At 39.2% G+C, this 72,089-nt stretch overlaps 1 protein-coding gene across 1 annotated transcript; it reads left to right on the forward strand.

Moving 5' to 3' along the window:
- Positions 1-4,980: 4,980 nt before the first annotated feature.
- Positions 4,981-54,869, forward strand: kcnk3a (potassium channel, subfamily K, member 3a). Its single transcript, XM_031730250.2, has 2 exons — positions 4,981-5,354; positions 52,325-54,869. Exons 1-2 carry the CDS (start codon positions 5,072-5,074, stop codon positions 53,248-53,250), a joined length of 1,209 nt encoding a protein of 402 aa, XP_031586110.2. The 5' UTR covers positions 4,981-5,071; the 3' UTR covers positions 53,251-54,869.
- Positions 54,870-72,089: the final 17,220 nt, after the last annotated feature.

Below are 72,089 nucleotides of genomic sequence, written 5' to 3' on the forward strand. Positions count from 1 at the left end.
ACTTTGCAGCTGAGGCCAGTTCTCAGCTTAAACGTAATAAAATACAAAATAAAGAACACCAACCAAACAAGCCTCACATTAAAACTGTTAGTGTTCTTAATGAATTGTCAAATCTGATTACGTCCATAATTTTTTTCTTTAGAAAACCCTCACCTAGCAGGTTTTATTTTAACTCTATTGTTAGATGTTCGTTTTTCTAATCTTTTAAAGCATCAAATTAATGTATAGCTAAAATCAGTTTAGCAGTAGAGGGAAAGAAAAAAGTTCATATGGTATGCCAGTGTGATATTTAATAGTACAAGACTATAGCATCTGTGTGTTTTTATAGAATATGTTATGATTTAACCCTGAAATAGATAAGTGGAAGAAAAAGGATGCATTTAGCAGAAATTATTATTAGATAGACCCAAAATGCAGGACACCCTAGAGGCAGATCGGCAAAGCATAAATAAAAGAGGAAAAGGGCATTCTAGATAGAGGACAACAAATCTCCAAAAGAACAGCAAAGACGATGAATTGCACAGAAGACCTCAGTAAGGAGCATAAGGTAAAAGGCACAGGAGGGTGAAAAGAAGTTTGCGTATGGTGTTTGTTTATTTGCTGATTAGTAGAAAATCTGAAAAGGTTTAAAAACAATCTGAAAAGACAATCGGACAAAGAGAAAGGCAGTGGGTGCAACTGAAGTGTCAGTTTTACTTATGAAGGTTCCTGAGTGATAAGACCAAGAAGTATCTGCATGGCAGCCATAATAAGCTATTCAAATTCTCTAAGCTCTTGGAAAATCTTACCTGCAAGCCATCATCTGTAGCAACAAGCCAGCATTTAAGGGCCAGTCCAAGCCTCTACTCCTCGCCAGATTTTCTGCTACCTTATCCCGGTGAATCAGGGCCCAAGCACTCTTAGAGCTGTCTAAATTTCTACTCGTGTTAACGTAGTCTCTCTCCTTGTTTCCCCAGTATCCACACCCTGGTTCAGCATCGGACCCCCACCCCCCGAACACACACACACACACACACCACTACCACCACCTTTTATTGCGTTTACATTATTTTAATTATCTTGTATTCTTTATCGAACAGGTGTCTCCATAGTGTAGTGGTTAACAGATTTACTTGGTCACAAATACCCTCTGGTGTTGTATCAGGATGAAGAATAGTTGAAAGTAGATGACTGGTCTTTTTTTGTCCATGTTCTAAATACTGACTATAATAGGCTACATTAATATAAAATATAATCCTTTCAACTATTAGTTTCCTAAACCCATCAGTTTGCAACATTTATTTTGCAATTAAAGGTTTTGAGAGGGATAGAAACCCTCTCAAAAGATTTGACATTGTGTTAATCATTCTTCTTGTGTGCACATGATTAAAATATTATAATACAATAATATAAAGCATTGCTATTCACAAAAAAAAAAAATTTACTTATTCTGTTAAAGTACAGGTACTTTTAATCACGTAATGAGTCTCTACCTTTCAAAGAGCATTATTTAAAATAAAAAGTCACAGGTTTGATCAAAGTGTCATGGATTAATTGACGTATTGATCGGCTGAGGCAGCACTTCGGTTTGTGAAGGGAGGATTTATTCAGGCTCAGTCACGGTTGACTTGACTGACCTGTTTATTGAAGCCGGAGCTATTTTTAGCCTGGCTCACGGTGTGGAACTTAAGATTGGCCAGAATCTATCAGTCAGTAATCGAGGCAGCGACGTGCAGTACAGATGTCATCGTCTGTCACAGGCTGGCAGAGATAAAGTTAGAGATACATTTTGAAAGGTCGGCGAGTTCCAGACATGCTGTGCGTTATTTCTCAGAAATGGCTCACTGGGGAGTTAACAACTAGTCTCACATTCACACAGAAATAGGCTTTATATAGCTAAAAATCAGAAGAAATAAAACCATTTTATTGCCTGAGAAAAAAAAGCTCTTCCTCTTGCTTGGTATATCTGTGTTCCTGTGTCAAAACATTTATTTGAGGCAGCGACGTGCAGTACAGTAATTTGTAAGTAAAAATGAGCATTAACTAAATACCCGAAAGCAGCAAAATCAAGATTGCTCGATATCCCTAAACAGTGGCTGCATCTCCCGCTGACGTACAACATGTCAGAGAACCACTTACTGGAAACCAGTGACTCTGGAGGTCATCAAATTTGGCCCAAGTGGACTTTTCACTTGACATTTTGTCCGTTTGTGTTTGCGTTATTGCCGTCATGACTTCTGTCTCAGCTTAAACATTATTTACTTCTCGCACACCTCTTGTGGCTAAATTACCCCTCAGTCTAAACATGGCATATTTCAGTAATGCTGAAAACTCTGAGAAGCAGCTTCTGGTTTTGCCTTGGCGAGCTGGGAAAAGCTGGGGTCAAAGAGCAAACCTTTGAGTTTTTATTGGAGCCGAAGAAACAGCTGGATTCTGTGGAAATGTTCTGGTGAGTCATGTTGAAAGCATCGGTTATAGATGGACATGAATCCTTGATGCAATAAAACCATCTCACAGCTCCCAGCAGTGAATGTGAATGAAAAAGTTTGTTTGTTTTTTTTAAACCCCCAGCTGCTCTGCTGAAGTAGGTCAGTAGTCACCAAAAGCAGCTGTGGTCTGTCAGGAATTCATCTGATTCCATCTGAAAAGGAAATAATTTTTGTGTTCCACTTAAAGAAAATGGGCTGCACTATCTTTCTACGTCTGATGTCTTTTTTCTGGAATTGTAGTTTTTTTTTTAAATTGTAGTTTCAGCATGGAACTTCATTATATGGCAAAACTAACAATTATTGGCCATTATCAGTGAACCTGATCATCACTGCCTGTATAATTCAGGTAACAGACGATACAATTGTGATACGTGTTCATCACGATTTTCAAAAGCTGAAAACTGAACAAAAAGAAAGTTTGCTGAAGAAAACAGCTTGGATTTTTTTTAATACGCTCCATGGTTCCCCCTTTTTAAATCTTGCCTGCTTAAAATTTAAGTTTCTACACAACTTTAATATTTCTCCCCTTTAAAAAATGTAGTAGAATAGTTTTACATACAATTTTTTAAGCCAGGCCTCTGCAGCAGGTATATGGGTCCAATGAGCTATACCAGTTCTCGGTTACTTTTTAGAGTGACATAATTAGCAAGGAGACAGGCAAAAAGATGTTGGCACTGAAGTACTGCTTTTATAATCTGTGTTTTGTGTATTTTTTCCATGAATAGTTAGTGTAGCTATGAAACCTGGAAGCAGAGTACTTGCAAGATTAAAAAAACAGAGAGAGAGGCTATACGTTGCAACGAGTGCACAGCGTGCTGTTACACATGCACGAGATAGAATTAGTTTTTTATTGTTTTATGCAATACAGATAACTTCACTTTTACTTTTATGCTTGGCTGGTTTGGCTGACTTGTAGGATTTTTTTCAGGGGTAAGAGGTTGTTTTAGGTAACAAAACCTACATTGTTTAAAGATCATTATATGGTACTTTCAGCTTCTCTGGTATTTCCCAAATGACTGCGACAGCGGATGGATCAGCATGTTGAGTTTTCACCAGATGACGTAGGCCTGCTATTTATCAGGACTTGGAACTGGCACAAGGAGTACACTAGCTTGTGGCCCCTGAGGCTGTGTTTGCGTATTCCTCTCGGCCACATTTAAGGTGAAAGTGCAAATAAACAAATCTCATCTCAAGCCAATGCAGAGCTTTTCAGTATTCATCACAAATTCACTGGCTGAAGTTTTAAATCCTTCATATTTGCTTTTGTGGTTAGAGTTCAGCAAGTACAGAGAGATTTTCAGATTTATAGTAAATCAGGTAATAGATCATACTGTACATTTCTTCTTTTAGCTGCTCCCTTTAGAAGTTGCCTGAGTAACTCATTTGCTTCCATTTCACCCTATCCCAAACATCCTCTGTCCAGCCAACCCTCTGCATGTCCTCCTTCACTACATTCATGAACCTCCTCTGTGGTTTTCCTCTTTTCCTCCTGTTTGGCAGCTCCATCTTAAACACCCTTTGTCCAATATTTCCATTATCTCTCAACTGTGCATGACCAAACCACCTCAGGCTTGCCTTTCTAACTTCGTCTCCAATCCGTTTGACCTGAGCTGTCCCCCTGGTATGTTCATTTCTAATCTTGTCATTCCTAGTCACTCCCACTGAAAATCTTAGTATCTTCAGCGCTGCCTCCTGTCTTTGTGTCGGTGCCACTGCTTCCAAACCATACATCATAGCAGGTCTCAAGTCCATCTTGTAACCCTTTCCTTTCACTCTCTCTGCTGTCCTTCTGTCACAGATCCCCCCTAACACTCGTCTCCTCTGGCTCCACAAGGCAAACAGATCATTCTGTACAATATTTCCAAACTGCTATTGATTGTTAAGTAGCATTTTTTACATTTCATTTGTATCTCATTAAATAGGATTTTCTATAAGTGCTTTTTCCTGACTGACAAGTAAAAGTAAAGACCTGCCATCAGGGTTATTAAAAGAGTTACTCTTCACCTATCTACTAGTGCCTGTAAATCCTGTAAAAACATTTTGCATGTGGATGTTTTGGGTTATTCATAATGTTTTATGATAAATAAAGTAAAAGGAAATATTAAATAGTCAAAAATCAAGGTTTTTTGCGTTTTTCCTTTTTTGTTGGTTCTCCTGTAACGTTTTTTTCTAGTAACTTAAATACCTAAAATATTTTTTTTCTAAAAAGTGAGATTATTTATCCTCCATTTCTTTTTCCCTAATGTGGGCATACATTTTTTCGCTGTGCTTCAGTAAAGGCTGACGATTTTTTTGTAGCATTGGAGCACAGTGTTCTAAGTTTCTCAGTGAGTCCAGTATGTCATAAGGAGAATTAAAATGGGATACATGCAGTCGGAGAGAGAGAGAGTGTGTGTGTGAGAGAGAGGTGGGATGGATGCGTGGAGGGGGGTGGGGGGTGGGTGAGGGAGGCGTGGTGCTGAATGAACAGCTCCTCCGCTCATAAAGTAATCAGAGAGCTCCTCTGCTCCGTCAGAGCAGCACAGCCATGAGCCAGCCGAGTTCCCCGTCCTCAAGACCCGCTCTGACACTCCGCCTGTCCCCCTAACACTCACCACACCACCATGAAGAGGCAAAACGTGAGGACCCTCGCCCTCATCATCTGCACCTTCACCTACCTGATCGTGGGAGCCGCGATCTTCGACGCGATGGAATCTCAGAAGGAGACGACCCAGAGGATGGAGCTGCACCTGAAGAAAGGGGAGCTGCTCCAGACATTCAACTTGTCCTCGGAGGACTTTGACGAGCTGGAAAAAGTGGTGCTGCAGCTGAAGCCGCACAAAGCCGGCGTGCAGTGGAAATTCGCCGGCTCCTTTTACTTCGCCATCACTGTGATCACGACAATAGGTAAGAGACTAACTTGTTAGATCCTCTGCGGAAACTCGGACTTTTGTTTGACTCTCGGTTATTGCACAAAACGAAGAAAATTCGTCTCGACTATCAAATAAACCTGTAGTAGACCTAAAAGTGGAGCACAGTTTTGGATTATTGGGAGTATAAAGACAAAACGCGATTGAATATGATCAGAGGGAGGAGGTACCCATTTTAAGTAATTTTTGTCCAACACTGCTGATCGCATTAAAATATGATCACGGCACAATGTTCTGGTCTAATCAGTGATAGCACAGATGAAAGAAACAGAGCATAAAATATCATGTTATTTAAAAAAATATCGATGCAACAGGTTTATAAAAAAATAGATAGAGCCAAATCTGCCAGCAGTCATGAAAAAAAATAGTATTTTAAGAGTATATGAAGGTAGCGTGTGAGTGTGTGTGTTTGTTATTATTGTATATTTATATTTGTTTTATTCATAGTTAGGGAAATATACTTAATGTGATTGCTACATTTCTGGAAGACTACTGAGGGGCAGGCACATCCAGACGAGTTCTGCCTCAATATCACAAGTCCTTATGAATACGTGTGTGTGAGGAAAGTGGGAGAAAATTTGGAAAACTTCTGCTGTCAGGAAATACCAAAGGTAACGTAGGAGTGCTGTGCCTGAATCAAAAAAACAAAAACAAAAAAGTGACCAAAAAGTCAGGGAAGAGCTCATTGGGAAAGCAAGCTTTGGATGTTACATCAGCTGAAAGTGGCCACATTTATTTTGAGTTCCAGTATTATAGAGGATAATTTAAAAGTCAAATTTGAAGCCAATGAGTGAGTAACTGTTAAGTGCAAACTTCTCTCTAAAGACTTCTTTTGCTCACAACTTATTGGGACGTTCATTTGCCTCTTCATTTGTACTCAAACGCATTTTTCCCGTTCCAAAGGGTCCAAGGACAACACGACAAGCCTGGCAGCTCTTTACTCAATTTTTATCAGTCTTGAAAATTAGCCTGTTTGCTTTAGTGGTTTCACTGGAGGTCAGCTTTACTCATTTTCCTCCATACCACTCTCCGTGCTTTACACAGTCTGACATCATATCAGAAAAATTGAACTAAAAAAAAACTTTAATTACTGTAATGAATCAAATTGTCCTTTGATCTGAGGCCAGGTTTACATCAGCTCCTTTTGCTTTTAAAAGAGTTATAACCAGTTGTTTTATCATTATGCTCAAAATAGCCATGAGAAAGTGCATCAGAGTGAAAGGAGGGGTGGTATTGATGCAAATACAGAGATTTATCACCAGATTTGCAGCTCCCTGCAGCTTTAGCACATCCTTCCCTGTAAATCTATCTATACAGTAGGTTACGGCTGCAACAGGTAGCTCTACTCAGTGTAGGTTCTTTAAAATGCAGTTATATCTTTTTTTTTAATTATTTTTTATATTACCCATTGATAATTATTGAATTCCCATTGAGATCACAACGACGTCTTTTACAGGAGAGAAAAGTCAAGGTGGAAGTCGTATACAATCACAATCACTCTAAAAAGTCTGGATTTTCAGGTTGTCAGTTTAGACAAAATATCCTCTGTACAAGGGGGAGAGTGAGAAAATGCTGGTTTCCCCACATAATTCACACCATAAAACACACAGTTAGTAACTTGTGGATGACTATGGTAGGTCATTTAGCAGCTGATGAACCACATACTTCCCCAGTGATTTGATAGAGACATAAAACAGCAATAAAAAGCAGCGAATGTTAAATAAGTTAAATATTTAGAAAAGTTAAAGCACTGTGCAACAAATTGTTGATCTTTTTTGATATTGCCTGAATTTTCAAAGAGTCTTTAAGCAGTCCACTGTTCACAGACTTAATGCTTTTCCCTGACATACTGAATACAATATAGCAGAAGTAATGGAGCGATTGATTAGATTCTGTGTGAACCATGTGTGCACTTAAAGCCTGTTTTAAAACTGCACATTTTGCAATTAAGAAAAATAATTGTACTGCCATAGTAAGAAAATGGTTTGCATATGAATATATACCAATAAAATGTTTCATTAGATACTAATAATCCAAAAACCATATTCAGTATAAGTCATAAACCATAGTTCTTAAAAGGATAAGCTACCTCTAATACTAGACAGCCAAAGTGGCAAATTGAGATTGTTTTGTTTGCTCATAAAGTCATATTTTTATAGATTACACCACATCATTTATTTCTATACATTTTTAAAAAGGCTTCACTGTCTCCCTACATCACATTGTCCTTATCTGTCAGAAGCTGTTCTTATCTTCGTCTCCTATCCGAGTCTTCCTCCTGTATTTAGTGACCGGGGCAGCAATGACTATTGACCTGTGACTTGTAACCCTATCAGATGCAGGCAACTAATTGCACACTACCCCAGCCCCCGGGTGGCTGTAACCGCATTCTGTAATTGCGAGCCTCGAGGCTGCTACAAATACAGTGATTGGCGTTTCAGTCTGCCATTAAGTATTAATGACAACACCAGAGCCTCGCTGTTCCACTGGACTCCTGGCACATGAAATCAACAGTACGGACGCTGTACTGTACACACAATATCATGCAGCCGTGGCTTATAGCAAAGTCCAAATATTGCTCCAGGATATGAGAGTGGAACGCCTAATTTGTTAAGTTGAAGCGTAAAAATAGACAAGAACCTCTTATTTCCTCACTTATTCTTTGAATCTATAATTAAAGTCATTTTCAGAATGAGGCCTCAGGACTTTCCGCTCCAACACAGGACACCCCCAAGGACCACAGAGCTCAGTATGATGTGCAAACAGCTCAGTATCAAGAATAAAATGGGGAATTTTCCATGTCAACTGCCAGCTAGCACATGACAGAATCAGTCCCTGCAAGCCGTAATGATAATTTAAGATAAATCAGTGAGCCACAATATTAAAATCACTGAAAGGTGAAGGTAATAACAGGGATCATCTTGTTACAATGTAATGTTGTGCTAAAAACCCCAAATGACTTAAAAACATTTTAAAGACTTTGAGTAATTGACTCGTCCGTGAGATACACCTTTAAAAGCCCAGCACATTAAGTTCCCACCCAGACCTTCAGGAACAAAAGGCCCTGCAGTCAGAACAGTCTTCGAGGTCCTACATCCAAGCCACGATGGATTTTAGCATTAGAAGGGGAAACTGCACAGTATTAGACAGGTGGTTTTAATGTTTTGGCCGATCCATGTAACTGAAGGCAGGAGAAGCTACAGCCAGTAAGCACACATCGTTTTCTAAAAGAGAAAAGGGAAGGAAGAGGTCGGGGTGTATACTTACTAACCCAACTGTGGGAGTAATATGGAATCAATGTGGGATACACCTCAAGGGAAAAAAATAAATGAGCTTTGGGCAAGAAAATGCTCTCTAAATGCCAGCTGGGGAGCGCCTCTGCACGATTTCAAACTGAGTATTTTAAAATGTGGGGGTTCACGGCGATCTGAAACATAGTCATCTTCCCTGTATCCTCACCCACCCCAGGGGTGAACTTCTTATCACTGCCACACCACAGGACAAAGCTTGAACTCTACCAGGCAGAGGACTATTACATAACACAATCTGAAAGAAAGAAGGACCGGGGCATACGATTGCAGGTCATGAGACGCAGTCGTGGGCAGATGGCCATCATAACATATGTTGACTTACACTATAGAAGTCTTGTGTAACAAGCAATATGATATCACTGTATGATTACACAAGCCAAATTAAATGGTTGGTTCACCGGAATTACGTTCGCACATACACTGAATTGACTTTCACTGAATTCAGACAGAATTCCAGGGTAAGAAAACAAATTATATTTGTTGTTCTCACCAAAAAAAAAACACATTTAAAAAGCAAAAATAAAAAACTAAGAATTTTTCTATTAGCATTGTATGGAAGCCCATTTCTGCCACAAAAAAAAAAGAAAAAAAAGTATCTATAACTGGAAATTTCGACTTATTAACTCGAAATTTCGACTTGCTAACTCAAAATTTTGAGAAAAGTAACTTGAAATTTCGAGTTAGCTCTGCCAATCAGTAATCTACGTGAATGATGTCATTTTCTTGTTACCCGGCAGGATATGGTGCTGAGGAACGCGCACTCAAAACCAGATTGCAACAAACTGGCCCTTTCGAGAGTACGTTTGCTGATAGTAACGCCATATGATTCAGCTAATAACACAAGGATTTCATTATTTGTGAAGTCACGCTGAAAATACTCAGCAATTTGTGCATTCATGACTGGATGTAATACTGGTAGCTGAGCTGTAGCATTTGTAGCTAAGGGCTTCAGCTTCCGGGTAACAAGGAAATGACATCATTCACGTAGATTACTGATTGGCAGAGCTAACTCGAAATTTCAAGTTACTTTTCTCAAAATTGATGTTTTTGGATGTTTGATAGAAATCACATTTGGTGTCACATATACAGTGAAAGCTGCTCACATCACAGATGCACAAGGTGTTCTTTAACACTGATCCTGTGATGCACAGCAACAGACAGAGACCAATTTCTGCAAACTACAATCTTTTAATCAGCCTAACCAGGAAGTTCTAGTGTCTAAATGGAACAGAAATGAAATGACCACAACAGCAGTCGCATCAAGGCACTTCATTCTGTAAGATAGTGACCCTACAATAATAGAGAGAAAACCCAACAATCAGACAACCCACTTTGAGCAAACACCAGGCGACAGTGGGAAGGAAAAAATCCCTTTTAACAGGAAGAAATCTCCAGCAGAACCAGGCCCAGGTAGGGGCTTTGCTGTGACTGGTTGTGGTAAAAAGACAGCAAAAGTAAACAAAAAATCAACTGACCACACAGCTGAAAAGACAGAGCTGTGAGTAAAACAGGACGCATCTGACCCATCACTAGGTTCAGATTTTGTGACATCACTGGCACCTCACCTCCCTACTCATATTTTCTTTGAAACACGTACTGTAATAAACTTTATAATAACTTCCCAAATAATGTTTATAGATGCACAACATACCATTAATCTGCCATTTTTTAAGTTTTAGAAGATTTTGTTTTTGTAAATTTGCAGCTTTACAAAAATCAAATATTGGTCATGCACACTAAATATTAACCAACTGATCAACATTATTTACCACAATTCCTTTTTAACACTATAAAACACTAGACGTTTTCATACAAGCTGGTGCATTTTAATTTAATGCAGTTTTGAGTGTCAAGACAAACCTACAATTGAAATGAGTTTTTTTTCTTTGTTTTAACAACACTAACCCTAGCAACACCTTGGTGACATCACAGCCTGGAAACCCATCAGGCCCAGCTTTAAGGGTTTTCATTGCAGGAAGAAGTTATCCTGCTCTGTGCACCAGTCAGTGTTTATAAATCCAGACATATTCACAAAAGCTAACGCAAAGCTGGGTAGCATAGTGGCGTGGACTGGGTTTGACTGGGGCCTTTCTGTGTGGAGTTTGTGCCTTGACAGCTGGGATAAACCCTGGTAAGGATAAGTGGAAGAGAATGAATGGATAACACAAGGCTAAATTGTAATTAGATTACATCCAAGGGATTTCAAAACTGCATTTTTTCACCTTCTTGTTCACTTACATCCAACTAAAGCCTGCATAAAAGTGACTGGTCAGTGGAAGTGGAGCTACAGGCGGACTGCAAGGCTTCTTTTACCTCTACTTCCTGTCCTTTAAAATCTTGTCTCCTACCTACATATTCACGTGCATGACTTTATAGAGATTAACGGTATTGTTAATTCACCATTAACAATAACTTTTCTCTAACCACATTTTAACTACATGAGCAGATACTGAAAAGAAAAACACTGTCTGCAACATAAGTTCATAAGAAAATTATTACAATATATTTAGATTAGCTGTCTTAAACACTTGGACCACCTAAAAGAAAAAGAAACAAGCCTTTTTTTTTAAATGTCCTATAATCGTGTGCCTTCTCTGACCCAATGACAGCTGGGACAAGCTCAAGCCTTGCCATAAGCCTGAATTTAATCAGCAATCAGTGGAAGAAATCTTTCTTTGCAGTTGCTGCTTCCTCTCTCCAACACCATCATATAAATAGCTACAATTTTCTGAGGTGATTTAATCATGTAAAAAGTCTCATAAAATAAAAAAAATTCAACAGGAACATGTCCCAGTAACTCTGAATAAACCACAGACCTCACTGTGAGTTATGGAGCTGGTTCTTACAGATGGAATACTCTCATTAAAAGCACACTCTTCAGTAGATCATTCACATGAATGAGAAAAATATATCCAGAAAGAGATGAAAAAAAAATTGCATGAATGAGCCAATTGAAAATAAATAAATAAAAAACATTTCAACTTCAAATTTTTGTTGATTGAAGGTTTTTTCCTCCCACATGTGTAATATCATATCATGTACCTCAAAAAAAAAATCAACACCTTGGTGGTACCGCTATAGCTCACTTGGTCAAGCAGGCGACCTATACACCGTAAGGCTCGGTTTGAATCGCCACTGTCCTGTTCCAAAAAAGGCTAAAAAGACCCCCAAAATCAACATCTGTATTGTCTTTTCATGTCTTTCATTGGGCTATGTCCAGGTACTGTAGGATATCTCAAAGTTAAAGTTCACAAACTATTTTGTGCAACTGTATTATTTAGGTGAATGATGCAAAAAGTTAGTTTTCATTTTGCATTTTCAGCAGAAAATTCAATATTTCAAAAAAGGAAAAAAACAAATAAAAAAATAAGCATTTCTTTTCCTTAGGATCATCTAATATCTAATCCCTGATGTCATTAACCTTCGCTTTGGGCTCATAAAAACATTTTTCATTTGAATAGGATCTAAACCCACATGGTTATAGTTAGAAAACCATTACTTCAAAAAAAGAGCATGTTTTGCTTGGATTTTTATGACGGTGAATCACCTCTTGTTAAATAGTTCTTGTACAAAGATCATTTGGCTGTTTGCCTATTGTTGATTCAGTAGATGTGAGCTCATTGTCTCAATAGAGACACATCATCATCTGTATTCTTTAAATCTTTAATCTTCTGAGGAGAAAGAAACTGAATCCAAATGTGTGCGGGACATGCTGTCTCTACTAGTCATTATAATCCCAAGATAAAGCCTTGGAGTGTTGAGGAGAATCCCCTAGTTTGTTTGCAGGACATACCCCGCCATCACATTAAAAGTGGCTTGGATCACAGTGCTGAAGCCCTTCCAGCGCTGGTTTAGTTACTCTGTCACCAGCAGTACATCAGTTCTTGATGTACTGGGCAGTTACCAAGTGCGTAAGCACATCAGTGTATGCATGTGACGTATGCTGCTGCTTAAAATGAGCAGGCGTGCTCAGCAAATCCTCTCTGGGTCAATGACTCTAATGTTTCTATATGCGGGCTGGCACTGAATAAAATATCTGATCATTTCTCTATCTCCATTGCTGGCAGCAGTTTGATATGGTAGCAGGCATGAACCCGTCTTTTAGCTGTTGCATGATTACGCACGAGGGCACGTGTTGAATTATTAATGCAATTAATTACTTACATTAGAATCACCATTATTATTCAGTCAGCTTAAGAGGTTAGTGCAGTAAGTGGTTGAGTGCACAAAGAATGTAACTCTCAGTGGATGTTCCTCGCGGGCGCACCGAGACAAATTCTTCAGCTCTTCTCAGAGGAGAGCGGAGAAAGTGTTGGCTCTGGGAAGATAAAAGAAGGTGAAGAGACAAGAGAAAAGATTAAAAAAACCCCAAATGTGTTAATTTTGAATTTTACTGCACATCCTTCAGTCCAGAAGTGTTACCAGGAAATCATTATCCATCTGTTTTCTTCCGGTTTTCTTATTCAGTCACAGTGGCTGGAGCCTGTCTACATGAGGCGCACAAATACCTACAACTTTTTAAAAAAAATGATTGTACCATCATCAAGGCTAATGACTCAAAAAGTCATTGGTGTTATGGCCGGTGTGATCCACAATATAAGAAAAGAAAACTGGATGCATATCTCCGTCCACTAGTGTTATGCAAGCTCCTTAAGGTCCAAACTCTCTGTGGGTGCCACTCATGGATGAATTAAGGAGAACTGGATACTAAAAATGGTGTCTGCTTGCTTGAATGAAAATTGTTCGCCTGGAGCCCAAAAAGTTTCCAGCTTTGAGGTTTGCTTGTGCAGCAAACTGCACATATGCATTAGTGTTTTCCCTCAGTGGCCCTGAGTGTGGGTTTCTGCTTCCTCTGCTGGCTTTATGTTATGACGCACTAGCATTTATACGGTGCTTTTGTAGTCTTACTGCCCACTAAAAGTGCTTTAGAATACAGGCCGCATTTAGTCATACATTTCATCCATACTTTATTCTATAGTCATTAATGACTTCATCTACCTCACGTCCTTAATGAAGTTAGAAAGCCCGTGAACTGATGATATCATGAAAGAAACAACGTTTATGGGGGGAGAAAAAAAAAGAGTAAAGATGCATACTGTATGAGTGTGAGGGAGGCTATAGGGTAGTTGCCACATTACACCCTTCTGGTGTTTTCATTGGCCACATTTTTTACCCCTGTCAACTAAACCGAGTCATAGTAATTCCCGGCCTGTATCTGCACATACCTGCAGATTTAGACATAGACAAAATTCAGGCGTTTCAGTCCTGCTGCCGCAGATGTATAAAATCCAACACCTAGCCATGCAGGCCGTCTTTATGAACATTTGTGAAAGAAACACTCGTTCTAAACAACTCTCTAACTTCGAGTGTAGTAATGTAATAGGATGCCACCGGTGCAACAAGTCAGTTTGTGAAATTTTTTTGATACCAGACATGAGTTTCCGACCTCCTTTGGCATTAGCATCAGCACAAAAGCTGTGCATCGGGAGCTTCATAGCATGGGCCAAGCAGCTGCTGTAGATGGCAACCATAGAAAATGGTTTGTTCAATCGTTTATTAAAAATAGGATGAATGATGAGGAATAACTTAATGACAAATATGCACAAGATGAGTATCTGCTATGCTTTTCTAGCACATGTGCATGCCGCACCAATTTACCAGATGCCCATGACAAACTAACAAAATAACTCAATGACAAAATAAAGAATTTATTTTAAGTGTCAAAATTTATGCAAAATTCATTTTCATTTGGATTTTTATGCACAAACTGAAAGTGTGATGGAAACACAATGAACATGTAGAGCACACAGTCTTCTGTGACAAGTCATGTGTCTAATCAGATTCAAGAAATGCTTTTTTAATCACATTAAAAAGGGAACAAGCTTTATTTTGGTTTGCAGCCTTTTTCATCCTTCAGGTTGCTTTGCACTTTATTAATAACTAATCAAGATCACGTGTTTTCTCTAAATTAAGGGGAAGAAGACACGTAAGATGACAGATGTATTCCATATTAACACTTGAATTATTTTTAATGCTGCTGATACATAAATGCTTTTTAATGAATCCTTGTTTTTTTTCCAAAATATCAGCGTTGCTCTTATAATGAGAACTCCCGAAACACAGTTTTCAAATGAAAAATTGTCAAATATTATAAAACTCATTTACAGCAAATAAATAAAGAATAGTTATAATCAACCAGAGTGGTTTTAGTTTACAGTTTAATTGAATTAGCAGTGAACTGATCCCGATGCTGCTGGGGAACAGCTGCTATCTTTTCGGAGATTTCGGGGATAAGGTAACTTTAACTCTTCTGTGCTTCTATAAAAGGTCCCCCAAACAGAACAAATTACCTTACATAACCCAGTGTTGCACTCTGAATGTTGGGCTCTGCCCTCCAAACCCATCATGCAGACACACTTGTATGTAATGTGACATACAGCTTGAAAAAAAAATCCTTTCCACTTCTCATTTTTACAGGAGTGACATAATACCAGTGTATTTTCATAGCATATACAAGTTCCAAGCCCCAAAGATCACAGCAAAAAGTGTGTATATGCATGTTAGTAAAAAACAAATGATTGGACTGAGAGTCTGTCAGTCAGTGTGTTCACAGGGTCGTCTTTGAAAGCCTGAAGAGTTGAACGGATGACTAAGCTTGCTTTGTCTTATTCGTCCAGCTCTGTGTCACCGAGGTTACAAGCAGATCACAAATCTGGAAAGGAAGACAGTCATAAGTGTGCAGCTGAATAAGGCACACTGGTTAATGCAGATGATGGGGTCACTGAGGGAGACATCATCAAAAAAGGAGAAATATTACACAGATGCCTCTGTGTAGGTTTTCAAATTGATATAATGTCAACTTTCGAGTCTTCCCACCTGATGCGTCTTTGTTTTCCAGTTTGTTTCAAGCAAAATCAGTTAAATAATCTTAATCTTAATTGACCATGATGCCTCCGTAAAGTCCCAATCACTGTGAACAGTGAGTTTAGCTGAAAAATACATTTTACTCTCACTTCCAGTCAAGCAGAGTTATGTAATATACTGCCAGACTCATACTTCCAGTAGTCCTTGCTGCATCTTAGTATGAACATGTGATTAGAAACTGTAGTATCTCATTGAGCGGATGTGGCTCACTAATGCCGGGCTCATGTGACATACTGCAATGCACATAAAAATCCCAACGAAAGAGAGATAGCTCCTTTTGAATCCCCTCGTCTCCTTGTGGTGATGCTAAATATTGTTGTATTGATCTATAATGGACTTATGGTAATGATCAATGTTTTTCCTCAGGAAGCCGCAAGCAATTGTGAGCTATAATAACATAAAGCTTGACGTCACTTGTGGCCGCTGCTGATTATCTGCAATTACACGGTATAAGTTAAAGTGTTAGCTTCCCAAACAGGTTTTCTAAATCGAGATGAATGTAATGTTTTCCCTTTTGTCATGTGCTGGTGGAAGTGATGAATTGGCTGAACTCCCACAGAGTTGGTGTTCTTTTGGTTTACATCTGATGCCACCCATTGTTTGGATGGAAAGCTTTTAGAAGCCAGAGTGGTGGGCTGGTATTTATAATTCCCTGTTTCAATGATTTCATGTTGTTCTTTGCTTCACCATGTGACTTTTCCCCAACATTCGCCCTGTAATTTATGATAGTGTATTTTGCATCCACGTTTCAAGCAAATCTGTCCTAACAGTCTGCAAATTAAAGTGTATACTTTCTACTCATTTTCAGTTCCATGTTTTTATTTGTGGACTCTACTGGAGTACAGTCAAGCGCTGTTCAGCATCTGTTTGTAACAAACTGTTTAACCTCTTCTCCTTTTAAGCCAACTTTCTTCTGATTTGTCACCCTATCAAACAAAACATTTAAGCAGGATGTGGGTGGGGCTTCTGTGCTTACAGAAAGGACTGTGTTCCTCAGCCATATGCCTGAAATCCATATTAGGAATAAATATATATATATATTTAGAAATAATATAGTGTATAATTTATACGTTTTAGAGGAGCCTGAGCCCTTTGGCTCACAGGGGCTACTTGCACATATGCGTTTTGACCCACTCGTCTTCACAACACTGCTTAAGTTCATTGAGGTTTGTGGCCAGTTGTTTATGCTCAGTGCTCTTAAGGTCCCACCACAGAATTTCAGTCAGGTCGAGGTTTTTGACTTGGGCTATTGATATTGCAAAATCTATTGCAACACCTTCTTTTCTGTTTTTAGCCATTCTCTTGTACATTTGCTGTTGTGTTTGGGATCATTCTGATTTTCCATGACTCATTATTGGCTAAGTTTTAGCTGTGTGACAGATGGCCTTTTTGACTCTTGAATACTTTGGTATACAGAGGAGTTTGTGGTTTCTTCAGTGACTACAAGGTGCCCTGGTCCCGCGGCTGCTATGCTATGTTTGGTTTTTCCAACATGTGATGCTGTGCATTATGGCCAACTATCTCCACTTTGGTTTGGTCTGTCCAAAGGACCTTTTTCCAGAAGTACTGTGGTTTGTTTAGATGAGACTTTGCAAACTTAAGCTGCGTTGCCATGTTCTTTTCAGAGAGGCAATCCTTCCAAACAAGCCATACTTGTTCAGCCTTTTTCTAATTTTGCTGTTATGAACTTAAACATTTAACATGCTAACTGCCCATGGAGTCTGAGATGGAGCTTGTGGAGTTGTTGAAGATTCGCTGAGCTTTGTAGAGTCGGACCTTGGCGTGAATTTACGGCAGTCCACTCCTGGGAAGACTGTAGCGTTGTGTTAACTGATACCAGCAAAGTCCCCAAAACTTCTGCTTTTATAGAGGTTATTAACTGCATCTGATTCGCAGCACCTGTCTGCTACTTGCCCACTTAATTCCTGTGGTCACAGTAAGTTTTCACAGGACTCTATATACTCTCTTCTTTTTCATATGACTGTAGGTCTGTAGGGCTGTTTGACTGTTAGCTGACTTCTTTACCATTAAAGGTAAACCAACAATCAGTTGTCAGTCAGAGATCTCTTTTCTGCCTTCACAATATTATTGGCTGATAGAACTTTAAATTAAATACCAAATCTTCGGAAATTTTAGTCAAAGTCTTTGAAAGTTGACCAAACTTTCTCTGTTATGAATTGGGTTAAACAAGTAACCAGCTTTTTAATTATGATGGCAGCACGCCACATAAACGAACTTTTACAGGACCTTTTGCATCTAAATTTCAATGTTTCAAATTAAAAATACAGCGCTGTATGTTCTTTGCATTAGTGAAGAAGATGCAAACCTTTACACTCAGCCACAGGCACAAACTGAGTACGTAAATACTGAAACAGGCAGGTTGTTGCTGGTTTGGATCTGAAGGAGTTAGGTCTGAGAAAGTTGATAGAAGTCACTCTCATTGCTGCTGCTGCTGCTTCGTTCACATGACCAGCTAATGTTTACCTATTGTGCGTCTGCTTTATGCTCCGCTGCCTCTATGGAAAGTTGAGTACTTGCCTGACTCACTAAACAAAACATGACATTGTATTTATTAGACTTTATATCCCAGCAGGAGTTGGCTGGAGTTTAACCAAATAAAATAGTACACAGTAGTGAGATCTCCCACTGATTCTGTTCCAGAGTATAAATATACAAGATACAGCATAAAATCTTTTCTATATTGGGGCAAACTGGCTGCTTTATGGTTTATTTGATCAGAAATATGAACTCTTTCCTGTGTTTTTTCTCCAAATTTAAGAATGCCTATAATCTCATATCCTGCAATATTGAATTATGAGCCTCTTTCACAACCCAGAGCTTTTAGTGAGCGCTGGCCGCTGCTGCTCAATTAATGTCCTAATCCTTCCATTGGAAATTTGAGATTAACTGAGATGTGTCCTAGCTTCATCAGACACTAAATATGTATTACAACTCAACACTGTAACAATGTAGAGAAATATTTCAGGGTACATGGGAAAGACTTTGTGGGATTATACCATTTTGTCTGCATCAGTTCTTAAAATAAATTATAAATGTAAAATATTGTTGTTAGATTTATTACTAATTAATTACCTCTGTTGGGGATGTGATTTATTTCAGTTTGTCTATTTTTTTGTCTCTTAAAGTCAGGGACATGAGAAAAGCCTAACTCAGACCTTTGTGGGGAACTTAGGATGTCACCAGAAAACCCTCCAACCTTATGCTTTAATCTTCCTAGTAGTCAGATCTGTACCTTCCCAGAAATCTTACTATACATCGGGTCAACACAGCCCACAATGACTAAATGGCATGGACGCTAATAGCGTAGGGTTAAAAAGCGTTTCCACTTAAGTTGTAAGCTATGATATGGATTTCCTGCGAAGTCTAAATCAGGCTAAACGTCTGGAGTCAGTCTTGATCCAGATTTGCTCTGAATTCAGGGTCAGATTCTTTACCATAGCGGGATAGAGCAAAAGTGGACATGTGCATGTACCATATATCTTCAAATACACATGAAATTAAAATGAGAACTATTAGCAGAAATTAGTGTTTAATTAGTTTAAATCAAACTGTGATTTATTAGAGCCTCCATGTGGTTCTGAACATAATAATCGGGTGAGGATCAAAACAACTGCACCAAGACTATTTTGAGATTCCAGAGAAACTCCAAAACAGTTTGTTTATGGTAAGAATGCCATCTGACCTCAGTCAAACCCAACTACTAGTTGTACGCAGGAAGTTTGAGCTAAACACCTTCCCATAGCCAGGTGTGCTTAGCACGTGTGCTGCCTCCTCTGCACGTCACTGTCTTAGACTCAGTGTATCACAGTTTCTTACATTTCATATCAAATTCGTTGTCCACTACACATCACCTGGTTTCTAGGCTTTCATTAAGCTGAAGGACACAACAGCACTTTAGTCTTTGTCAGACTTGTTATCCCAAGCTCTGGTCAGGCCCATGGCGCATCTGTTTATTGAAAACATATATCTGTGTTCCTGCGAGTCAGCTGTCATCAAAAAGTGATGCATTTGTGTTATAATATTTCCTCTGAATGTCTTAAATATACCCCTGACAAATACTCTCCATATTAGAATAATTAAGGAAAGTAAAGCTAACGGTGAAATCAATAAAAACTAGAATGAAACGAAATCATTTCAAACCACAGAAACTAAACTGAACTAAAAACAAAACTGAAAGTCAAAACAACATAAAAATAAAAAGTAATTAGGAACTATAAAACTATAATAACTCTGGTTTTGCCAAGGTTTGAATTCAATTACATGAAGGAAAATTAGCCCCTGAGGAGTTTTGAAATTCACTGAAGACTATAATGACTTCTAGGAATAAGATACATCAGGCTTTGAATACACAGTCTGTGTTTGTCGGCTGGACCAATTCATTTTTTTTTCTTTTGGTCTTTCATGTTACTTGCTGACAGTATTAAGAACTTGTCTTTTTTTCGTTATAAAAGACAGGGCTGCTGTTGGAAGATGAGACATGTAATGTGAATCTCTGCACAGAGCAGACTGACTGCTTGTTAAAACTGTCACTGGGCTGCGTTCGCCGCGTTTCTCTTCTCGTGACCTGAAAAGGAAAGGTATTGGAAACTTGTGCAGACAGTTGGGTCGTGACTCCAGGAGCAATGCTGGCAATAATGCTGTGAATATTACACCTCTTTGTTTTTCTGACTGGGTATGCAATGTACAGTAGAGGCAAAATGTGTGCATTACAGTGTGCCCCCCACCCACCCAGCTGGGCTGGTTTTATTTGACCGAACCGATTGATTTGGTTTTAGGTTGTAGCACAACGTGATACGATGCCTCTGTTTCTCTACCTTCTGTAACTGAATGCAATCATTTCAGCAAAAAGACATCTCTGTGGTTTACTTTCTATACAACAGACAGCTGTTTATACATTTTTACCTTTGGGACATCTCAGCCTGTCTCAACTTTGTCTGTGCTGTTCATCAAAGTTTTTTGGTTTTTTTTGTTTTGTAATCACTGATGTCCGAAAGCCGTTAAAGCGTTCAGTCACATATTTCCAGGTGGTATTACAGACATGTCTGAGCTAGCTGCAACCATGCTCACTCATCGCTTCTGCCAGAACATGATAACGGTCCTTACATGACATAGAGATGGATGCACACTGCATACTTTTGAAAGATGCTGCATTTCTAGATCATGGTCAAGGTCAAGGTCAAATTTATTTATATAGCACATTTCAAACAGCCGATGCTGCACAAAGTGCTTAACAATATAAAAATGGCATTAAAAAGCAACAATGTAATACAATAATAACAGTAAAAAACAATAATAGGACAATAAAAGAGTTAAAACAATAACTAAAACTAATTCAAATAAGACCAAAATGCTTGGAATGCTAGGTATCAGTGCAGTTATATAGACTTTATAAAAATTACTTGTAGGACAAATCTGCTATGTTCTGGCAGCATAATTTGTGCCATTTGGGCAGTTTAAACTTCAGAAGTTTTTATTTGCTCTGCTACCCTTCTCGTAATGGTTCTATAAGTGAGATTTTAAATTTTAATATCACAGCACAGATCTATTGGGTATTAAAAAATAAAGCGGAGTAATGGGGTCTTTAGCAGAGAATGAATTCGTACTCCCTTTGTGTTTATAGTTATCCACAACATTATGTCAGGTTTATTCACATAAGTCTCTCAGTTTAAGCCTGTTTATAAAAAGTGTGAACGTAAAATTGAAAGCTTGATGAAAGGCTCCAGCCAAGAGAGTTCAGATTGCAACATAAAAAAAGAATAAAAACAGGATTTTATTCTTGTCATTTACCTCATTTATATGAAATCTTTTCGTGTAGTTCTGTCTCTGCAGCTGTTCCACTGCTTTTTGTTTCTCCATCCGAGCTACTAAAAGCTATAAGCGAAGGGCAAAATATGGAGATTGTAGAAGACTTATAAGAAAAACAAATGTATTTAAGAACAAAAGAAATGAGATACATAATCAGCAAATCGGTGATGCGGTTAGTTTGTTGACTTATGTATGCTGTACAAGTAAACCAAGAAATAAATTTCAAACAAAAAGTACATGGAACAGAGAGAGTAGCTGACTGCTTAGGATAGGATGTACCGGCGGTAAACCAGAGTGACAAAATTTACTCTCAACCAGGGGTGGGGCAACTCCAGGCCTCAAGCGCCGGTGTCCTGCAGGTTTTAGATGTGTCCTTGATCCAACAAAAATGATTTAAATGGCTAAATGACCTCCTCAACATGTCTTGAAGTTCTCCAGAGGCCTGGTAATGAACTAATCATTTGATTCCGGTGTGCTGACCCAGGGTGATATCTAAAACTTGCAGGACACCGGCCCTTGACACCTGAAGTCCCCAGCCCTGCTCTAAACCATCCACTCCCCTCATCTAGCCACAAAACGTAGGTTAATCTAGAGGCCTGGGAGCCATTTACAGTTAAACAAAGAGCAGAAGAGTGCAGCAAAACAGCCGTAAATACATATGATGATGGTTAGCTCAAGAATTTAATTTTAACATGTCTTTACATGCATTTGAAAGTAATGATAAGCAGGGAGCTGGTAGAAGAGATCCTGGAGAGGTGGAGGTATGATCTGGAGAGAAGATTGAAAGCCAGTAGAAATAAGTAGAAATAAACGCATGTATGTGAATGACAGGGATACGGGTATAACAGTTGCAAGGAGTAGAGGTAGTGAAAGTAGATGAGTTTAAATACACTATATTGCCAAAAGTATTTGGGTGTACTTGAGTAACGTCCATCCATCCATCCATCCATCCATCCATCCATCTTCTTCCGCTTATCCGGGGCTGGGTCGCGGGGGCAGCAGCCTAAGCAGAGAAGCCCAGACCTCCCTCTCCCCAGCCACCTCCTCTAGCTTATCCGGGGGAACACCAAGGCGTTCCCAGGCCAGCCGAGAGATATAATCTCTCCAGCGTGTCCTGGGTCTGCCCCGGGGCCTCCTCCCGGTGGGACATGCCCAGAACATCACCCAGGAGGCGCCCAGGAGGTATCCTTGTCAGATGCCTGAACCACCTCAACTGGCTCCTTTCGATGTGGAGGAGCAGCGGCTCTACTCTGAGCCCCTCCCGGATGGCTGGACTTCTCACCCTATCTCTAAGGGAGAGGCCAGCCACACTTCGGAGGAAGCTCATTTCCGCCGCTTGTATCCGCGATCTCGTTCTTTCGGTCACTACCCACAGCTCGTGACCATGGGTGAGGGTAGGGACGTAGATCGACCGGTAAATTGAGAGCTTCGCTTTTACACTCAGCTCTCTCTTCAACACGACGGACCGGTGCAGCATCCACATCACTGCGGCCGCACCACCAATCCGTCTGTCGATCTCCGGCTCCCTTCTCCCATCACTCCCGAACAAGACCCTGAGATACTTGAACTCCTCCACTTGGGGCAGGAACTCATCCCCGACCCGGAGTGGGCACTCCACCCTTTCCCATTCATAATCCACAAGGTTTAATATGATGTTGGCCCAGCCTTTACAGCTACATCAGCTTCAACATTTGTGGGAAAGTTTTCCACAAGGTTTAGCAGTGTGTTTATGGGAATTTTTGAGGATTTGTGAGCACATTTGTGAGGTGAGGTCAGATACTGATGCTGAACAAGAAAGTCTCTGCTCTAATTCATCCCAAAAGTGTTCTATTTGGTTAAAGTCAGAAAGTTTGGTTAAAGTCTCAGTGAAGAAATTTCTTGACTGGACTTGTTGTGCAGGTGGCATCCTATCACGGTACCACGCGGGAATTCACTGAGCTCCAGAGAGCAACCCAAGCACCTCTCCATTCTTCTAACCTGCCGCGTCGCATTGAAGACACAAGTGTATGATTGTGTTGGTTTTTGAACACTTGACAAACACTTGACAAAGTCTTGGCTTCCAGTTTTGACGACTTCTCTTCCTGTGTCAGCGCTTATGCAGCAATATTGTCTGAGTGCCGATACCTATTGTTCAGGAGAATACTGCAGCAGCGAGTATAAATACAAGTGACTGTGAGATGGAGGTTGCGGTGGTGAGCGAAGCGAACATTTGTGGGTATATTGGCATCTTAACAAGAAGACAGGAAAAGATTTCAAATGAGCACATCAGAGGGACAGTTCAGGTTGAGCAGTCTGGAGAAAAAGGTTAGAGAGGCAAGACGGTAAGAAGGTTCATGGATGTAGTGAAGGAGGACATGTGGAGCGTATGTGTAACAGAGTATGTTGCTCGGGATAGGGTGAGATGGAGACAGATGATCTGCTGTGGAGATCTATGATGGAAGCACCAGAAAGAAGACGATGATGGGAAAGTGGTGGCAAAACCTGAGCTGATGTTATTGTCTTCAATTAATATAACCTTTCTAGCTGTTAATGAAATACAAAGGGAGGGAAAGATGCAGCTCGTTTGGTTTGAAATGCCAGAACTCTGTGGTGGCTGCTCTCTGCACCTTTAAATCTACTGTCATATCGTTCAAAAGGGCACTCATTCATAAATTATTTAATGGTCACACAGAAAGAAATGGATGGATGTTGTGTTTATTGACTCTGTCACATGGTGAAATTCAAGGACAAAAATGATCTGATACAATTGTAACCATAGATTTGAATTCTCGCTATTAAAAAAATGCATCGCAAAGAGCATGTCTGCCAACTCTCAAGCACATTACAAACAAATCTTCCCTTTTCATTCCTACATCTGTCATGTAAAAACAAATACACGTTCATTATTTCAAGGGACCTTAAAAAAATTTTTTGTTGTTGTTGTGGACTATTTTTAATTGGTGAGTTCTAGCAGGCCACAAATTCAATTCAAGAATACTGTATATCTTACAAAAGGTTAGGCCTCTCAGAAATTTTAATGCGGATGACGTCCAAGCCTTTGCAGTTCATAGGTTATGAACATTAATTTCAGAAATCCATGCAAACCATTTCACATGAGTTGTCTGACAGGACTTGCATTGTGTTTATTAAATTTTGCAGAAATGTGGTGGATAGCACTGACAAAACATTTGGACAGACACTTTCTCTTAACCATGCAGAAGAAGCAAAATATTACAGCTCGCGTTCGGCTGCAAATTGCCTGTGTTTATTTAGGACAGAAATGACTAAAATGCTGATGAGAAAATTTCATTCCATAGCTCATAATGGCCACTCTGGTATGAGTGTGCTGCGCGTGAACCCTCTATAACCCATTCCATAAACATTACTGTACAGAGCCATAGCTAGATGTAGGATATGATGCATGCAAAGCTAATTCAATCAAGAAATCAAGAGCAAAACAACATCAGAAAACCAGAAATGATCTACATCTAGACAAATATTTCACCAGATCATTTGTAATTACCCTCTATAGCTTTAAAAAGTCCACATCACTATCACACGACCGCACTATAAATCTCCCAGAGAAACACAGTGTCATAAAATGCACCCCTCACACAGATTTCTCTCTGTAATGGAGGGGGTGTTCATGCCAGCTGAGCGCTGATTGTGTGCCCAAAGCACTGAGCTGTCTCTCCCGGCACCCAGCGTTGGTGGAGCCCAAGTAACCTTTTTTTCCCCCTTGGCCTCAGAACATACATGTGCCAAAAAAAGAAAGCTCTGTCCATATCACACATAGTAGGCTTCTCAGCTGTGCGCAGTGTGTCCAAACACTGATGTGAGCGCTGAGAAGTTAATACTGCATGTTTATGGTTCACACTAAAAATGAGAGCCGTCCTCGCCGTTCTTATCATAACAACCTGAAGTGATTTTTCTCACAATTCACTGGCTCCTGACGGCTCCAACCTTCTCTGCATCCAGAGAGGGGGATTGTGTTGAACGCTTTGGTAACCCGGGTGTTGTATTAGTTTTACGCTACTCCAACTGGCTTTGAGCGCTGGAATGATTCAGTCCGACAGAGCCGAGCGACTGGAGCTCGCCTGGCTTATATACCGTCTCCCAGGGGAATTTGTTTTCCAATTTGTTTCCAGCATCTGTTTAATCTCTCAACAAGCCAACCTGGATGAAGTGGACTGTCACACATCGGGGCGCAATGATAATAACAATAACAGTGATAGGTGAGTCATGTTTACCCCCGAGGGCTCTGAATGAAACATGAGAATATGAGTACACATTTAATTTCCATTCGAACAAAAAAAGAAACAACAACAACAACAAAAAACCCACAAAAGAAAACAAGTGTCCTGTGAGAACCGTGGGCTAAAACAACAGACTGCTATTTTCGCTGGAATAATCCTAATATCACAGCTGTCAGAGTGTTTGCTCCTCATCTACATGCTGGTTTGTGCTGGTGGAAAATGGTGCCAGGGCATTTAGCATTCAGTGGAATTTACACCTTTGGACTATCAAGTTACCTGATTGGTGGAAGACATGTACATTGACAACAGCGACATTAATACCAGCCTCTTAGCAGGTAGCTGTTCACCTGTCACAGTTTTCAGGCATTTTCACACCTATAGTTTGATAACTCTGGTCTGGATCAGTTGATGAATTTCTAAAGCTTTTCCTATGGTTTGGTTTGTTTTCACACGGAGAAAAAGCCAAGTGAAATCCCTTCAAACCAATGTGTCACTAAAAAACCACATGAGAATAATCTGTCTGCTTATTGACCAAAGCGTGTCTGGAGCAGGAGCAACAAAAGTAAACACAATAAGAAGGTGCTGTGTTCTGGACTATTGGGGAACATGGAGAATTTACATTCATTTCAATGCTAGTTGTTAGCTTCTACAGTCTGTCAGTGCGCCCCAGGGCGGCTGTGGCTACAATGTAGCTTGCCATCACCAGTGTGTAAATGTGTGTGTGAATGGGTGGATGACTGAATGTGTAAAGCGCTTTGGGGTCCTTAGGGACCAAGTAAAGCGCTATACAAATACAGGCCATTTACCATATATAGTCTGGGATACCTTGCTGCATCCCAGAATACAAAGCAAAGTTGTTTTTGTTTAGCTCAAACCCCTGATAGTTGGTCTGGACTGCGGTCAGACCATAAATGAACCGCTCCGCAGTTTATTTGAAACCACACTTAAAGCACCTCCTCCAAAGGGTCTCTGTGTGGTCGTCTTGGTATGCGCCCAATCTGTGCACACGAACCACACCAAGGGGGAAAATGAGCCAGAGTTTGGTTTAAACGGACTAAACACATCCTTAGACTGTTTTTGAGTCATCTCTTGTAGAATAACAAACACTAAAAGGTTTCAAATAAAGTATAAATAAATAAAATATAATAAATTGTAATTTAAAAAAATGTATTTTGGCATCTCAGTTCTTCTGTTAAAAACAGTTTCAGAAGTATATCAAATAAGAGAAAATTCCTACACATAATCCTTGATAACTGGCTATATTATAATGTTAATATAATATATTATAATATACAAACAATAGTACAAACAGTGCCATGGGTCTTTTTTTTTATTTGCTGTTGAATTAGATTTTTTTTTTTTTGGAGTCTACTTTGCAATCATGTCTACATGGTTTGGTTTTTGTATTTCTTTTTGAGCCTCTGCCTTAGTTTTATTACTTGGGTATTTCTTATCCGTTGTGATCACCTTTAGGTTGTTTCCAGTCTCGCCTCTCCAGTGTTTCCTGTGTATTACATTAGGGTTTCTTTGCCTCTGTGTTTAGGGGCTTCCCTTTTGATTTTATTTCCTGTTTTATTTTGATAGTCTGTCATGCTTTGAGGTTTACTTCTTCTTTGTGATTGTCCTGATTAGTTTCAGCTGTGTCTTGTTTGCCTTCTGTTTCCAGTTACCAATGGGGCATCAGTACTGTCCTTTCCCCCGTCTTTGTAATAGTGTCTTTTTAGCCACCCCGTGGAAGCTTTTTTCCTCCTGCAGCTGAAAAAAAAAAATGAAACATTTTTTGCAGTCAATAAGTCAAAATGTTGGGTTATAATTTTAAATTCTTAGACCAACCCTAACTCCTTAAGTAAGGCAATATTTCAAGATAACTCTCTAACCAATTTTGAGACAATAACCTGAAATTTTGACTTATGGGCAGCAAAAAAAGAAAAGATTTTAGTGGTGTTAACAGCTTCCATATTTGCCTATATGCGACCCATTCATTTCTGGAATTTGGGAGTTTCAGTTAGTTTGCATTGTGGCTTTCTGTGATGTGGACTTTGCAGTCAGTCTAAGTAAAGTTCAGTTTTGTGTGACCAGTCTGTCTTTAAATTTGCATTCGGGTACTTAACCAGCAAACTCTGACAGCTTCTTTATTTTTGTTTGAGTATTGGACATGACTGCACTTCTCAGTTTCCCCAGCATGGCAGCAGGGCACAGAAAAGTTGATAACAAATATTTTGTCATATTGTGTGGCACAAATCAAAAACAGAAACTGCTGTGTAGGTACAGCACTCACTGATCTTTTGCTCTAATAGAGAAGAAGCAAGATAGTCACATTCCCGGGAGTTTATCACTACATTCAAAACATACTGGTAGGTTAAACTACACTGTAAAATGTAATATTGTGTTTAATTAAAAATATTAAATAGGCTGAACTCAATTTTTATCAATTTGTTATTAGAACTCAATTTAAATAAGTTACCAGTACTTTTTATGCAAAAACGCTGATAAACTCCATTTATTTGAGTTGTCTTAACTTAGAAAAACTAAGTAAGCTGGAAGTTTTGCTTCTCAGAGCGGAAGGATGAAAGATGTGTTTTGAAAATGCCACGTGACTACCGTCCTCCTCCCTCTCAGATCAGTCCGCATGTTCACGGTGCATTTTTTATGGAATATGTTGAGCAAACCTGGAGAAGCGTCAGCTCAAGATATTATTGTTGTCATTGCTGTGGATCTTTACCTGATACACTGACTTGGTGAGTAAATGTTTACTCTTATTCAAACTGATTTGTGGCTTCTCTTAGTTTAGCACCAGGTTTAAAATCTTGCTAGCTAGTTAGTGTTAGCCTAGCGTTGCTGCTGCCGCTGGGCTCATGTTACTTAAAAATTAACACCACAGCCTTAAAAACCTTACATAAAACTATGTGGTGAAATTTTCTGTTGATTGTTTGAAATAAATAAGTGAGATAAGAGCCCAGACAAAATTCTTCGGGAGGTGCAGCCGTTAGGGGTGGGGTAGGTGTGAGGGGTGGATAACAGAGCTCTCCGAAAACCTGGAAGCACTTTTGCAAATATGTGATATTTTGATAAATTAAGTAGATATTTGAGCATTACATAGCTACATTGTCGCCTGAAAATATCGTAAAAGGTTATTTTGTGACCCAGAAAGGGTAGTCTGGGGAAAAGGAGGATCGCATTTGTCAGCCACGGTTGTCGGAGCCTGTGCGTACTTGTAAGCGCGGCAATGGCGGAGGAGCGCCGCTGAAAAACTTATTACTTTTTCTGGGTCACAAAATAAACTTTTAAGATGTTTTCAGGCGAGAATGTAGCTGTGTAAATTTCAAATATCTGCTCGATTTATCAAGACATCACATATTTGCAAAAATGCTCAGACGTTTTCGGAGACGTCTATTTTTTTTGTCATGCTTTGTGGCAGCTTTAGAACATCTGTGGCATCTATTAATGTCAAATCTAGCCTTTATTTAACAACATAAGCAAACTCTATGTTACAATGATTGCACAGCCATTAAGGATCAAATCAGTTTCTGAAAAATGTTCTGTTTTTTCTCCTCTGCTTGCTTCTTACTGTCTTTGAGGCTCGGGACCAGCACTCCTGCTGTTGGACAGAAAGACATCAGTAAGTATTTTGGTTTTCAATATATTAGCAACTGTCAGTGACATTTATATTAATCAGGCTGAAGTTTAATCATACTTTAGATCAGCCTGTTTTACTTATTGTTTTATTTGTGCTTTGGTTTGGGGAAGTTGTTTCTTCACTGATCTTTTCCTGTCTTCTGTTATTAGACTTGAGATATGACTGCACTATGCTGTTGCTGGTGACCACAGTTAATTCTACAAGACATGCTGTGTAAGTAAACAAACAACAACAGTTTGGTCTGCATTTCTTGAAAGATCACATCCCCCAAACTTAGTTTAGAGGGTCTACACTGTATATAGTGAAGTCTGCAAGTTTTCTAACAGCAAAATCTGTTTTGTGCCCAAAATCATTTTGCACATCATTAGAATGAAAGTTATTGGCCATGTTTGCAAAGCCCTTTTTAAAATGATGCTTTCATGACATTATTGTGTGTTGGGTGGTGGTCAGGGCTATGCAGACTGACAATTTGGGACATTGAAAGTCACCTCTCCGGTGGGGAGGGGGCCTGAGATCGTCTAAATTGGAGTCTGTTTTATACCAAATGCAGAAAAAAATGTTTTAAGAAAGCAATTAAGTTCATGTTCCAAAAATATGATTGTTTGCTTGCAGGACACCAGGAGAGATGAGTCCTCCGTCACAGATGGTGTGGTCAGTGAAGATGGTCGCCTGCAGGTTCAAGCTCATTGCATCTCCAACCCACATCCACTGCCACTCTACTTAAGGGAAGTTAAAGACTTTCTTCTGCACCTACATTTGGATCACCTCGATCCATGACAGTCATTCAGGCAGTGATGCCTGGACTGGAAACAAGCATCCTTAAAATAATACAACATTCCAGCTGCTGTGTTGGAATGGAAAACAAATGTGTTGTTTAAATTAGAGACTGCACTTGTGACAGAACAATAAATATTTTATTTTGATTATATAAGTAATGTAAGTACAAAACAAACTGTGGTAGACCTAAACTCATTTTCAGAATAATTAAATCTGAGACTTTGTTTCATTGTAAGATTATAACAGTGATGGCAATATAATTGTTTGTTGTTCAGCAGAACAGTGTCCAGTATGTTGGCTGTTATACTTTGTTGTGTTTGAAAATAAAAGTTGGGCTCATTTTAACATCATTACAAAAAGTGTTGTTAATTATTTTTAATCATATTCAGGTTACCACAAATTGTTTTTTCATTTAGTTGAACTTAACATGTTTGTCAGTAGGTAAACAATTAGTATTGTACAGTCAGAAATATCAAGTTATTGTTAATACTGCAGACTTGCAATGAATAGTTGTCCTAACAGTCATCTTAAGTAAGCTTTACTTAGTTTTTTTTTTGAGGCAACGAGTTTCCATAATTTTTTTGAGTTCTGGGAACTAACAAGGCTGTACAGTGTACTCAAAATGAGTAAGTTGCCCTAACTTGGTCATCTTACGTAAACTTGATCCAATTTTTTTGAGTTCTGGGAACAAATGAGCTTGTACAGAGTACTCAAAGTAAATAAGTTGTCCTAACTTAGTCATTTTTAGCTAAGCTTTACTCAATTTTTTTGAGGCAACGAGTTTCCATAATTTTTTTGAGTTCTGGGAACTAATTAGATTTTACAGTGTAGTTGCAGTCTACTACAAAGCAAGTTTAACATTGTCAGAGTTTCTTTATGTTAGCTTTTTGTTTATTTGCGTTGGCTAGACAGAACCCCAGTCAGAGATAACAGGTATCAAGTCAGTGGTTATCAACTTTCTTTGTTAACCCAGGTTTCCTGCTCAGGCTCTGTGTGCTCTCACATAAAATGACGCATTCTCCTTTTAAGCAAAATGCCAGAGGTGGCAAATTTACAGACATTCTGTTCCTAAGTAGAAGTACAGATACCAGTGTTGAAAAATACTCCAGTCAAAGTTGAAGTGCTGATTCAAATTTTTTACCAAAGTAAACGTAAAAAAGTACATGCTCTGAAACGTACTCACAGCAAGAAAGTAAAAAGTAGCTCTTTGGAGGATGTTTCTACCAGCTATTTTTATGCAAAGCTAACTGAACCTTGTCCTTTATTAATGTAATAATAAAATAATATCAGTAGAAGGGCATAAAGACTTTGAATACATTTGCTTAGCTTGAATATTTATGTAGAACATGAGCAGAGAAAAAGAAGGAAAATAGAAAAGCTGGATTTTCTTTGCCCCTAAATAGGAAAATAAGTACAGTCAGGGGTTAGAGTGGAATTCAGGGAGTGGGGGAACCCTAAAATCAGTTTTAATGGCTCAACGTGGGGGAAGAAGCACAGCTCAAAATCATTTCTATTGAGAGCTCCAGTAGATTTTCTTAACGTACAGGCTGTGATCAGCTGACCTGCTGCCCTTTGCAGATTTAAACACCTGAATTCAACCAGATGTAAACAGATGTTTCATGAGTTGTCCTGGCTGATTTCCATTCACGATACTGACAGTACATTGTTTATGCTGTGCACCAGTCACACACTGGCCTTTACTTTAAATCCATCACAGTACTGCAATCTGTTTATCCTTCACTAACCTGCAGAGGATTTTTATGCATCCTTATAATAACACAGTTAGTCTACCTCAATTTGTTTCGCAGCACATTTCACAATATGAAAAAAACATGTCACATGTTTAGACCCAATATCTGATTTAAAAACCTTAGGAATTACATGTAAGCCTTAAATTTCCAGTTTATCAAATACGAGTCCTCACCACCTCTTCTTCCTTTCCTGCCCCGTCTTTCTTATCTTTCTCCATCTCTGAATGAAGTTAGCTGTTTCTTTTCTCTCCCTGTGAAATACAGCAGCTGGGCCTTTAGCTAGCAACACACTGTGCGACAGTCTTCACACAAACACTTTGTGTGTTTGCTGATGTTTGTTAAACTGGTAGAAGCGTTGCATTTGAAATTACCTGCCAATTAAAAAATATTACTCCCTTTATCTTTGCAGCTTTTTTTTCTTGCTAGATGCTGAAGTACCTCAAACATAACTTAAAGACATCTGCCGTTTTTCTGCTGTTGTGCCAAATAAATAAAAGGAAAGAAAGTGGGTCTAATGGTAATTAAGTAATATTAATAATTTTTTAATTGATCATCACAACTAAATGGTAAAATAAATATATTTACAGAAGGCAGTAAAACATATGAATGCATTTAAATGATCGCTCACTGCAGTCTGTTTATTTCTAAACTCTAAACTGCATACACATTGACATTAAAAATTACTCAATGTTCTTATGCTGTTGGATGGATAGCTATTCTTGGTGATAAATAAAGACTTGGGAGTAAATTATGATTAAACATAAAAAATGTATCCATTTTCTGCATCACCATCTGAATGTAAATTCCAGTAACAGTACAAAGCACAGTTTGCAGTGCTGTAACTTTACGGCTGTGCTTCATTTGGTGGTCGCTTTCAACTGATAAACTAAACTCTGAACGTAGCCTGCTTATGTGTTTTTAAAGTGCTATATAAATAAACTATGATGATGATGCTTAGGACCAGGTTGTTTAGCATAAGTTATCCTGGTGATTTCGCCACGTAAAACGACACTCAGCTTGGTGACTATAAAATTTAGAATTTAGTCTCAACGTACCTCCCTAACACTTCTTCTGGATGGTCTGCTTAGACCCGGTAGGGTTTAGGCTTGTAATACACTCTTTTGCATTCGTATTAGATAACAGGGATGCATGACTTTGTTGCACTAATGATTTACAAAGTCGGCCTTGCAACAAAAAATATAGCTGTTTTAAACATGGAAGGTGCTGTGAGATGAAATTCAGCCCAACAAGACTGATTTCACTATCTATTCATGAAATCCCAAAAAAGTATTCAGCTTTCAGTTGAATATTGCTGTCTTTCAACACCAATACTCCTCAGAATGACACAAATATTTTCTGTTCTCTTCAAAACATTTACAAATCCGTGCTGAAAATCTTTAAACATAAGATTATGGTATGACTAAGTATTGGTAACTTTTAGCACAAACTTGTTAGAGATCAAAAAGATCATCATGAAATAACTGCAGGACTTTATTAAGGTGAAAAATCATAGTTCGTGTACAGTGAATACTCTCTTACAGTTTTAGATGCTGTGCTGTCATCGTTGGATAAAACAAACAGTTATCGTTGTGTAGCACATCAAACTAATTTTCTGTGATGGATTGAAATGGGAAAGAGGAACTGTTCTCGTGTGTGTAATGTTTAAATAATTCATTCATCAGCACTGGCTGTTTACTTTTTAATTCACTTTGTTCAGATAATATATGCCCATTCTTCCTGTATTGGCCACATATTTTATCAGCTGGACAGTTTGATTTTAATAAATATAAAGTATAAACTGGAGTGAAAACTGGTTTTTGTTTAACACACTGAGTTTGTTACATTATAAGAATATAAGTCAAGACAGGATTTAAACCAAAAGTGTTTTTTTCTTGAAACTAGGATTCACGATAAGTAGTATTGACTGCCTGATGTATGGTATCAGGCAAAACATATTAAATGAAACACATGAAGTCTGGAGTCCAGCTCTCCAAGTAGGTTATCATGAATGCCACGGAGCGATTTGCAGATATTATGTGATCCAGTTCTGGTAAGGTGAACCTGCAGATTGAGAGGGGGTGGGGCACCCTGTCTCTTTGCTCCAGCCATATGGGCTGCCCGAGGCAGCAGTTACCTCACCAAGGTGACAAAGAGACCTGACAGTGAAAACTGGATGGTCATTCTGTAACACCTTTCCAAAGTTGCTACACTTGCAGGATTTGATTAGGAACATTTATTGACATGTAATGCATTAGTGTACATTTTGCAAAGGCAGGTCAGTTCAAAGGGCTGAACACCCTTCTTGTTATAAGACCAGAAAACCTGGACGAGCAGGGACACTCGAGCGTAGAAAATGATTGAATAATAAAGAAAAAACACAACCAGAGCTGCCCCATCAGCACGCTGTCAGCCTGACGTGATATTGAAAACCTGTGATATTAAAAGGTACACCAAACCTCTAACACACACATTATATTTGCCTGTCATCTTTAACTTAACAAGAACAAGTTTAAAGAAATGCAGTACAAGCTCAGAAAATCCAATAAACATGCTGCACTTGAAAAAGACATTTGTTGCTGATAAAGACTTTTGTGCTCCCATAATTTTTATTGTTCGGCTTTTCCAGCCATTTCAATCGAGGCATTGAATCCCTGCTGTGAATGACAGCATGACTCTCTTATGAAAAACCATTAAGCCAAATGCTTTTTGCTCTTTTGTTCAGATTTATCTGTCAGTTTCTCAGAAGAAATATAAAATAATCACAAGACAAACAGAACAACATACTTTCTTTGCAGAGGCACACGAGGAGTAGTTAATTCTTTTTAGGGTTCATATAACACCTTAATAAGATCCATTACATGATTTAATTGGCTCTGGTCATTAAGTCAGGTGCCAGCATTAGTCTTGTGCATCACATGACACGACATATGATAGTTTTACAATGTGGCAATGAGCCTGGACAACGGCTCAGCCAGGATGTTGGTGGGCAATTGTGTCTCCAGTAGAAAGCCGTTGTCTGACGACCACACATGCTCCTATCTCTGCGAGAGTGTTGTAATGCACCCACACATTCTCTCATGTGGGCTTGTGTTTGGAAATGTCTTCATCAAATTCCATTTTAAAAATGCCTCTTGAACTGCTGAGATCAGCAGAGGACAGCAAAATGAAACCTGCTTACCTCTGACAAATTAGTTTAACACAGGAGTCCTTTTCTCAAACTGCACCTCGTAAGTCACAAGAATGAAAAGTCAGACTTATTTCCCATTCAACTGTAGCAAAAAATAAAATAAAATGGAGCTAATGTTTGTTCTGGTGCATGCTTAATAAGGAAATCCTAGAAGGTTGAGTCTGTTCAGCTGGACGTATGGTTTTCACTTGAATGAAAGATGACATTTTTCTCCCAGTATAAACACATCAGATGAACAGGATCAACTTTCTGGTAATTAATGTTTCTTTCCATCTGATATCCCTATTTATGTATATAGAGCTGCTTCAGAGTTGAACCCATCATTGGGTGCCATTAAATTCTTGCAGAAGAAGTAAAGTTAACGACACAATGTGTCCGCAGGGGCACCGGTTCGGTCTTAAACAACGAATTAAACGTGTGGCATGGATATATGTTGGGCGTTTTTTCCTTGTGCCTATTAATCCTGTATTTACTTGACATTGGATCAAGCGCCCACACTACTGTTCTGGTCTTGGCTACTCACATAAAGTATTATTGAATTTAACATAATGATAATTTTGTAAACTGTCATCTCCATTGCAATCAAAAGTCTGATCAGAGGCACACTTTCAGACTTGACTAATCAATAGTTATAAACAGTGTATGGTTTAGGCATTAAAACTACTTGGGACTAGCCCGCTGTCCAGGGTGTACCCCGACTCTCACTCTATGGTAGCTGGGATAGGCTCAAACCACCCTGCATATGGATACATGGAAGAGAATGGATGGAACTAGCTTCTGTTCAGTATTCTTGTAAATCATAATAATGGTTCAGGAAAGATGACAGAGAGGTGGCCTACATAACCAAAAATGGTTTACAATCCTTTAAAAAAGCCACAGGTCGGGGCTGGGTCCGATATACATGGGCACAGTTTAAGTTGTTTACGTAGCGAGACACGTGTCATTGCACCTCCTCATGTTTCTACGGTCTCTTATTTAGTTCTGAGTTTTTCCATATTATCTTTTTGCTTTGAGTAAATTGATCTTTCTGTGTTATGTTCCAGACCGCCCCCCTCTCCGTCTGTCAGTTTAGGACAGCATCTGCTCCCTTTGAACAACTGAACCAGTTGAACATGAGCCAGAGCGAGCACGCATACATCACTGGAATCAGGTGACAGAGGCAGGTACAGGCTGCAAAGACAGAGCAAATACAAGACTTTGAATTAACAGCTGAGGGGTCAGAATAAATAGACACAGAGGAGGATAAAGGAAAGTCATAAATGCAGAGTAAATAAATGCGAAAGGGAAAGGAATAGTCATAGAAACATGATCGCAAGACAAACAGCAGCTATTTTCTAACAGGGCATTCAGCTGAATAAAATAATACTGCTGTTCAAACAAACATAAATCAAAGGAAAAATCAAATCATAGCAGTCTTGTTATGTATTTTGTTTAACACGCTGGACTAGACAAAGCCCCTCCAGTGTGTCAGGATTAACAACCATACAGTGTTGCTCAGGTTCTGCGGTACATCTGCTGCTTTAGCTGTCATCCCACGTGACAAACACAAAACACTTTTGGAGTCCAAATGGATCAAAAGGCATTTCACAGTGTGTGAATTATAGCAGTCATCTCCTCATTCACACTTGACCTAGTTCCTAGCCTAGATGTAAGTGTGCCTCTGCTTTTTATATATTCCACAGAAAATTGTCCTCGTCATCCTCACCATCGACACCTGTGAGTAAATGTAGCAAACCTGTGATTCCCAACCTTATTTGCATGTTAGAACCGTACATTGAATAAAGTTTGCATTTCTTACCTGATGCGACCGCTTTAGAGGGGGATTTTATTATTTCAAAACATTATACTTCAACTGTTTGCGCATTATTGGTAGGTATGCTAGTGAATCCAGTTCAACCATTGCAAGGGATGGTCTTTCTTAATTAATACTGTATGAGGTATACTTAAGGGCTTATGGCAAAGATCCAGTTACACAGGTCTAAAGACCAATCAGTGCCTACAGTTTGTATGGAAGATCCTGACATGTTTGCATACAGTTGCCAACTACTTTGCAACCAGTTTTACTGAAGCGGCAGCCAGAAACCTCCACCAACCAGTCGGGGGATACTAATTTTTTTCCTATCACATGGTGGCTCCAGGGTATCACCAACTGGTCTTTACACTGGACTTTCTAAAACCCTGTTCTTACCTAAAATTGTGCCTCCTTGTGTTTTTTGCTGTCCTTTTACTTAATCTTATTTAGTTAAATTACATATTTGTTTATTTCACTAAAGCATTTAAAAAGGTTAGAATCACATATTACTGTTTTTAAACATTACTAATTCATTATTCATTACTTTTATCTTACCAGCTAACCAATTATCCACTGCTCTTACTGCCCACTGAAAGTCACACTCTTAATTACGACATATACATCTAATTTCCAAGCCTTGAATAAAGCCTAGTGCTAGACTAAAGAAAACTGATGAAGACTGCCATTGAGCTCTAGGATTCAGCTAAAACTACGCCTGGGAAACTGAGCCATAACACTGAGGCATAGCTCTCAATGTAAAGCTATTTTTACAGTTCTAATTGATATTTTATCAAATGGGTCGAGCTTTTCGACATTCTTCACTTCCTGGCTATGACTCGGCCGCCCAGACTCATTCAGCGGTCAGATAATTGGACCAACTGCTTGGGCCATCGTGTCATTATTCTGTAAATCTCTGCTTGTTTTGGCTTAATGCGTCATTATTACCGGCATCGATGCTTTGCACGACCCAGAGAATTTGCATCTATTCCCAAAAGAAACTCTTTGAAATTCCCGTATCATATTACACAACATATTCTCCCTTTCTCCTGATTTTTTCACTCTCCCTGCCCACACAGGCACACTTTTAAAGCAGATAGCCCAAGTGGAGCACTTGAAACAGATGCGTCTGTTATTTGAGTTGACCTCCTAAAAGCGTAGAGAAGAAATCCCAACTCGAGCTCCTACATTAGCCACGACTACAAATTAGAGACTTCCTCCCACCTAAATTAAGCTTTGAATGTGTCTGTACTTCTTTAATAGTCCTTTTTAAATTCACAACAATGCTTCAGAGGACACGATACAGGACAAAGTCATAATCTGTCTTACTTTTAAGTGATATTTCTTAACCTTGAATTTCTTCACTTCCCTTCATATTTCATCCCTACTGTCCTCTTCTGTCCTCCTCCCCGCTCTTACTTCCGTGTTGTGTACAGTGTTAGTGTATGTGAACCCATTTAAATACAGCTGTGTTGTGAGATTTAAACAAGTCCATATCAACTGTGTATCAGGTACATAAATCACATGATTTATTTAATTAGCTAAGCCTCCCAGAGATCTCACACTCTGCTTGGAATGCCTTGCTTACTGACCTCATGGAAAACTGTGGCCTGCCAAGGTTTCCTCTCATATCCCCTAAAAAGGAACCTAAGGAGTACGTTTGGAAATAGACGCTGATAGGGTTTTTTTTTTCACAGTGAAAGCAAAACATATGACTTGGATGTCTGGACACACACAGACACAGCCACAGTGCTTTCTATTGTGGACAAAGGCGATTTGGCAGATAGTGAATGCTGCGGCTGTATGGCATGATAGTGAAAGGGTTTTACTACGAGACAGGTATATTTGGGGCACTGGCAGCCGAGTCGCAGCTCTCACATCTAACGCCTGGTCGCTTTGGTCTGACGGCTTGTGATGCTTCAGTGTTTGGGCCTCAGCTGCGTGCTGGATGAAAGCACATGCTCCCAGGCCCGATTTGGAGCCCACACAGGGGTAACCAAGTTAAAGAGAACCCAGACAGACGCTCTGCCAATGCGCTGTCTCCTCTGGCGTTACATCAGATTGCTTGTGATGAATACATCCCGCATCACCCACTTTTTCTCGCTCCCTCTCAGCGGCTGGACAGGCTCCTTGTTCACTGTTGAAGCATGTAATGAAAGCCTGATTGAAGAGATTATTCTCACTATTTCACAGTCAGCCGACAGCATCATCTGAATAATGTAGAAGCTGACAAATTTGACATCATTATCAGTATGTCAAAGTACAGCCTTGCAAAGAAATCTCAGTTAAAAGGCCAGTTCATTGCGATCTGACGGTACTACCAGTAAAAAAGGCTATGATTTTTACAGCAACGGGGAACTATCATCACCCAGGCGGGCGGGCGGGCGAGCAAGTGGCGGTAACTCCAGAACAAGGTGATATAGGAATTTCAAACTGATGCCATAGGTGCACCAACAAGTAATCTTGGATGTTTTCAAATCTCAGTGACCCTGACTTCAAGATCAGAAGTCCAGTTTTCTGAAAATCCCAACTTGAGACCAGGGCAACGTAGGATTTTGAAACTGATATCATAAGTGTATCTGCTAGGAAGCTGAGGGGTTCCAGTGGCCATCGCCAGTATTTTAATTTATTGGCTAGAGAAATACACTTGTTCATTCACACACTGACGGCAGTGATTTATATGACTGGTCATGTGTTGTACTGTACAAAGGAGCCAGGGACTCCATAGTTGCCAGTCAAAACAGTTATTTTCTGCTCTGCCTCTCCCATTTGCAGGACAGCGTTGTTTTTTTTTATTTTTATAGGCACGTTTTTAAGCTCTCTTCAATGAGCATGTCCAGACAAATAACACCTGTTGATGTGCTTTGGCTTGAGTTAAGGTTTATTTAAGGTTTAATGGGAACCCATCTATCGTCTGATGACTTTGCCTTGAGATGACAGCAAGTGTTTTGGGGCTGTGGCCAGCAGATATCAGGGCCAAGACTTCATGTTCTCAGTTTACGCATTTTAAAAAGGTAAAATAAAATAAAAAGCACCAAATTAAAGTAAGTAAAAAGTAAAAAATAAAAATGTTGCAGTTTTAGTTTCACAATTTCTTAAATACAAATGAAAAAGAAAGGTTTAATTACCAAAAAATAACAAATGTCAGTACAGATTTAAATTATACCCATATGGAAAAGATATATATAAGTCTTATAAAGTTTGTATCTGTCTTGTGTGAAACTTGTATGAAAAGCATACAAGAGCAAAAACACATATAAGATCCCTTGAAAAATTATATAATGAAACGTGTATGTTTTGGATACTTACTAAAAAAATATATGAAAGTAATGAGAAAATGGCCACTTTCATGAGTAAATCATATACGTTTTTACTATTTCTTTTCCATATGGGTACAGTTGTTCATGATGTCGATTTGAGCTTGAAAATATCTCTTTTGACAGTAAAATTTCATGACCCCTGGGTTAAACTAATCACTTATTTAAAGCACAGGAAACGATTGTGGTCATGGGTAAAAAGAAATGTTGACAGTATGTGATGTCACCACCCATCACATGGTTTTTGGCCTTTGTTCATTCTAAGTGTTGGTTCATATGTGGTTAGAAGCCATGAACATTAGAAAAACAGACAATTCAGTTAATCACATAATATAATATTACCTCCACTTACACTTTGCATCAAGGACTACGTGAATATTGACAGATGGCTCGCTAAAATAGCAACAGCGTGCCTGTCAACACAAGTTCATTTAGAATCTTTGAACCACAATAAATGCCACGGATTAGTCCTGCCACTCTTAGGGATGGGAATTTTCAAGAGTTTAGCAATTCTGCTTCCATTACTGATATCACTTATCAATTCTGATTGGGTTCTCATTGGCTCTGCTTTGAGAGTGACCATCGTTGCTAAGCGGCATATCAAAGACATTATGTTTGTGCAAATTAATTTCATGTTGAAGGTTTTTCCGCCTCTTTGTTGTGGTCAGTGTAGTACACGTTACACGGAACTCTTTTCTTGAAAGTAATGCAGTACGTTACTTAATTACTCTAAGGCGAAAATAAGTTGTTACACTACTCCTGACATTACTTTCATTTTTTTTTTAATATGACCTAAAATACACTGCCTCATAATTATCATTGAACAATAGAAAATATTAGACCACAGTCCCACACACCAGCACAAATCCCTATCACATACTGTATGATCTTTCTCTTAGTATTTGGATATGAACACAAAGCTGACAACACAAAGCAAGGATAAAAACCAGGACAGAGATACTTTAAAGTGATTGCCTAAGGGAGTCTACTATAGAAACATGAACAAAAAGAAATGGAGGATGCAGCCAGACTTCTCATCACTGACTTTGTTACCTGTTCAAGGTCTGGCTCCCGGGCTGGGGTCGGTATTCACTCAGCTTTAATATCACTCTGGGTTCTTGGCTAGCTTAGAGCTAGCATGCTGTGCAGGTGCTTGCAAAGAGCTGAAGTTGGGTTAGCAGCATAAAGCAGTTGTTTCTGTCTTCGATGCAGTTTGCACTTTACCATCATGCTCTCTTCCTTTTGTGCAATAAATTAAAAGCAATGTCCACATCCACGCTGTAGACCGAACCACTATCCAGTTCTCAGTTCCCATCTCTAGCGACTCCTGACTTAACACTGTTTGCATTAAAACAATATTGTTTGTGTGGAATACTACTTTTAAGTCTTGAGTTCAGCATTTAACTGTTGCCTTCATTATGTTTGGACAAGAGGGTTGAGATAATCAGCTGATGGCAGTGCTAAAACCCTAGGTTGGTTAGCAAGATGGGTCTCTCATATCAATTGGGATGCTTTTTGGTCAGGATAAAGGACACTAAAAAGAAAATGTAGCCTTTTTGGAAAGACTAAACAGCTGATTTGGTTGACTTTTAGTCCAATTAAATGCTTGACAAGTGAGAGATATATGTGACTGAGACGTCAATTTCACTGCAGCTGTAACCCAACGGTCAGAATAACTGCTCCATCGTCTGTTTTACCAACACTCTCACTTGCAATTTGTTGCATAAGGATGCCTGGTCAGAAACTCCTTTTTGTCACCCTTTAAAACCTGAACCATGAAATTGCAACAGAATTCCCTTAAAAAAACAAAAACAAACAATCAAAAAAAAAACCCCAAACGGGATCTTTGTGACAAATAAAAAAAAGAAAACAAATAAAATACGAATTTGCATATTTGTTTTAATTTGTATGATTCTTGCTAAATCAGACATTTTTGTTTTTTAGGAAAAGGAAGTCCCACTGATAATGTAGAGGTCAAAAATATAAGACATATGATACACTTTCCCTTAAGTCAAGGGGTACCACATTAGCATGCTTTTCTGACCTACTGAAATTCCTGCTCAGCATCATATTCCAGCATTAGGAAAAACAGCAATCAGCAAAAGTATGGCTCCTCCAACCAAAGACAAAAGTTGGAGTGTTGTTGTAGATGAATGAAGATAGTTTAGTTTTCGGACTCTTTTTGTTTAGGTTTACCCGCTAAAACTTGTGGTTTGGAAAAAAAACATGGTTCCTTAAACATTTCAGCAGTAGAGATACTCCTGTTGAACTCTGTCAGATTGCCTTGCACATTCACAATAACACTACTCAAAGCATTAATATCTGACACCTATGGGTGCTGACCAAAGATTGGTATGTGAAACCATAATTTACTAAATTAACATCAACATTTTCAGAGGGTTTGAAGCAAATGATTAACACCATAAACCCATCAGGAGTTCATGAATCTCACTTGATTCATGATCTCAGTAAACATTTTCCTTCTGGACTCTTTATCATCAGATGAGCCACCACTGAAGTTCCATTAATACAATTAATGCAGGTTTTCTTCAGACCTTCTATAAAGTCACTAGTCACTTCATTAGGTGCTCAACTGCTTGCATAAATATTCAATCAGCTGAACACATGGCAGCAAATTATTGCATTTATGTATGTTCAAATTGCTCATCAAAGGTGATAAAGAGACTGTAATATGGCATAGTTGTTGGTGCCAGATGAATGGTCTGAGTATTTCAGAAATTGCTGATCTATTGCTGATCCACACAGCCCTATTTTCTCCTATGGTTTAGAGAGAACTGTCTAAAAAGGAGAAAATATCCACTGAGGAGCAGTTCTCTGAGTGTTGCTGACCATGTCCTTCCCGTGACCATGGCCACAGTGTACTCATCTTCTAATGGCCGGATAACACACCATGTCACAAACAGGTTAGGTGAACATGACAGTGAGTTCACAGTACTCAAATTGCCTTTATGGTCACCAGATCTCAATCCAATGGCGCACCTTTGGGATATGGAATGGGGTTAGGATGGGGATGATCAGGAGACGAATCTGTGTGATGCTATCGTGTCGCTCCTTCTTGAGTCTGTGCTACAATGAATTAAGACAGTTCAGACAGCAAAAGGCGGTTCAACTCAGTAATAGCAAGGTGTACATGATGTGTATAGCGTATATAATTTATGGGAGGAACAAATGGAATCTTAGAAACTGCTTCTACTTCACATCTTTATCTTGGCAATTAGGTTGGAGCTTAGAGGTGAATTTTCTCCTCTTTTTGTATAAAATTAAACATTTTCAGCATATGAGAACTCTAATTTTTCAGGTCACTGGAGTTACTTGAAGTCATCAACATGCCTGAAGGTATTTCTTTGAAATCCATAACTCATTTCAAATAAATCAAGCAAGCGTGTTTCTGTTTTCCCAGTCCGTGATTACACTCACTCACTGTAAATATTCCACTAAAACGTGGTCTTAGAATTCCTTCCTTTCACACACACACGGACATTACGCAGCAGCTGTCAGCAAGGCCTTGTGGGTCAAAAGCCAAACGGAGTACTGGAGGGAGGTGGGAGGACCAGTGCTGAGCTGGAGTGCCTGTACTGTATAAACAATCGTGAGGTCGTCTGGAGTTTGAAGTGTCTGTGAATGAGAATTAATGGGGGGGCTTTAGGTCCACATTTTAGATAAGAGTGGAATTGTATTCGTGGGAAATACAATGTCATAATAGTCTTTTAATGTGACATCTTTAGGTGTTATCCTTCGAAATGTTTGATGTTTACAAGTGGACAAGACTTACAGTTTGTTGGGTCATACAATGATGTCTTTGGCCAGAGTCAACGAGAGATGAAAGCGAGCTGCGGGGAAGGCAAGCAGATTGGGCTCCTGCTCAAAGACAGTCTGTACCAAGAGGATGACATGATGATGATGTGTTTATTTGCACAGTTGTAGAGAACATTCCCCAATCTGCTCAGCGTTTCAGGGATGGTGTAAACGCAGATAAGGGTGACGTCACGCTGGGATGCCTCCTCTGGCCACCTGTACGTTGAAGAACTAGGATACCCATATACGGCTGAATATTGTGATTGTGTCAGAGCACACTTCAGCTTTGCAGAAGGAATTTGTTTACAGATCACGACCGCATTACACACTGACAGCCATTCCCTCTCAGCGCAAATTATTACAACTCTTCTAGGTACACTGCTTCAGTAGGTCTATAGAAACAGGTGGTTTTTGTATGCACATCCAAAGCTTTTTGCAGTTTTTTCCACTCATTCACTTTTGGGTAGTTCAACACATAGCTAGATAAGAGGCACTTCCTCCCCCCAGGACTCATGGGCTGGGTGTCAAACTACTCAGCCTTTTATGGTGCAACATGACACACGAGGTGGGCGGGGCTAGAGTAATGCAAGGCATGTCAGGATATCATACTTGTAACTAGCCCTCTGAGCATCTGCTGTGTTTAGCATGTTAGTCTTTATATTTACAGCATGTTAGTGGAAAACTCCTTCCAAAATGCACATGTTGTATAAATACTGTAAGGCTCTGGTGTTACATTGTGAGTGTTTCCTCTCAGCCTCTTGTTCCCCCCAAAAATTAATTAAAAAAAATCTTTAATTTTGTCTACAGTTACATAACCACACCTCATCTTTAAGAAGTAATTTTGGAAACCCTAGTAATCATTTTTCTTTTTGCGGGGTGAAAGAGAACCGAGATGACAGAAGACAATCTAAAAAGGGATCGTGTTGGCAGAATCTGACCAATCACAAACATGGGCGGGTCTGTTGGTAGCAGAGCAGCTAAATTTCACAAATGATTTTAAAATAGAGAAATATAATAGTAAAAAATATGAAAAAGTTAAACATACACACAGCTGCTGCAGCCAGATCAGCAGCTTTTATTATTTTACCTGCAGCCTCGCTAGAGTTTCATAACCTGAGAGTAATGAATAAATATAAAAGACAGAATTAAAATTTAGGGTTAATGTAAATGCAAATTCAATACTAGGTCAAAAAGCACAAATCGCTGCTTTAGTAACACAGTAACGCAGCATGCTTACGGGAAAGTAACAATAATCTAATTACTTTTTTTTTTTTTACAATATTAATCCCTTACATTACTCATTACTTGAACAAAGTAATCGGATTACAGTAACGCGTTACTGCCCATCTCTGCTCACAACTCTCATGATGGGTGGCTGCCAGGTGGTTGCAGACCAGATCATGTGTAGAACACAACAAATTGTTGTGAAACTGTTTGGAACCAACAAGAAGAAAAAAAACAGTCAGGCAATAAAGTTGCGACTAATAACTTATATTTATTACTGAACCTGTTCTGGGAAGCACAAAGACTTTTAGATGCCCTTGATGGGTCTTTCAGGATCAGTGATGCCATTTTCCAGAGACCTGATTGGTCAGTAGGCAGCGATTTCATACCTGCTGATTTCTAATCGAGAGTGTGACCGCATCTAGAGCAGATAAGGTCTGCAGCATAAGTTACTATGACAATATACCCTGGCAGGAAGTGAACTGCTGTTGTAATACTAAAAATTGGATAGGCACAAATCCTGCACCGTAGCAGCCTCTGTGTACATATGGCTCACAGTCTGTGAATGACATCGTCTTTCACATGACAGACATTAATGTTTTATTTTGGTTTCTGGCCTTTGTTTATTTATTGTTACACATTTTACTAAAGAGCTATTTTAAATTTTACTTAAGTAACTTTTTAGATAACAATCTTTTATGCCACACAGTAAATAGGATAATATGCTAATTTTGTCAAAATATTAGCTTAAAATCTGAAATAATTCTCATCACAGTTATTAAATAGACCATTCAAATGCTTCACATGCCTCTAAAACACCTTAACATGCTACCCACCAAACAGCATCATTTCCTCACACTGAGTGCTTCTAATTTATTCAATAATACAAAGAAAAGAAAACCAAGTCCTCCACTCGTTTCACCTTTGTCCCTCAGTCTTGTATGAAACCATACACACACATACACAGAGAGAGAGAGAGAGAGACTGATGAGTGCACTACCAAGCTTGGTGCTGCCTGGGCTTCAGGATACAGAGATGTTTAAGGACGTTATCATCAGTCGCCTACCCTAGAGAGTGTAGTGCTGCCACCAGCATCTAAGTAAAAGACTCCATATCCTGCATCTTTTTACATATATGGTTGTATTTGATTTTTGTGAAGACACTTTACCTCTGTGGTGAATGCTGTGGACTAGTTGCATGCAGCCTATCCTTACAAATTACTGACAAAGAGCCCCTGATAAATGCACCACCTCTTTGAGAATCCCTTCCCATTAGGTGAGCTGATGAATAGGTTGTGCTCCTCGTCTTGCTGGCGAGAACAAATTGTGCCTGGTAATCAATGAAAATTTAATTGAGTGACAGAGAACTGGAGCCCTGGGAGCTGCATTTATGCCATTCTTTGATGTATTTTCAAAGCCCGTTTTTACCCCTGCCTAATTAATCAGCGTAATGAAGACTTTAGATGGAGTTGGGAATGCGGTTAATGTTTTGTTTAAGAAGCAGGAAGGAACTGTATACACTGAATTGTTATCTGTAAAGGCAAACTAGAGTCAGAAATGGGATATGACAACCAGCACCAGTTTTGCATTTGCATTGCTACAGATGAGCAGTGTTGGAAGATATCAAACATTTAATTTGGAAAATCTGATTGAGGGTTAATATGGCACAGCACTGAATAAAGCTGTGTTCCCATCTGCTAAAGTGAATACGGGAGGATTAAAAACTGTGAAATGAATTACAGGGTAAAAAAAAAAGTATTTCAGGCCAGGATTGAAATCTTGAAATGAAACCTCCAAATTAGAAAATGTTGGCAAGGCTATCACCGGGGAATATTTCGCTCTGCAGAATGATTTGTTTTGGAGCATTTAAATTAGCACTAACCTGTTGCTAGAGGCATTAGCTTAAGCGACTGGCTGTAAATCCTGATTCTGCAATCAGAGGCAGCAGCGAGGAGGGTCTGAGTGTATGGTGCACCTGTGTTCTGCTGAAATTCATTAGCCTCCCGTGCCAAATAAGTATTTAGAAAACTCTTATCTCCTTCCACAGTTATGCAATTTTCAGATTTTCTTTCACATGATAATTACAGGAATTGGGTTACGAGACAATCAGCCTCGGGATACGGCAAAAGCCTTCGGTGCTGGTTTTCTATCATGCAACATTCCCAACACAAATTGAGAATCTGAGATAATTTTAGCGGGGGATTAGTGTCCCACCTCCCCCATGATCAATCCATCAAATATGCACAAACAGTTGTGGCAATTTCTTCATAACGACACTGCCAAATTGAAACTAGATCTTTTCTGGATTAATACTTCAGTTTCAGACAGTCAGGGGTTGTTCAAACAAAACCTCTTTATCTTCTATTGTTTTGTGACGGATGAGGCTGCACCTTTCCTCTGCCAGTCACTGTAATCCATGCAAACAGAGCGAACAGCCCTGCTGCCTTCCCCTGCGTGCCAGCACAAGCCGTGGAGACATCCTGTCTCATGATAACTTTGTCACTGTTTGGGGGCCTTTCTGAAGATGATTTTGTCATGTGCGACTCTTCACTCTCTCACATGGTGATAGGACTGCTGGCGTTGTTGCCTCCAGCTCCCGTGTGTGCCGGTGACGAGTGCCACTGTCACTCTGGTCATCCCCTGTCTCAACAGGCCACATGCTCTTTGTGACAGCTCCAAACAGGCCTGCAGCTCAACCTCTGTGCTCACCTGAGCATACACTGCTCTGCTTACTCCATGATGAATGATTAATCAGTGCATTCATTTATCTTTACTTACAGGTAAAAATCTTAAAAATCTTTCCTGATTTAAATTCGGCCACTCCTTTCACGGTCATCTCCCTAAGGAGTTCTGCAGCACATCCAGTGCTCCTATTTTTAGATCCCATCTTTTGGGAATCCCAAACGTGACTGCTGCACGTGCATATTTGCGATATGCACGTCCATTATGTCAGAACAACCACCCTTCAACTGAAATTATATTTTGAGGAAAGAGAAAGAAGTCACATGAAGCGAAATCTTGTGAGTACCCTACTCAGAACGCAGAAACCAAGAAAGCATTTTAACTTTAAAAAACAAAAAGGGTAGAACATTTAAAATAACAAAAACTAAAAGCACACAATGCTAACTGGCAGTCCAAAGTAATATCATGTCCACAGGCATCACAGTCGTAAACGAAATGCTCAAGAAGCCATCATAGCAATGACTTTTTCATCACTTTCCTCACTATAAATCGCCTTTAACTGGGTCCAGCTCCACATCCAGTCAGTCCCAAATTTCCCAGTCCATTTTGCCACTTCCTCCTTGTTCCATTGGGGCCCCACCCTGGTGAGTCTCTGTGATGCCCTCTGTGATGTATCGATCCCACTGTGCTACTACTGCGCTGGACTCCTTTTATATCGGGTGACTGAGCAGGTGTAGGTCATTCGTTGAATTATGAAGATGCAAGTTGGAAGTAGTACAATTTTAATTTTTTAAATAAAAGCATGCAAATAAAAGAATAAGATAAGATAACCTTCATTAGTCCCACATGTGGGAAATTTGTTGTGTCAGCAGAAAGTGGACAGTGCAAAGTTACAGTAGCAAAAATTAAGAAAAACACTGGAATAGGATAAGGTAATAAGAATAAGAATAAACAGAACAGAATAAAATACAACGTTGTCAGAAAAAGACAACTGCACTTAGTGTTACTGCACATGTGTGGATGTGTGCGTACAAAATATAAATAATCAAAATCAATATTAACGAAACCCACAACATAAAATCACAGACAAGATAAAATATTAAAGTTGCTTCCACACTATGACAACACTCCTGACCTTTCAGAGTGCTGTGAGTGAGCACACAGTGACACGATGGCACAAGGCACAGCTAAGGTCATTCACGGCATATGGATGATACAAAACGCACATTCACAGTCTCACCTACAGGGATGCATTTTACCCTGCACAACCCTATGAATGTAAAAACAACAAGCATGCTCCTGGTCAAAGCTGTGACCTGATGGCGCCTTTGCCAGGCTTGGACATTTCACACTTTTCCACTGAGACTGATGGTTGGTTAGTTTGTTGAAATCACATATGCACATGTGCTATACTGCAGCACCTCGAAGAGGCTAGTGGCTACATTTAAATCAGGAGTTATTTTTTATTTTTATGGGGAAAGCCACAAAACCCTGTATGTCGCTAACATTTTAAAGGAAGAAACACACTCAGGGATTTCACCCCAACATCTTTTCTTGCACTGTGACTAATTATGTTAACTTTCAATAACTTCTTCTTCTTTTCTTTTCTACTAGCAGTGTGCAGGGCCTGAGGGGACAGTAATAAATAATTTCAAATGCAGAAGTAAGTTTGAGCTGCACCTTCTGAAATGAAAGTAATAATGAAAAATTTCCTTAGAAGGTTATGACTTTAATATATATGCATAAAAAGTAACACTGAGATGGAAGTTCAGAGGGATGGACTGACCATATGCATTTCTGATTAGCAGCATTTGTTGGAGAAAAAGCAAGTCAGTAGTCAGTTATAATAATGGCAAATGCACATGACTGATTACTGCACTGTACAAACGTCTCATTTCATTACATTTTGGTAGAAAGATGGTGCAGCAATGTATTGGAATGTGTGCAAACATACAGTATATATGGCAAAAACAGAGTTTGTATAATTCTAACAAGCTTGAAAGTCAATATTTTGGTGTGACCACCTTTATTCATCAACACAGCCTGAACTCTCTTAGGCAAACGTTCTTCTAATGTCTTCAAGTACTCTTCAGGAATAGTTAAACAGGCTTCTTGAAGGAGATTCAAAGCTCTTCTCTGGATGATGGCGGCCTTTTGTTCTGCTCTTTGTCAAAATTATCCCATACTACTTCAATAATGTTGAGGTCTTTGCTTTGGGGAGGCCAATCCATGACTGATAGTGTTATGTTGTGTGTTTTTTCTATCCAGGGATCCTTCCACTGCACTGGCAGTGTGTTTGGGTTCATTGCCATTTGACAAATGAAGCCATTACCAATCAGATGCTTTCCACACAGTGCCGCATGGTGGATCAAAATCTGACAGTACTTTTCTGCCAGCTCTTTGGGAATCAACTGGGTTATCGTTGTCATTTTTCATAGATTCAGCTAAAGCAATGGGAACAAATTGTGTTATTACAGGTACAAATATTGGGCTGAAAATGTGTAAAAAAAAAAAAAAGAGGAGTCAGTGTGCAAAGAAAAACTTTGAAAAACTTGACAGGAAAGCCTGGCTTCATGGAAGCAAAGTGTAAAGAAATTAAAGCTGACTCAAGACTTTCGAACAGTACTATATATTGTAAGAACTGAATACAGCATACAGGACGAGGTATAGCAGTAAGGTTGAAACATGTTAGTGAAAAGAATGATTTAAATATCCTCATAGGAACGAAGCGTGATTGGAACAGAGAGTTAAAAGATAAACAACTTAAGTTGTGTCCTTTAAATGGTTTATAAAACAGCAACCAGTTTGCTTAGTTAGCTCTGTAATTGCTTACAGAAAGCAAGAGAAAAATGGTTCTAATAGGTAACATTACAAACTTAGTTTTTAAAAGATTAACATAATAGACGGCTGAAATAGAGAGCTAAATGTACTGAATAAATAGCTGGCCAGATAACATGGATGAACAGCTGAAAGTGCTGATTAAATGTTTGAAATCGTTAATTCAAATTATTAAACTGTTTAAGCAGTTTGTTAGAAGTATTGGCTGAAAGCAAATAACAGTCCCGGAGAACAGCTGGAAAAATTATTGCAGGCCTAATGGATAAACTGTTGAAAGATCTAAAAGTAAATTATTTAACCATCCCAACCAATAAGTGATGGAATAATAGTATGTGTGCTGCACCAGGAATGCTAATTTTATTCAAGTTTAAAAGCACTCCCATGCAGATATTAAGCTCAACCTAAGGTCATCAGTCTCTTACTTAGAAAAGACTGCAGTCAGAGGTAATTTCTCTGTCTTTGGAAAATGTGATAAATTTCTTTGTGGGGATGAGATTAAAAATAGGCAAAGCCACAAAGAAGCAAGATGTCCTCGCACTCGGAGAACAGGTCAGGTTTTTCCTTCTCCTGAGAGATCCATCAGTCGTAATGACTCTCATTTTGGCGGCACAACTGGGAAAGCTTTAAACATATTTGGCACCAGACAGACAGATGGTTCAAATGCACGGATCAGCACGGCAAAAGAACCAGAGCCTAAAGAATTAAATCAACCCAGGAGTAATTACATTCAACTATTGGTCAGCCCGTTCCACTTGCCTAGCCTGTTGTTATCGGGGACGTCATCTTTCGGCCCCGGCGCGCAACAGGTCCTCGTATTGGGAACATATTTCACGCTGTAATGATGTTGCTTGCAAGGGAGTCATATCCTGCTGGGCAATAATAATGAGAAGATGATGTTATGACACAAAAGGCTGACAATTAACCTGAAAATACATCCTGAAATTTGGGAGCTCCATGCTCTGTATGGATACAAAATCTCTGAGTCAGGCCATAAAGTAGGAGGTAGTGTGTGCTTGCAGGCCATTTCAGTGAGTACACATCTCCCTGACAGTATGTTTATACAGTAAGTGGTTTATCAGCTGCTCTCTGTTTTATGTGGGATAAATTACTGGAAAATTTTCTCCCACTTTTTGATATTCTTTGTGCCATAGATACTTTTTTGGGGGGCTTTGACTGTTAAAGGCCACAATGCTGAAGAGTTTCTATACTTTGTGGGGCAAAAAGTGGTGTTATAGAAACAAACAAAAAGACCAGTATGTTCACACTACCCTATGGTGTCCTGTTTATTTGATCTGGAAAATGTTGAGTCCTAATTAGGTGCAAATGTACTCATTAGTTGAAGCCACTCTGCGGACACCGATTGTCAATGAATTATTCAAGCTCTCTCTCTCTCCTGTACGCGACATCAATACTCGGCTCTTCCCGCCACACCGCTGTGCATTCTCATCTCCAATTGCATACTGCCGCTGTGAAATGAAGGGTTTTTGAATTCATCAGAAGAGCTGCTCAGAGAATACAAATCATTCATATCTTTCCTGCCTCCAGCCTTCTCTTCTCAGACCCCTGTCCTCTGCACTGCAGATTTAATTAGTTCTGCCCCAGTAACCCTGCTTCTTTCTCCCTCCTTCCCTCAGGTTATGGCCATGCAGCCCCCAGCACAGATGGAGGGAAGGTGTTCTGCATGCTTTACGCCCTCCTGGGCATCCCTCTCACCTTGGTCATGTTCCAGAGCGTGGGTGAGCGGATCAACACGTTTGTCAGGTACCTGCTCCACCGCCTGAAGAAGTGCCTTGGAATGAGGTGCACTGAGGTCTCCATGGTCAACATGGTGACCATCGGTTTCATATCCTGCATGAGCACGTTATGTGTGGGCGCACTGGCATTCTCCCACTTTGAGGGGTGGAGTTTCTTTCACGCCTACTACTACTGCTTCATCACGCTCACTACCATCGGCTTTGGGGACTATGTGGCGCTGCAGAATGAGCACGCTCTGCAGAAGAAGCCTCAGTACGTGGCCTTCAGCTTCATCTACATCTTGACAGGTCTGGCCGTGATTGGAGCGTTCCTCAACTTAGTAGTGCTGCGCTTCATGACCATGAACGCCGAGGACGAGAAGAGGGATGCTGAACAGAGGGCTCTACTGGCCCATAACGGTCAGGCAGGCGGACACATCAACTGCTCCGTAGACCCGGCCTCTCCTTCCTCCACGCATTCTGGGTGTGTCGGCGGAGGGAGTGCGGTCGGAGGAAGCGGGGGAGGCGGAGCGGCAAGCCGGGGTCTGCGTAACGTTTACGCTGAGGTGCTTCATTTCCAGTCCATGTGCTCCTGTCTTTGGTACAAAAGTAGAGAGAAGCTGCAGTACTCCATACCCATGATCATCCCTCGCGACCTCTCCACTTCAGACACCTACATGGAGCAGGGAGAGGCTTTTTCCAATCCCCTTCACTCTAACGGCTGTGTGTGCAGTCTGCAGCGCCACTCGGGCATCAGCTCAGTGTCCACGGGGCTGCACAGCATCAACACCTACAGAAGACTCAATAAACGCAGATGTTCCATCTAGAAACCCAGAGGACTTTGTGCATTTAGATGAAGTCCCACTTGAAGTGAGGGAGAGCCCTCCTACTGTGGTGCGAGATTAGTTGTGGACACCAAGGGAACTCTATTTGCATCCTGAAGAGATGGACTCTAGACGTTTGCCTCTTTCTGGCACTGAAGCGGATGCATCCTTCAGACTCCAGCCATGTATTTAACTTCCATTAATTAAGCACAAACCGTTTGGCGCCAACATTGTTACTGATGTTACAGAGAAATGACGCTAATGGTTGTTTTAGAAGCATTCGTTACGCAACTATTGCTGTTAGAAGACAGGGAAAAAAACCACGTGCATCTCTCTGCACCTCTGAATATCGAGTATCTTAATATTGAACTCAGTATTTTCTGTGCTCATGAGGCAGAACTTTATGTTTGAGTATGAAAAGGGACAAAATACACTGTGAGACACACTTTTAAGAGTGAGTAGGGTGTACTAACTGTATAAAATCCCTGCCAAGATATATTTTATTGAAACAAAAAACAACTTAAATCCACATTTTCCAAAATAAATCTTTGGTTGTAAGAAGTATGCTCACTTCAGTGAAATTAAAGCTTGTATATATTTGGACACTAGTAGGTGTTATTGAGGGAAAGCCTATTTTTTCAGTGAACGTTTAAAAGATAATCGATCTCAGTGTCTCCTGTGTGTCTACAGTTCAAGTTTAAACCAAACTTTCTGCTCTGCTAACTACTTTCTTTTCTCCATCCATGAGATTAAACCACTGTGTAGGTGCTTAAATGACTGAGAATGATTGAGCAGGTTTGCTGAAGAACATTTTGGGGATCAAACCTGCGACAGTGTCTTCAACCACTAAGGCCTCCCTGACAGCCCATTCAGACTTCTCTGCAAAGCGCTGTGAATTTCTTTTGCAAAGTTTCTTCGTGTGCATCAAACTATCTTATGTACATGTTGCTTGTCATATGTTTTCATATAGAACAACTATATTCTCATAGTCTAAATTAGAGCATGCGAGCTCACTTACGTGTAGTGGAAAGTCATTACTCAGTGCTGCACCTTAGAGGACTGTCGTACATGCTTTCACATACACTGGATCTCAGTGAACCATTTTTTTAATGGAGTCACATTATGTTGGCGATACACCCCAATTAACTCCTCCCGCTTTACTACACAGAAATGTTGAATTCAGCACCCATGACTGAGAATATCAGGCGTCCACCTCACTTACTGATGGCCTCACAGTTTGCACCTCATGCACTTATGGAGTCTTTGCTCCAGCCCCGTCTAAACGCACTCGGCTCAGCTAGCTGAGGCCTTTATGCAGTGCTCACTTTTGCTTCAGTCCTCTCTGAAAGAGTTTTCTTACATAATCTTTAGCTTATTATATTTTAGTTTAGTGGTTTTACTTTACAGAGTGTCACATTTCATCCTTTTTTTGTACTGGAATGTTCTCATTAACTGCAATATGCCTGTTAACATTGTTCAGCATCTCTTGTTAACCGAGTGATGAACAGTCAGCTTTGTGTGTTACTATACATTAACATTATGTTTTTTTCTTTAACTATAATAAAACATGATTTAATTAACACGGCTCTCATTTAATAATCTGGTAAAGTGTCTTAAATTTGGTCTTGTCGCTTTTGGTGTATTATTTTAATTTTTAATCATGATATTGGTGTCGATCCAATACCAAGTAAATACAGGGCTGGTAGTGTTGATACCAGTACTGATACCTTTAACCTATAAAGGCAGCTTATATATGGGAGAGCAGTGTCTCATGATTTTTGAGATGAATCATCATCACTTGAAAAATCTGCTAACACATTTTAATTACCAATAAATCCACACAACAAAACACACTTTTGAAAATATGTGTAACACAATTTTTTGTGTGTGTTACAGTGGAGGTATATTTTTTCATTTCCAAAAAAACCCCCAAAACCCCGCAACCTTGCCACTGCAACCTGGACATTTCAAAAGGAAACTGAAGGAAAACAGTCTCTATTTGTTTTTATAAACAAGGGTTTGTAAACAAGTCAGTATTTTCCATGCAAACTATGGGCGACGGAAGCAATCTGCCTGTGACTGAGTCCAGGGAGATTTTTGATGTAGCCAGAGCCATTGAATGGACTGCACAGTCGCATCATCTCCATTCACTCCAATGAACCTTTTTTTTTTGTTACAGTAATGCCGGCTCATGGAGCCTCATAATAATTCAACTCAGTGCATTCTATTCAACAGCTCTGGCTCTGTCCAGACAAATCCTCACATATTTTACTGTATGTATACATATTGATGTAATCGCATATACAGTTCCATCTGGTATGGTAATATTATAAATCAATGCAGTTATAGATGAATGTTTATCAAAAATCGACAGTCGCTGGTAAGCACTGTATTGTGTGACAAACCCAAGTCTGAACGATCGCCGACACGACTGACTTACTCAATGGTTCTGGGTGTAGCACCATATACCATTTCGAGACCAAATTCACCTTGTGACTGCCAGTGGCATCATTCAACAACCAATCACATCCAATTCGGGAATATATATTCGGTTACACCAATGTCTCGGTTTGCGTTACTTTGGCCGAACAAAATGTAGTAGTTGAATAAATGTATGTTGAGAAATAGACCTTCATAAACAATGCTTTTATTCTAATGACACCCATAGCACAGAAACGCGCTTAGAAAGACATTAAAAAAATTGTTTTAGCAGTTAAACATAAATGTAAACAACATGGGATTTTAAATATTTAAAAATATGTAAATATTTTAGAAGTGAGGAAATGCATTCAGAATATTATTTTACAATTAAAGGATGGCCGTCTGTGTAAACATAATCTTTGTTTGTTTGCAGGAAAACTCCTGCGGTGATGTTAAATAATTTACGATTTCAGATGATTTGTCTAAATGAAAACATAACCAAACCCTTTCCACCCTCTGAAGACAGATGTTGTTTGTTGCTTTTCTTTGCTTTTGCATCAAGTTTTATAAAGTTGCTGAGAAATGTGCCCCTAACAACGCCACATAGTGACTTTTTTTTTTTTGTTTTAAGCATGACAAGCTCTCATTTATTTTGAAAAATGAAAGCACTTTACCAAAAATATTACCCAATTTTTCTGCAATAAAAAAATTCTACACCTGTCTGTGTGCATATGCTTAAATGTAAGTCATAGCAAATGCTCAAATCATCCAGCATTAGAGCAACAAGAGACTCTGCTACACACACTCTGGTACAGCCTCCTGGGCAGCTACTGTATGTATGTTTTTCTACATTTATTCAGCATTCGGTGTGTTATAGATTGCAGGGCAAGTCAACACTCATTGTTCTTTGTACCTTCCAGGGATTTAATAATGAATGAGATGCCCTCAACAGTCACAGTGCAGATATTCATTGAGCTGAAAATTCCTAACAGCACAACAGCCTTTTTGTTTAAACCCAAAGAGGAAATATTTTACATATTAAAGTTGCTTCAGTGCAGAATGGCTTTAATAAAATATGTATTTAATGCATCATAAACAAAATGCATTAGCTTCAGGAAAAAAAAGACCTTTAGTTCCTGTTTAAGTAAAAGAAATTATCATTTTCTATCTTAATTTGTTTTCTGGCATTTTGGTTGTCAAAGATTTTCCTACTTTTGTTTCTACTTTGTGTTTTATCTCAAATTTGGCTTTATGGGTATTCAGAAAATAAGTACATGGAGACTTTTTAAACACCCTATGTAGACAAAGCCTCACATTTTTAGACAAATCCATTATGTTTAATGAATAATAAACCGTCTATGTGACCCATGGTATTGTTGCAAAAACTCCCTGAATCTGTATTTGACTGCCACCAGTCCTTTCATCACGACTAACTTTTCAGCCGTGCAGGCTTCAGTGACATGTTACATAACCACAGTAAGGATGGGGTGACTTGCAGTGTATTCATCCGTTTTGAAAATTATTATATAACTGTCACAGTCACACCTTCACAGCTGCAAACCGTAAACTCTTCCGCTCCACTTCCAAGGAGAAAGTGCACAGATGATCAGCCGAGATCTTCTTGTTATTCATTACTTTCCATCCTTTAACCCTGCAAGGACTGACCTGCAGCACTACACTCAGCACCACTTTGCGGTTCAGCAGTTTCTCCATACCTTGTCTTTATGTTTACATCACAGCGTAAAAACACAATCAAGAAGCTGCAGCTAATTTAGAGATGTAGAGGTTTTCTTTTCCTTGTTACATTCTTTTAAGATAATTTAAAGGGTATATAAAGGGTTAGCGTTTACTAAGCTGCTTTTAGGTCTCGATTTCTGGGTTCTTCCCTTCCCTCCACCTTCCATGTCACTGGTTGTGGTTCAAGTCCTGCAGGCAATGGATGCCTTCCAGGGCCTGCATACACTGGCTCTCCATCCAGTATTATGTTACTGTCCTCACCCATAGACCACTTTGAGAATGCAACATTCTTTAAGACATAAGTAATACATTCAGATTATAGATACATTATGTAATTTTAAAAAAAGCTTGCAAAAAGAAACAATTTAAATGATAATTAGTCCTGAGAATTTGTTAATGGTTATGTCTTTTTCTTTTGGCTTCTACCTTGAGGGGTCACCACAGCAGATCGTCTGCCTCCATCTCACCCTAATATTAGCATCCTCCTCTGTCACACCAACCCTCTGCATGCCCTCCTTCACTAGACCATGGAAGTCCCGTTTCCTCCTGGCTGGCACCTCCATATTCACTATCCTTTGCCCATTATATCCACCATCCCTCCTCTCCGCATGTTCAGACCATCTCATCCTTGCCTACTTAAGCTTGTCTCCAAACTGCGTCATTGTGGACCCCTATAGATTTGGGCAGATGACTGAATTTACGCCACGCTGACTCACACAACTCTTGGGAAAACGTGGCTGTGGAAAGCATGAATTGGGAATAAAGTGAGAGCTTTTTTCAACACCTTTTTTTTGTGTATTTGTTTTCATTGTGTATTTGAGGCTCTTCATAAGATCATGAAACCATACTTGCTGGTCCTAGCTGTTCTCCACTCTTTGGGTGTAATTTATTTGTTTATCCAAGCAAACAAAAAATATATGAGGAGGTTAGGATTTAGACTTTTAAAAGAAAATTACACTGATGATGTCGAGGTCTCAAAAACTCATGTAGGAGATATGATAGACTTGGCACAGGGCTAATGTGTTCTTTTAATAGGTGTGTGGGGATTTGCAATTGGGTTGACTGGCTGTAGCAGAAACTGTACTGTACAGCCACTAAACTTTAACTGTGTTGTTTATTTTAGACTGTACTTTCTGTCCACCATGTTTTATGGCTCAGCCCCACCAAGATCAGGTGGTTGCCAAGTGATTGCATTTAACTTTTTTGCTTTTAGCACCAATTACAAATAGTTGTGGTGACCAGCTGGTCACTCAGAGTTTGGGTGAGCAACAACCTTATCTTCTGTGAATCACTGTATTATTACAAACTGATTGGGCATATTCATCAACTTGACTGATAGTGGACTGAGTACATCTTATTGGAGTTTTATTGCTGTTTGACACACCAAAGTAGGTTTGAAGATGGCAGATAACTCAAACGGATTGCAGACCTGGTCCTCGTGTTTGAATCAACTATTTCAAGGGCAACAAGATCACAAGTTCACTGCAGTTGCAATAATTTTGTTTGTGCTGTTGTCTCCAACCACTGTTTCCTGCTGTGACTGTAGCATTAATAATGAGCTCAGCTGGCCTTTCATAATTGCTTCATTTATTTCTCACAGTGCTGTGGTTGGGTCCATCATTGCTTCTTGAAGAATAAACAAGCAAAAATGTGCTACTGATGAGACAGTTTCTTAGCCTATCGTTTTCCATTTCCTCATCTTTATCGTCCTCTATCATTCTTTACTGGCAACTGCTGCCTGACTGATTCATCTGAGAGAAGTCCAGCCCTCTTTATTTTCCCCGAAAGTAATCATTCGTGTTAATGATAAGATCCTATTACATATACACTTTGGAACTACGTGTCCTCCAAAGAAAGTTTTCGATTGAACTGTAAAATTTTCTTTTTTCCCCACACTGCTTCATTACATAAATCTGGTGGAAACGGGCATAGGAATGTTTCTGGTTTGAAATCATTTAAAAAAAAAAAAAATGTCTGGCATGGGTCCCGCTGCATGTAATGTTTGTGGTCATTTCCAAATTAACAAAAGAAATACTGACATTATGTCCACTGAATGCTCAGTGTTTTGTGTTTTTGTGTTTAATCATTGATGCATTCAAGTAATTTATTTATGCACTATTTGGTGAAATGGACCGACGCCGTTCGGAGAGAAATTTATAAACAAAACCCAGTGAGTATTTTTAGGAATGTGGACACAATCAAAGAAAACTACAGAATATGACAGGAAGCATCCACAGAGTTCTGAGCTTGACTGAGGACACAAATACCATCTGACAGGCTGCAGTTCTTCATGGTTGGACGGCCAAGCTTCACAAAAAGAACACAAGAAGACTTCAATCTGAGGTGATGCTAACATTAAACCATTACTTACTTTCCATAACTTCAAAGTTCTGTGTTACATGAACATAACAAAAGGACGTACCCTTCTCACCTCAGATAACATTAACATTGTTAGAAATGAGCAGCATGTTAAGACAATTGAGGTGGACTAAATATGTTACAGTGTAATTAGACAGTAGGTACAGAACAGTAATGGCCCTCACTGCAAGGCTGCTCTACGCCGCACTCAAGAATATAATCGGCATGCTGTGAAATCCATGATTTTTGAAAGGAGCTGTCAGCAGAGAAAAAAACCCATCAAACTGAAGCCATTTCTCAAAACATCTGAAGGCATTTGTACCTGAAAATTGGTGACTTTTTATATATTTTGTTGTCCAGCATTGATAAAAACGCAATTCCACATTATCACCTCCTCCTTCCTTGTTCTCCTGTATTTGCTGTCACTATTGTCTCCTGAGATTGGCAACTTGTAGAATAAACTACAATTATTCCAAAGAATAGCATCTGAATGCGTCCTTTTCAGACATGGCAGAGCATATTCAAAGAAATAAATAAAAATGAAGAGGGCGTACGTTCACCACTAAATGTCTAGCATTCAGTTCCTCTCACATCTCAGTCGCATTGCATTGCACGAGGCCAACTCATTTTCACAGGAAGCTGAAAATACAGCCGTCTGCCAGGACCCTTATCTCACAAGTGGAAAATGCCATTAATGTCCTACTCCGCTCCCTGCTGTTAATCACATAGAGAGGAAATGTCTTCTTATGTGCAGAAAACCATCTCTTTTGACAAAAGCAGTAAGCTGTTGTGCATTACTGACTGACATGTCAACATTACAAATTACAGACACTTTCCTGTCCTTTTGAAATTTCTTGTCAGCCAGCGTGTGGTATTTAATGTTTTAAACACTTAAAACTTTGGTGTCAGCTACCAAACAGCCCCTATCATTGACTTGAAGAAGAACTGTTATCAATAATGCTGATATCACTACATTTTATTTATGTTTTAGCTTGAAGGCAGTTCAAGATACTGCATCCATGGTGCCATCTAAGCAATACATGGTAAATGACCTGGCAGTTATATTCTACTCTATTTGAGCAGCAGCACTGCTACAAGTTTCATTCACCCATTCACAAATACATTCGCACAAGTGCTTTTTAGCTAACATTCTCACACTCCTGTGAATGCATCAGGGGAAAATCAGGCTTCAGTATCTTGCCCAAGGCTACTTTGACATACAGCAGATCCACAGCCACTGATAAGTTGACAGCTATACACAGAAGATACTTCCGGATGCTCCCTGGCCTCAGAGGATAGCCCCACACACTTGATTTGGCAGGGTTTTATGCCGGATGCCCTTGCTGACACAACGCCATAGGAGATTTGTTTTTCTGGCTGTAATTGTCCACCTTTCCCTTGCCAAGCAAATGTGTTAACTACTTCACCACTGGATGCAGTTGACAAGTTCAGAAGTCGACAGCTATACATGTATGGCATATGTTCAAGAGGACAGTGGGTGGTTAAAAGGATTTCAAGCTGAACCTGGTGGTGATAGTTTTTGTGCTCAAGCTGTTTATTTATTTAACAGTTGTTCATTTAATGGTCTAATTACTATGTTGACGTGACATTTGACTATTGATTGCCTATTCTTTAAGAGGATGTAACCAGCTGCAAGTTAGCTTAGCTCAGTTTAGCATAAAAACTGTCAACAAAAAGGAGAAACAGCCTGTCTGGCTCTGTCCACAGGCAACAACATCTGTCAAACCAACAGCAAACTCACTGACTGACTATGTTGAAGCCTTCCATAAACCAAAGGACAAAAAAGGGTTTGTAGCATGTTAGCTTAGGTGAGGTGGGTTTTAACTGAATTCCTAGTGCCCTAATGGTTAAACAAACAAGTTATAACTACAGACAGCATTGGAGATTTATTGTGTGATGTCGTGCGCACATTGCTTGAGAGTTAGCCACCATATTGAAAGTGGTAAAAACAACAGCTGATGGCAAGAGATGTGTATTCCCCAACTGACTAGTTGCTGGAGACTTCTGGTTCTTGCCTGGTGTAAAGACGGTGGTACACCAAAAAGCTATCTTACAAAACAAAACAAATCTTGCTTTTCCTCACTTTTCAGGAACACGCTACAATTGACATGTAAGTTCCTGGAATGCAGCATTATTAACTTGATTTTCATTGTTACCATGACTGTTAGATGCCTACAAATGATTGACAAGTTGATGTCATGTCGTCACATGTCTGCAAAAGGTCAATAAATGATGGACGTAGCTACTATGACGTTACCAGTTGGCTTCTGAAGTCCAGTTTTGAAGCCTTAAGATGAGCCAAGAGTGCACCCCACATAATCCCATAATCCTCTCTGAAACAAGGTACAGTGACAAAAAAAAGCATAAATTGGACTTAACATTTTAATAAAGTTGATCTGAAACGAAATACTCTGCCCTTAAACTCATCAGGAATGTCTTAGCCACCCGGGGACCATTAAACGAAAGTTTAAAGGGGAGTCCACATAGGAAGCAATTTGCTCGTCAGCATTGCTTTGTTGCTGATGGTTGGATCCAGTCTCTGCCTGTTTAAGTAATGCATTTGCTACCCTGTCATTTGTCAGTCAGCAGTATCCTTTGCTCTCACTAGTGGTCACTTGTCTCGAAGTTGTGAAAGTTTACTTTTGAGTTGCCCACACTTATTCCACCTGTTAATTCTTGATGTCTCTGAATTTCATTGACTTTCTGTGGTCTTCAATTGATATAATAAGTGAACTGAATTAAAAATTCTGCATTGTTTATTCATAACAGAAGGGTTACCTTAATTGCCTTTTCTCTCTTCAGGCTGTTTGCTTTCACCAGTTTATTGATTGCTGACAGCAGCTGTGACAGTTAACCGATGATGACACTGCTAACATCATTAGTTTAAACAGACTGATGTTTAATTCAATACGACACCGGCTCTCGTTAATACTAAATACTATTCAGAAAATCAAAGAGGATTTTATGTCAGTTGAGATTTCAAAGCTTTTTAAAGGATTTTTTTTTCAAATGTAAAACAAACTCTTTTGCTCTTTGTCATCACAACAAATGTTCTAAATACAAAAAATAACTACAGAAGCCTAGTATTTATGTCACTTGACTGTGCTGGTTAGTTTAGATTACTTTGCTGACAAGGTCAAGACAGGTGAAATTATATAGCATTTGGAGGGTTTTTTTTAATAACGAGACTAAAACAAGGTAAAATTTGCAAGCTCATTTTCAGTGGGAGTCATTTAAAGATCAAGATTGCACAAAGACTGACAGCATTTTTATTCCTCCCACCAGCACCTGGAGCTTTTCTGTCTCCCTCAGCACATGAAATAATGATATGCTTGTCATTATTGCGAGTAAACAAGATGATAACTCTGGCTTGCGCTTTCTCTTTCCTCCTTTCCTGATGAATCGTCGTTTCTTGGTAATGTACATGGATTGTCTGAATCCATGTACAGATGTGCATGTGTTACCTATCTGTCAAAATCAGTCACAAGTAAGCGCCTCAAAAATCAAAGACAGAATTTAATGCTACACATTTTCAAAAAAGAAGAAAGAAAAGAATTTTCTCTTTGAAGTCAAAACACATTGGCCGGTTTCATGCTCATTTTACACCTGAATCAGCAGGACAGCAGGGCTGGTTTGAAGCGGCTGTGATGTGATTTTTAGGTAAAGAGAAAATGGCATTCAGCTACAGGGATGCTAGGGAGGGTCACATCTTATGTGAAGGTCTGACATTAGTGCTGTTACATAACTATGACCCCTGGCTCTGCCGCTGCTGACTCTGGTACAGTCAACCCCAACCCCCAACCTTCCTATCTTTGCAGAAATCATTCTGCTTGCACGACTTCTGACATGAGCCCAGCTTTCTGTCCAGACAAGCTCTTGGCACTTGCTGGGATGTTCTTCTGATCGGTTGAAGCTGCAACTGAAACGAGAACAAGCAGGAGAATGGGGCAGAGCTTTCAGAGCGATATTACTGATTTCACTGCAGTGAAACCATAAAAGCTGAACTATGATGTCCAGTCTGCATCCAGCATGGAGGGGTTACACTTTATGTAGGTTTATGTAAGCGATTATGCCTAAAAGGATCACTTTTTGGAAAAGTATTGCAAGGAAAAATATCCATCACAAACAAAAATACAACATACGTTATAAATAAGTACAGTTTGCTCATACAACATATGTGGTTGCCTGCACAATTCATTTTCTAGTCAGATTTAATTGCATTACGTGTTAAGTTGTTTTGACTAATATAATTATGTATCAACTTCCTTGTACGGACGTCGGGCAAATGGGAGTCCATGGACAAACTGAATGTTTTTCAGTCACAAGGGTGTGAGGTCGAGTTTCAGTTGGAGCTTTGAATTTGCTTCTCGTGTGCAATTTTGTGCATCCCTGACCAACTGGCATGGATTACCTGCCTTGCTTACGAATTTGATTGGACAGTTCGACGTCATTCACACATTCACACCAGGAAACATGCCTAAGATGCATGCTGTGGACTGTACTGCTATAGTCTGTAAAATAGAAATATATATTTTTATTTAAGTCATGGTAGCTTTTAAATCTTTTGAATCACATTTGGGACAACAGAAGGCCATTAGGAGAACATTGTCTTAATCTGATTAATATAAATCTGTCAGAATGAATAGCCATACACTGGTTGGGATTCTACCAATAGTAATAGGAGAGAAGGTTGATTGAAAAAAAAACTTGTCTGCATTTAAATTCACAATAGATACAGGTAAATACATAAATAAATAAAAGGAATGTCTGGCAGTTGTGGCAGACTAGACTAGAGTGAAGGGCAAAATTCATATACCAGTAGTCTAATAGAGGCTACTTTCAAGTTGGTCTTGTGTTGAAGTGTTCATGTTTATTTAGATATTCGCAGATATTTGTGTTTAACATTTTCTTTAATTGCAAAGGTTTAAGAAAGTGTTGCTGTTGATTTGAGATTAGGATTTGTTTGTTTTGGATAAGATTCTTCACATTGTTTGACTCGTCAGCAGTGATGGGAATAACGGCGTTACAAGTAATGGCGTTACTTTTTTCAGTAATGAGTAATGTAACTAATTACTATTCCTATTGTTACAACGCCGTTACCGTTACTAACAAGAAAATGCGGTCGCGTTACTATTTTTCAACAAACAGACGGTTGAAGCTGTCTTCAGCTTACCGCACCTTATATCAGTTGGACGTAAGTAGCTGTCTACGTAAGTAATCTGGGTGCTACAGCTTTAAGCAACTGCGCGCGCTCCCGTGGACGGCAATCACCCTCTGGTAGACGATCACTTTTTGGCACAACACCTGGAGCTAAGGGGGCAAAACAATCCCATGAGTGCTGCTGTTTGGCTGAGGAAGAATAAAGTAGTCATGGTAAGCCAATCACACGACCACTTTAAGATGACAAAGCAACAAGGTGATATACACCAGTTTTTAAATTGTGTTGATAGGCCACATAAAACCAGAGTCATGATAAACAATATATACGCGTGTTTTTTCCTGAATAGTTTCGCCACGTTTACTGTCTAAGGACAGCGCTAGCAAGCACTCTCTGTTTATGACCAAAAAATAAAAAAACAAAACAAAAAACAGTTACTCAGTTACTAACTCAGTTACTTTTTTGAAGAAGTAACTAGTAACTATAATTAATGACTTTTTCAAAGTAACTTGCCCAACACTGCTCGTCAGACTAAAGTCAGAGACAATAGATGAGGAGCTAGACTGGACTGTTTATACAAATGAAGGTAGGGAAATGGAAAGAACGGGTTACTCCTAACACCTGTAACACAACTGAACTCATACTAGACAATGAAACAGAGCAGGAGGTCAAAATAAAAGTAAGACCAAAGTACGAAACAAAGTATAACAGGAAGTGATTGACTGTAACAAACAAGGAGACACAGAAATATTAAATTTACAGAGAGGATAAGCAGGATAAGGGAAAATACCAGGGAACCGCAAATGACATCTGTAACGAAAACTAAAATAAAAATCTAATTAGAAGCAAAACTATGAACAAAAAATATCTAAAGGATCCAAATTGAGTACCTGGAAACATAAAACAACAAAACGTAACTACAACAAACACCAAATCTGAAAATCCAGGACCATGACAGCTATTGAGTTTATATTAGCCTAATATACTGTAGCTAGCCACAGATTCAAAGACTATTATATGTCGCTTATCTTTACTAGCTTTCCAAAACTTTACTGTTATTTGGGTTTTCATCTTTGTTTTTGCCCAAAGTATTCTCAATGACAGCTATCGACTTACTGCTAACTAACCTCTTAAATCTTCTTTCCTGTGGAACCCTGGGTGGTACACTTGATTGCATCACCTGGGAGAACAGCTATACTGATCGCTTTATTAGAGTTAAACGAAGCTGGACTCGAGGTGCCTCTGCGGTTGTTTGCTTTTGGGAGCTGAAGGAGCATTTAGATCCATGCTTGGCTAATTATATCATTCTTAACAAGCAGACAAGCCTATGTGTGTAGTCACATATGAGACTTTTGCTGATTAAAGTATCTGGTGTCAGTGGGTCTGTGTGAAGTCAGACATAATATATGACTAATGAGGAGGTTTGCCAGAATGATTTGATAGAAGAGTTCTGCAGCAGCACGATCAAAAGAGGCATTCACGGCCATGAAACATCAAAAACCATGCATCAGAGGAGACAGAAGGCTTTGCAATCAATTTAACCAAACCAAACCTTATACCTGAAGCTAATAACTCAATGTCTCGATTCAAGACTGTGGCTCCAGGAAGAATTTTAAATCAGTTTTACAGCATCTCATGTTTGTATGTTCTTCTCTAATTCGTTTTTGCAGGAGTCTGTGATTGGGACGGGTAGCGCCATTTTCACTACTAATATTGTTAGAATTAATATCCAGCTTAATTTAAATAGGTCTTGATGTATGTTTTGTTCTCCTTACCTATTCTAATCTTTCTCCAGTGTCACAGTGCATTGAGATCAAAACTGAAAAAGCAACACCAGCTTTTACAACAGTGGACAACAGAGCTGCAGGGAATCTCTGTCATATGTCAACCTTGGAAACTCAACTCCACTTTGACAGCCAAAAATAAATAAAGAAAAAGTTTGTGTATGTGTGTTTAACATCCTTGCCACATTTTATCACAGTTCTAATTTACACATTTTTGAATTAGGAGATAACTCCTGGTGTGGGAACCGAGAGAGTGCCGAGTAGGGACTTCACATCTAGCAGTAAAATATGCTTACACATTCTTCAAGGTCAACAAAATCTGACATTCAGTGACAAGCGGAGCACCACATGCTAGAGCGACAGGGAAAACCTGCATGCAAACAAGCTGCTCTCAGCTCTGCCCTCTGGGAGATTGGTATAAATACAGTCTTTTTTCCACTTTTGCTCTTTTTCACTTTTACCGTATGTAAATGGGTGAAATGGGTGTCACATCACAGCCTTCATAACATAATTTCAGTTGTGCCCTTTTCTCTAGAAAGCTCCGCTGAGAGCCTTGGAAATGTTTCTGACTTCAGGATGGATTAAGATCAAATTTGCAGTGCTGCTCTTGTGTCACTTGTGATTAGGTGTCTTCCAAGAAGATCTGCAGGAAAATTTGCCAGGCCCTTCTGTACACTGAACACCCCAGCCATGTTGTGAAGCACCTCATTGGTTAGATAATCAGTCCAGATATGAGCTGATGTGACTGAAATCCATACGCAGTGCTGATTTAATATCAGTAACAAAGAAAATGTAACCTATTTCTAGGCAGTGAACAATGATGTACTAACTGCAATCACACATAATCCTGTCCTGCAGCACTGTTAAGGATTACGAATAAAAACAACAAACCCATATGACACAGTCATATTTTTATTACTTCATCAAAATGTCACAGTGTTAAATGGACACTCTGAGCCTTCAGCTTTTTTTTTATAAGGATTCAGAGTTTGATGAAGCTTCCTATAACCATGGATAAGAAACTTTTGCATTCAAAAAATAGGATCTAAGCATCACCTTTTCAGCCACTGAGAACTTTTCCCCCCAAAAAACAACAATCAGCAATATTAAAACTACTGAGAGGCACTGCACCCTAATCCCGGATAAGCCCCCATCAGTCACAAACCGATCATGAAAATCAAGGGAGGCAACTTCATATTAAATTTTAAAAAAGAAGTGTGAGTTTATGAGTTTGAAATTGGTGAAATGGTACAAAATCGCAATCCAAATATCAAACAAAATACCATGGCTGCCAAGCACCAGAAACTGGGCTCCAAAAAATTAGTTTAAAAGGATCGCCCAAGTGTTGCTGAAGTATGAAGTAGTCATATTTATTTTAAAATGCACAAACAGCAGACAGACAGGGAGGCAGTTAGTAATTGAATTTTCTAATTTCCCACTGCAGATCTGAGAGGGCTGTCAAGTGTGTTCTCATAGGAAGAGCCAATTAAAATCAAATAATGGCTTCATAATACATGATTAGCCCAAAACAGCACCACACCTCTGAGTTCTTAATGTGAAGTGGATCTGATGCAAAATACAGGCGAATAATACAAATCCAATCCCTCACGTGGAAACCAGAGGGTGGATTTTCTTTAAATACTATTTGCTTAAAGGCCTCTTCAGGTCACTCAAGGACTTGAGAGAGCCCCGGTTCCGGCTACTAGAACAATGAGCACCGCTGGAGAGAGATTGCATAACCAGTGACATCTCTCAGTGGCTGATACATAATCACGACAACTGTCCTGCTGTGCTGCTGATACAGTAGATATTAGGGAAGACGAGTGGACAGGCGAGACGGAGGGTCGCAGGTCAGGACTGTCTGTGTCAGAGATTTGTTTTTTTGTTATTTTAAAATATGCAGCATTTTATTAAAAATGTGCAAACCAAACAGTAAGTTTGCTGTTAGAGAGGCAATGACACAACCTTTAGTTTGTGTGCCATTACAAAAACCATGAAATTACGCAAATATTTTACTTCTAATTTGCATTGAACACACTTTACTGTAATCTGTCAGAACAGATAATATTAAAGCCTGTATGTAAAGCCTCTATGATTTAACAAGTCCTGGTTTTGAAAGTAGCCAACTCAGATTATCGCAACTCGCCTTCAGACAAATGATCAGTGCCCACGCCCAAATATGGATGGATTTCTGATCTCACATGTGTTGCTGTTAGCCCTGCTCTAACATGCAAAAGCAGTGAATAATGCCTCAGACATTTAAATAGGTTTAAATAGGCTTCCTACAGTTCCATAGTGGAAACTTAACCTTTGTTCTTGAATTAACTTCTGCGTTTATTTGACCTTTCACTCACTCATAAGATTTCTAATATGGAAAGAATGATATTTAAAAGCGTGGCTCTGTCTGGAAGTCTTCTTCTGCACATTTCATGGTACCTGTTGTATTTTCCATTCTCAGTATTCAATGCTCATGCAATAAATTTCAGTCCAATAAACTGATGTTTAAACAATGTCAGACAGACTCTACAACACAACTTAAGCACAAGTCTAAACCCTTTTTAAAAAAAGATAAACCATACTATAAGTACAACTAACTACACTCAGTAATAAGGAAAATGACACTGACATTTTTCTAAAAATAACATAAATATGTTGAATTTAATTGCCCCAATCAGAGTCATATATCATTTGACTTATAAATGGATTGTGGAAAACACTGAGTGAAACTTTCATGCTAATGTGCAGTCCTCTGCCTCCATACAGATGGTACTTCATGAAAAGCGGAACCAACTGCATCAAATACGGTATCAAATACAAAAGTGGTATTTTAGACCCGCTACTAAAGAATAAACTCCATTGAAGTAGCAGTAGAAAGACTGGCATGGTCTTTAGCTATTTAACCTAAAGTAAAAGTATGACTTTTACTAAGTAACTGAATCATAATTATTTATCACTGCTGGGAAGAGGATTTATTCTGGAAAACATACTTTCAGTCTTTTTAAAATTGTACTTGTATGAACTTTAGCATTTAACTGATGCCTGTGAACAATGCACAGCCTGACCTTGATGTGAATTTGCTGGAAAGATTGTGGCATCATGTTAACGTGCACCTAAATCCTCCAGACCAGACTGCCAAAACTTCTGCTTTCATGGAGGTGCTCACACTTCCTGATTATCAGTTTTTCAAGTGGAATTGATTAACAGCACCTGGCTGCTACTGACAATCTTGATGCCAATGGAAGCAGTAAGGGTGTATGTAAGAGGGCAGTCCCAAAAGTAAGGTCTCCAAAGCGGTGGGGATGTAGAGAAACTGTTTGTATGGCTGTTGGCAACACTGTTGTGACTGATGCTTCCTCCACTCCCAAACAAGCATGCGGGGCTTCAACGGGATGCTCAGTCGCCAAGTGCGAAGCTATTCGACTTTTGAACGCAAAAGGCCTAAACCGGTTGAAATTCATCGCCAATTGACATTCGCGAGTTTACAGCTGGTCGTAATTCACGTAATTCAACTAATTCTTCAACCTTTGAAATTATGTAAATATTATAGAAAATAAATGGTTCTTTGAATTTCTAAATAAAAATAGAAGACCTTACTTTTGGGATTGCCCTTGTAGTTTGTCACAAGACTTTGTAGAGCAAAAACACAATTTAGTAAATTTAGATTTTATTATCTTCAATTCTAGGACCAGTACATCTCAACAACTGTCCCAAGGCACTCTATATTGTAAACACCCTACAATGTCAAGAAAAACCCCCAAACATCAGACAATCTCTAATGAGCAAGGACTGGGCAACAGGGGGCAGGAAGAACTCCCTTTTAGGAAGTAGACACCTCCTGCAGAAAACTGCAAAAAAAATAAAGTTGCTGAAGTTTTAAAGGTCTTAGCAGAAAGTGGAGCAGAAGTAGAAAGCAGAACAATGTAGAAATAGTTAAAGTATCAATACATTCACATTACTTGAGTAAATGAAGTGAGAAGTGATGGACAAACAATAAAGTTTCATTACTGAAAAGTTAAAAAAATGCTAAAATAGTTTGTAGTTTACCAAGTGAATGTAGAGATGGTCTGAGTGGTAGTAAAACTAATAATAAGAGAGGCATCCACTTTAACAGATCAAGTGATATTTAAAAAAAAAAAAACACTAGCAGTTTATATTTAATCTAAAAGTTTTAAAAGTATGTGTCAGGGTACCACTGCGCAGTAATAAAAAAAACAACTTGCAGTTCAGTCCACAGTGACACATTTTTGCCTCATTTACATGTTTTAAACTGTGAAAGAAATGAAGAGGTCTGTCCTTTACATCAAGTGTCATACAACAGCCTCTTCATGACTAAAGCTGAGTTAGTACTGTATGTCAGCAGCACACGAGTCGTGATGGTTTCCAGCTGATGTTCTTTCCATTTCCACGTTAACAAACCATTCATCCCAGACAGTGAGAGGACCCTGTGGGAATATGTCTGTCTGTGTTGGGAATAGCAGTTATTATTGTTTTTAATGATTCACAATGATTCCTGGCATGTTCCATGAAGGTGGAAGGAAGGCTCAAAGTTTAAACTACTTTCACCTGGGGAGGGCTCAGTCATTGCTTCGTCTTATTTTTCCTGTTATAATTATTGGATTAGGTAACAGACAGTAAAAACGATTGATACTGTCCCAGTAGACAAAATGACTTGGAGATAAATATAGCATTCAGTCTTTCTATTTCTGGTTTATTTCTGGCTCTTAAATGAGGTCACAGCCTGCATCACAACATATTCCTATAGCTCATTAGTCTACTTATTGACTGTGGAAAATTGGTATGGATTTCCACAAGGTGATAATGTTAAGGGATTGATTAAGTGATAGTGCTGAAAGAAAATGAAAATACAGACAAAAGCAAATAAATTCATTCATTCTGTTTCTGTATTGGATAATACACAAACAGTGGTACTGCTGATCCAAACTGTTGATTCAATTAATTTAATCAATACGGCTCCAGCAGTCAATGTTTACAGTGTAAGTGCAGGTACAATGCAAGTTGGTTTTTTTTCTGTGTTTTACACAAAAAGTTTGAAAATGTCAGACTTTTCTGTCCTCAAAACAACTGAAAAAGACACATTAGGCAGAAGATTACGCCTCCAGTCGCTTATTTTAAACAGCCAGCCCTTATCGTGTGCTAGGCCTTTTTCTTTTCCCGTTACAGTTCACAAAGACTTCAAAGAAACAGATTTTGCTGCCATAAACTGTACATAGGAAACACCATAAACCAGCAGTGGGCGACATTTTTTCCTCAGAGGCCTGTACTTACTAAGATAAGGTAAGTGAAGGCCCAAGCTTTGAAACAACTTAAGTGAAACATGATGCACATAGTGCTGAATTATGCTG

Source organism: Oreochromis aureus, linkage group 15 (genome assembly GCF_013358895.1).
Source record: "Oreochromis aureus strain Israel breed Guangdong linkage group 15, ZZ_aureus, whole genome shotgun sequence".
Lineage (NCBI taxonomy): Eukaryota > Metazoa > Chordata > Actinopteri > Cichliformes > Cichlidae > Oreochromis > Oreochromis aureus.

What these genes read in the sequence shown, in the direction of transcription:
- kcnk3a (XM_031730250.2), top strand. Translation starts at nt 5,072, where the DNA reads ATGAAGAGGCAAAACGTGAGGACCCTCGCCCTCATCATCTGCACCTTC. An exon ending in CACTGTGATCACGACAATAG is followed by an intron (nt 5,355 to 52,324) that starts GTAAGAGACTAA and finishes TCCTTCCCTCAG; the next exon opens with GTTATGGCCATGCAGCCCCC.